This window comes from Calonectris borealis, chromosome 22, assembly GCF_964195595.1.
Source record: "Calonectris borealis chromosome 22, bCalBor7.hap1.2, whole genome shotgun sequence".
Taxonomy (NCBI): domain Eukaryota; kingdom Metazoa; phylum Chordata; class Aves; order Procellariiformes; family Procellariidae; genus Calonectris; species Calonectris borealis.
In genome coordinates this window covers 3,116,506-3,177,453 of record NC_134333.1, presented here as the reverse complement: position 1 = coordinate 3,177,453, position 60,948 = coordinate 3,116,506, and the positions used below count along the sequence as shown (strand labels likewise).

General features: G+C 43.9%; 2 gene segments (V, D, J or C); both read left to right on the top strand.

Moving 5' to 3' along the window:
• Window positions 1-514: 514 nt before the first annotated feature.
• On the top strand, window positions 515-1,596 carry LOC142091623 (T cell receptor delta variable 2-like). The segment is given in 2 exon segments: window positions 515-736; window positions 1,189-1,596. Coding segments are annotated over 2 exon segments (417 nt in total).
• A 24,757-nt stretch (window positions 1,597-26,353) lies between these two features.
• LOC142091615 (T cell receptor delta constant-like) lies at window positions 26,354-33,841 on the top strand. The segment is given in 5 exon segments: window positions 26,354-26,540; window positions 31,091-31,375; window positions 32,003-32,065; window positions 32,413-32,529; window positions 33,174-33,841. Coding segments are annotated over 4 exon segments (558 nt in total).
• Window positions 33,842-60,948: the final 27,107 nt, after the last annotated feature.

The window sequence follows — 60,948 nt, the reverse complement described above, 5'->3', positions numbered from 1 at the left end:
CACGTGAGTTTTAGGGTGTGACCTGGGGGGCTTGAGCCTGCACTTCTGCCCCAGAGCTTCAGCGCCAAGCACATGCTGGATCTCATCTGCCCAGAGCCCTGGAGGTGCTTTGCTGCTTGCGGGGTCTGGGAGGGCTTTGACATGAAGAGTCAGCTGGAGAAGAGTCAGCACGAGGGAGTAAGTGGAGGAGTAGGGTGTTGGGCCAGAGCGGAGGGAGCAGGGTGAGGAGCACGTCTGCCTAGGGGTGCCCTGTCCAAGCGGAGCTGGGCTGAGGGACTCCCATGCTGGAGCAGCACAGCAGCACCAAGGGATCTTGGCCCCCTGGGAGGACAACCTGCCATGCCCAGGGCCAGCTCTGCAGTCCCAGCATAAACACAGCAGTCCTTCCTCCGCGGAGGGTCGGGGTGGCCCTGCAGCAACACGTCACCTTTTGCCCACCAGAGGTTTTCCTGCCAAGCGAGCGCTCTGTTATTGCACCCCGCAGGGTGAGAGACACCCAGGAGTGCACCAACAGCTTCAACTTCTTCCGCTCCTCCACCCCCGCCTCTCGCCTTCACTGCTGTCATGGACCGAGGGAGTGACTAGGAGGGCCTAGGACTGGCTGCAGTCACAGAGGCAGAGACAGGGAAGGTGTGGGCAGAGCTGCCCTGCAGGCAGAGAGAAGCTGGAGAGAGGCGAGACAGAGCGGGCCTGGCCATGTGGACTGCCCTGTGCGTGGGGTTATTGCCCGTGCTAGGTAAGTGAAAGGAAGGGGTGATGTCCCCCAGGATCTGAGCATGCGCCTGTGCTCTGCACGGCTCTGTGGCGCTGTGCTGACTGCTTGCAGCCTGAGCTGCCCGTGGCTCGAGCTCCTCACCCATCCCTGTGAAGCCCAGTGGCAACAGCCCTCCTCCTCTTCTAGCCGTGATTTAGGCACCTCTGTCCAGCCTGCCTCCTCTGCTTCAAGTGGGAAAATCAGATCAAGCTCCCTGACTGACAGGGAAAAGGAGGGAGGGAAACGTGGTGTCTCCTTCCTCATGAGCCCTGATTCCTGGTACCAGCTGGATTCCTCCGCCCATCTTTGTCAGCTGGGTTCAAAGAGGAGGATTTAGTCCTTCAACTGGTCCAGTGCCATGGCAATGCCTCCACCAGCATTGCCCTGACTTTTGCTGAATCTTGGAGTGGTCATGGCTTGTTCTCACTCTGCAGCAGTCACTGGCCAGGTGGCCTTGGAGCAACACGTCAGGGAACTGGCCGTGCGAGAGGGCGATGGAGTCACCTTCCAGTGCAGCATGAGTGGAGGCAGTATGAGCAGCTACTACATGTTCTGGTACCGGCAGGGGCCGCGTGGTGCTCTGGACTGGATTTACAAGGAGGGTGACAGCTATGGAGAAGGTTTCCAGGATCGCTTTAAGGGAACGGTGGAGAGCTCCCAGAACAGATTCACACTGCAGATCCAGGCAGCAAAGCAAGGGGATGAAGCAGTGTATTACTGTGGTGCTGGCCTCACCCTGGAGCAGCTCTGCAGCAGAGTGCACCAAAAAGCGACTGACAGAGAATACAGACTTTTCAGCATTTCTTTCTAGCAGCTGCTAACCAGAGGTTGGTGTGACGCAAGGGCAGGTGCAAGAAACAGACCTTTGGCGTGCTTGCAGTAAAAGGCAGTGGAGGGAAGTGTGGTTGAAGGGCTGATACCCTTTATGATCCAAGAGGATCTCTTCTGGGAACGTCATACGCTGTGTGGTGAAGTGCAGGTTATTGCACTTTGCCTGGCCTCCTGTCCACCATGGCCCAGTGTTTCCCCCGTGGCTTGGCTGTAGAGCTATGGGATCATGGCGATGTGGTTGGGTAGCTTAGAGAAGTACTGTAGTGGATGGAGCCAGGGTGCTTAGGAAAGACAGGCTGGGAAAGTGAGGAGGGGGAGTTGCCCTGTCTGCGAGAGAGCAGCTGGAAGCTCTGCTTTGGAACGTATGATGAGCCCCCTGATAGCGTACGGGTCAGGAGTGGAGGGTAGATCAACATTGTGGTGTGAGGCTACTACACATCACCCCTTCAGGACCAAGAATTAGATGAGGCCTTCTTCAGACAACTGGAAGAAGTCCCATGTTCACTGGCCCTGTTCCTCATGGGGGACGTGAAGCAATATTGGCTGGTGGGACAGCACAGCAGGGCACCAGCAACCGAGCAGTTTTCTGGAGTGCACTGATGAAAACTTCATCAGAAGAAGAATTGGTGGTGGATGTGAAGGTGAGGGGCAGCCTTGGCTGCAGTGATGATGCAGTGTTTGAGCTCAGGATCCAGAGAGGAGGGAGCAATGCAAAAAGCATGACCACAGCCCTGGACTTCAGGAGGGCAGAATCTGGGCTCTTCGGGGACCTGCCTAGAAGAACCCCATGGGCGATGGTCCTGGACAGAGGAGGGGTCTGGGGGAGCTGCTTGATTTTCAGAGATCACCTCCTTCAGCCTCACGAATGGTTCCTCCTGAGGAAGCAGAAAGTCAAGGAAAGGTGATCTGGGAGGATCCTCTCTGACTCGTTCCTTGCAGGCAATAGTGGCTTTCAGGAATCCCGGGTCTCTGAGGCCATTCGGAGTGTCCAGAGCCAGGAAGACTTATGTCCATGGAGGAGGATAATGTCAAGGCATAGTTAAAGAACCGGGAGAGACACAACTCTATGGGAACTGATAGGGTGCACCCATGAGTGCTGCGAGGGCTTGCTGATGTCATTGGAGGCCACTCCCAATAATCTTTGACATGTCATGGTGATTGGGAGAGGTTTCTGTGGCCTGAAAGAAATAAAGAAGATAGTTCTGGAAACCATTTCCAAACATATGAAGGACAAGAAGGTGATAGGGAACAGCCAGCATGGGTTTGTGAAATGGAAATCCTGCTTAACCACCTTGAAAGCCTTCTACAATAGGACAATGGTCTTGGTGGATGAGGAGGGAGTAGATGTTGTGTGTTCTGAATTTAGCTACGCTTTCCTCACTGTTACGCTTAGCAATGTTGTAGACAAAGCTATTTACGATGGACTAGATAAGTGCTCAGTGACATGGACTGTGCAAAGGTACATCTTGCTTGCTCCAGCCTTTCCCCCTGGACTCTGGCACCTGGGAGTCCTAAAGGATGGTTTTGCTAGTAAAGACTGAGACGAATAAGGCATTCAGTACCTCAGCCCTTCTCCATGTCCTGTGTCACCAGGTTCCCATCCCATTCAGCAGTGGGCCGGCATTTTCCCGAGCCTTGTTTATCCCTGCAGGCTCCTGGCATTTTTACCTGACTCCTTGCTCATTGGGATGGGCTGCTCTTGAGCTCAGCACTGGTGAGTCTGTGAACTACTGCGTCCAGTTCTGGGTTCCCCAGCACAGGAAAGACATGGACATGCCAGAGCAAATGCAATGAAGGGCCATGAAGACGAGGAAGGGAGTATGTGACATACAAGGAGAGCCTGAGAGAACGGGGCTTGTGTAGCGTAGGGAAGAAAATGCTATGGGGGGATTTGTCAATGTAAATACCTGATGCAGGTGCAAAGGAGATGGAGCCAGTGTTTTCTCAGTGTTACCCAGTGACAGGACATGTGGCAACAAACACAAAATGCGATTTCATATAAACGTAACAAAATCGTTTTTTACTGTGGAGGTGACAATTCAAAACTGAACTGGACAACACTGTGGGCAGCCTACTGCGGTCGTTTGAACCGAGATGGCAGCTAAGCCCCACACAGGCACTCACTTACTCCCTCCACATTGGGACAGGAGACGGAATCGGAAGGGTGAAGTGAGAAAATGTGTGTGTTGAGGTAGAGCGTTTAGGAAGCAAAGCAAAAGCTGCACATGCAAGCCAAGCAAAATAAGGAATTCACTCCCTACTTCCCAATGGCAGGCGGATGTTTAGCCATTTCAAGGAAAGCAGGGATTCATCACACATAAGGGTTAGTTCAGACTAACATTCCTCCTTATTTCCCTCAGCTTTGCACACCATCATGCATATGGAATATCCCTTTGGCCAGTTGCGGTCAGCTGTACAGCTGGTGGGCAACATGAGAAACAGAGAAGGCCCTGACGCTGTGTAAGCACTGTTCAGCAACAGCTAAAACATGGGTGTGTTATCAACACGGCATTGGTCACAAAACGTCGCAACGTTGCCCATACAGGCTGCTATGAAGAAAGTTAACTCCATCCCTGCCAGACCCAGTACACCTACTCTAGTTGACCCTGCTTCGAGCAGGAGGGTTAAACCAGACCTTTTCTAGAGGTCCATTACAGCCTCAGCTCTTCTACCATCCTAGGAGCAAAAGTGGCTCCTGTTCTGCTCCCCTTTCTTACACCCTTTCTGGGGAGCCTGAAAGGACAGCAGCAGGCCCAATGGCCAGCCAGAGCTCATAAGAGACAGCTTTGGGGGCTGGAAGTGCTTTGGGAGTACTCTTGCATCCTGATTGGGGGGGAAGACCTCTAGTCTTTCCTCCTTACCGCGTGTGCTGCCAACAGGCCGCCACGTACCCCCTGCAATCCTCCCAGCAGTGGCCTTTGGGTGTGATGGAATTCCCTCCACTCTGCCCAGGAACCCTGCCTCTAGCAGCAAGCTCTGGCCAGCTCTAGGCCTCTCAGGCTCCGAGAAGCAGCCAGTCAACCGGTCAAATGGGGATGCATGTTATTCCCCATCCTTCTGAAGCCAGGCTCTGAGTTTGTGTACGTGGTTGTACAACCCTGTCCCATGTGCATGCTCCTGGGTTTTCAATTTACAAAAGAACACCACTTCCTAAGTTCTAACAGGAGACCCCTCACCGTAAGTACAGCAGACGCCAGAAATACAGCAGACAGAACCATGCTGAACAGCTTTCCTGTGTGCTACTGTTTTACCCGCCCATATTAGTCTTGTATCACTTGCAGATTTCTCTCTTGAGTTCCAACTTTGAAACTTGTAGCTGACAGAGGACAGCGAGTTTTCCTCGACACTCCTGTAAAAAGCTGTTTCTGGAAGTCATCAGGGGAGTGGAAAAGTCTGAGTTTCAGTTTTCCCCTTTGCCCTGGCACATATCACCTGCAAGGACATGAACGTGCCTGTGAGTCTTCCACAGAATCACAGGAAGGCTGAATTTGGGAGGCACCTCAGGAGGTCATCTGGTCCAAGCCCCCTGCTCAAGGCGGGCCACCTAGGGCCAGTTGCCCAGGACCATGTCCAGTCAGCTTTTGAGTATCTCCAAGCATGGAGACTCCACAGCGTCTTTGGGCAACCTGTGCCAGTGCTTGGTCCTCCTGACAGTGAAAAAGTGTTTCCTGATGTTCAGATGGATCCCTCTGTGTTTGTGCGCATTGCCTCTTGACCTGTCATTAATCACCACTGAGAAGAGCTTGGCCCTGCCTTCCCTGCGCCCTCCCTTCATACGTTTCTATATGTTGATGAGATGCCCCCCGAGCCTTCTGTTCTCCAGGGTAAAGAAGTCCCAGCTCTGTCAGCTTTTCCTCATGTAAGAGGTGCTCCACTCCCATTAGCACCTTCTTGGCCTTCACTGGCCTCTCTCCTTTTTGCCCAAGTCTCCTGTTCTGGGGTGCCAAGAAGAGGAGCCAGTACTCCAGGTGTGACCTCTCCAGTGCTGACCAGAGGGGAAGGATCACCTCCCTGACCTGCTGGCAATGCTTTGTCTAAGGCAGTCCAGGATTCCATTAACCTTCTTTGCTACCAGGGCAAATTTCTGGTCAAGCTGTTGTCCAGCAGAAGCCTTGGGTCCTTTTCTGAGCATGTGCTTTCCCTCTGAGCAGCCCCCAGCCTGCCGTGGGGCAGGGGGTTGTTCCTCCCCAGGTGCAGGACTTTGCTCTTCCCCGTGTTGAACTGCAGGAGGTTCCTGCCAGCCCACTTCTGCAGCCTGTCGCGGTCCCCCTGATGGCAGCAGAGCCCTCTGTGTGTCTTGTCCCCGCGGGCAGGGGATGGGAGTGAGGCCAGGGCGGGCTGGGGGTGCGGGGCACGGGGAGGGTCCTGCGAGGGGACGCTGCGGGCGACAGCCGGTCCCTGGGGCTGGGCCCGGGGCCGGGCTGGGGTCGGGCGGGGCCCGGGGCCGGGGCCGGGCTGGGGCCGCCCCAGCTGCGATCGGCAGGGCGACAGGGCGGGCAGCGCCGGAGCCGCGCTGGGAGCGCCGGGCCAGGAGCCTTCGTCTGCCGGGGCGCCGCGCTCCTGCGCTGCCCCCGGCCCGGCCCCGCGTCCCTCCCCGCTCTCCCCTTCTCCTCCCCCGCAGGGGCCGCGGCACCGGGGGGCCGGGCCGGGGCGGGGCGGGCGCGTCGGGGGCGGGCAGAGGCGTCGGCGCTGCCCCGGCGAGGGGCCGAGCCGGCGGGGCGGGCAGGAGCGGGCCCGAGCGCGGCTCCGCTCGGCTCCTCTGCGGGTCCCTGCGGGCCCTTCGGCCCCGGCCGCCCCGGCGCGGCAGGGCACGATGGCGCCCGGGCTGGGGCCGTGGCTCCTGGCCTTGTCCTTGGCCGCGGGGCCGGCAGGTGAGAGCCGGGCGGGGAGGGCAGCGAGGCCGGGGCTGGGCCCGGGGCTGGGGCTGCCCGCGGGCGGCCCTGCCCGGCCCGGGGCCCCGGGGCGCCGGGGCTGCGGCTGCTCCCGCGCCGGGCGCGCTGTCGCCGGGCGCTCGGCTTCCTTCGCGGGGCAGCGGGGAGCGGGGGGCGAGGGAGAGGGAGAGGGGGCGGGAGAGGGACGGGGGCGAGGGCGGCGGGGGCGGGAGGCCTTCGGGGCGCGGGCCGGGCCGGAGCGCCGGGAGCAGGCGCGGCTCAGCCCGCGGAGGGCAGGCGGGCCATTGGCCCGGGCGCGGGGCTTTGCCGGGAGAGAGGGGGGCGGCGGCGGTCGCTGTGCCGGGGCGGGGGGCGCCGGGGCGGCGGGGGAACGGCCTCGGGCCGCGGGCAAGCCCTGCCCGGCTGCCTGCGCTCTCCGTCCGCAGGGGTGTGGGCGCAGCGGAGCCTGGTGGAGGCCGGCGGAGGGCTGCGAGCGCCGGGGGACTCCGTGCTCCTCTCCTGCCGGGCGTCCGGCTTCGACTTCGGGAAGCTTTACCTTTGGTGGTACCGTCAGGCAGCCGGTGGCAGGCTCGAGCGGGTGTCCTTCATGGATCCTGATGCCTCATTCATTGAATACGAGCAGTCAGTGGAGGGTCGAGCCACGGTATCTCGGGACAATTCCCGGTCCGAGTCATCTCTGTCCCTGCGTGCCCTGCACCCCCGGGACTCTGCCCGCTACTTCTGTGCTGTTGCCACGGAGGCAGGAAATCCAGCTGAGCTTTAACACAAACCTGCTGGGGCCCAGCACAGGGTGAGCGAGGTGCTGGGCAGGAGAGTGCTGGGCCAGGGCATACTCATGTGCTCTGCCGTGGGATCCTGCCCAGGCTGCAGGGAAATACCTGCTCCACCGTGGTCTCTTCCACAGGCTGCAGGGAAATTATCCCTGGCTGTGGTGTAGAGCACATTTTTTTATATCCCCAGAGGAGGAGGTGACACATGCTGAAGAGGCCCCACTGTATAACAAACTACCAGAAAACGAGAAGCAATATGCCCTGTTCACTGATGGGTCCTGGCGCCTTGTGGGAAAGCATCGGAGATGGAAGGCTGTGGTATGGAGTCCTATACGCCAAGTTGCAGAAACTGCTGAAGGAGAAGGTGAATTGAGTCAGTTTGCAGAGGTGAAAGCCATCCAGCTGGCCTTGGACATTGGCGAACGAGAAAAATGGCCAGTGCTTTATCTCTATACTGACTCATGGATGGTGGCAAATGCCCTGTGGGGGTGGTTGCAGCAGTGGAATCAGAACAACTGGCAGCGCAGAGGTAAACCCATCTGGGCTGCCGCATTGTTGCAAGATATTGCTGCCTGGGTAGAGAACCTGGTTGTAAAAGTACGTCACGTAGATGCTCACGTACCCAAGAGTCGGGCCACTGAAGAACATCAAAACAACCAGAAGGTGGACCAGGCTGCCAAGATCGAAGTAGCTCAGGTAGATCTGGACTGGCAACATAAAGGTGAATTATTTGTAGCTCGGTGGGCCCATGACGCCTCAGGCCATCAAGGAAGAGACGCAACATATAGATGGGCTCATGATCGAGAGGTGGACTTGACCATGGACGCTATTGCACAAGTTATCCACGAATGTGAAACATGCACTGCAATCAAGCAAGCCAAGCGAGTAAAGCCTCTTTGGTATGGAGGACGATGGTTGAAGTATAAATATGGGGAGGCCTGGCAGGTTGATTGTATCACACTCCCACAAACCCAACAAGGTAAGCGCTATGCGCTCACCGTGGTGGAAGCAACCACCGGATGGCTGGAAACATATCCCGTGCCCCATGCCACCGCCTGGAACACCATCCTGGGCCTTGAAAAGCAAGTCCTATGGTGACATGGCCCTCCAAAAAGAATTGAGTCAGACAACGGGACTCATTTCTGAAACACCCTCATAGACACCTGGGCCAAAGAGCATGGCATTGAGTGGGTCTATCACATCCCCTACCATGCACCAGCCTCCGGAAAAATCGAATGATACAACGGGCTGTTAAAGACAACACTGAGAGCAATGGGTAGTGGGACATTCAAGCATTGGGATACACATTTAGCAAAAGCCACCTGGTTAGTCAACACTAGGGGATCTGTCACTCGAGCTGGCCCTGCCCAGTCAAGACTCTTACGTATTGTAGATGGAGATAAAGTCCCTGTCGTGCACATAAGAAATATGCTGGGGAAGACGGTCTGGGTTACTCCTGCCTCGGGCAAGGGAAAACCCATCCGTGGGATTGCTTTTGCTCAAGGACCTGGGTGCACTTGGTGGGTGATGCGAAAGGATGGGGAGGTCCAGTGTGTACCTCAAGGGGATTTGATTTTGCATGAAAATAGCCAATGAACAGAATTGTATGATGTTAATTGTTATATGATGTTGTATATCATTATTTCTATGGTTGCTATCAATGGTATAGCAGTAAAAATCACCCAGATTAATGTAGGATGAACTCCGATGAAACTAAGCAAAGTGCAACAACGCTAGAACCAGACAAGCACAGCAATAATGGAATTAGAACTGGCTTCAGGATGCAACAATCCAACACCACACACCATCTCTCCTGCCCTGGAAGACTGTTACGACAGATGGAGCCCGAAGTCATGGACTGAATGAACTCAATGGAGGTTTTAGAGGGATGGCCCATAGACTAAGGGAATAATATCTGTATGTATATATAAATATATATATAAAGACAAGAAAGGTGGTGGTGATTAATTGGAATGTATTAGAAACTGTGAAACGTAAGCGTGACATAAATGGTATGGAATAAGGGGTGGATACTGTCCTGGTTTCGGCTGGGATAGGGTTAAATTTCTTCCTAGTGCTGTGTTTTGGACTTAGTATGAGAAGAATGTTGATAACACACTGATGTTTTCAGTTGTTGCTAAGTACCCTGCTCATCAAGGACATTCAGCTTAAAAAAAAAATCAAACAAGCGTTGGGAGGGAGCACAGCCAGGACAGCCAGCCCAGCTGGCCAATGGGGTATTCCATACCATGTGATGTCATGCTCGGTATATGAATGGTAGGCGTAATCCAGGAAGTAGCGATCGCTACTTGGTTATCGTTCAGCGCAGGTGGTGAGCAATTGCATCGTGCATCACTCATTTTGCATATTCTATCATTATGATGATGATTCTTATTATTTTCCCTTTTCTGTTCTATTAAACTGTCTGTATCTCAACCCACGAGTTTTTCTCACTCTTGCCCTTCTGATTCTCCCCCCATCCCACTGGGTTGGCGGGAGAGTGAGCGAGCGGCTGCATGTTGGCTGCCTGCCAGGTTAAACCACAACATTATCCCAGCACTGGAGCAGCCAGGTGACAATGTGCTCGCCTGGAGGATAGCTGAAATCCTTTCGCAGATCTCGCAGCTCAGTCAGGGATAGAGATCATGTGGTTACCTGTCTCATTTATGAGTTCTTCCTCTCCCTCTGAGGAGGAGGAGGAACCCTTCCGCTGAGTTCTTCTTCAGGGGGAAGTGAGGAATTCTTCCTCTTCCTCCTCCTGTTCTCGTGATGGCCCTGCTTTAGAGCAGTCTGCCTCCTCGCTGGCAGGACAGTATGCTTCTTCCTCTTGCTCCCTCTTAGGAGGAGCTTCTTCATCCCTTTCTAAACAAGCTGACTTCCACTTCCAATTTTTCTTCTTGTGTATAGGGGTGACTGATACTGGCACGGGTTTGTTCTCTGGTTTAGCTGCAGTGCCTGTCGCCAGGGTTGGAGTAGCCGCAGTGCCTGTCGTTTTGTCGTCAGATCCAGAGACCTTCTCTCCCCCTTGAGGGTTCTGAATAGTGTTGAGCAGGGCTCGGTAGGCATGGGCCAGGCCCCAGCTCGTTGCAGTAATCTGGGTCTCTCTGGAATTGCCAGGGCGACAGCATACGTTTTCCAAATATTTTACTAGTTTTTCAGGATTCTGCACTTGTTCAGGGGTGAAGCTCCAAAACATTGGAGGTGACCACTGTCCTAGATACTTGCCCATACTATCCCACACACCCTGTCATTCATAATTATCCAGCCTCAGGGCAGATCTCTGGGTGGTATTCTTAAATAGTTGTTTAACCTTAAACAAGGCCTGAAACACATTCAGGAGACATGGCAATAGGAACACGCTGGTTTGAACATCCCAGGGATATTGAAAATTCTCAAGAGCTATTGTAATCAGCCTGCAGGAGAAGGGAAAGGTGAAGGAAGGTCTCTCCCCCACAGATGGCTCTCCAAGGACAAGAGGTAAAAAGTGTAATTATTAATAGTTTCCGAGAGAGAGCTCCCGAAGTACAGGGATGACAGCAGTGCTGAGTACGATCTCACGACCAATAAGTTAATCATACCATAAGCCAGTGTTACACAGTACAGTAAAGTGGTAACTGTAATCCAATTCCCAGAGGTGATAAACAGCACCACAGGGAGTGCATACGGCAAGTGCACAGCGGTAGCACAGCTCTGAGAACAAGCACAACAACTCTGAGAACAAATAAATCAACATTGTGACCAGTGACTATTAAACTAATATAATGAATGCTTATCACAAATTTGTTTTAACCCATTCGGGTCAGATGTGTTGTTATCTCAACCCTTCATGCCCCACGCTGGGCACCAAAAAGGACTGTTGTGGTTTAACCTGGCAGCCAAACACCACGCAGCTGCTTGCTCACTCCTCTCCCTCAGTGGGATGGGGGAGAGAATTGGAAGGGTAAAAATAAGAACACTTATGGGTTGAGATAGGAACAGTTTAATAATTGAAATTAAATATTATAATAATAACAAAAACAATAATAATAACAATAATAATATGTAATGAAAAGGAAGATAACAAAAAGAGAGGGAAATAAAACCCAAGACAGGCAAGTGATACAAATGAAAAACAATTGCTCACCACCAATCGACCAATGCCCAGCCAGTCCCTGAGCAGCAGCCCCCTGGCCATTTTCCCTTGGTTTATATACTGAGCATAATGTCATATAGTATGGAATATGCCGTTGGCCAGTTTGGGTCAGCTGTCCTGGCCGTGCCCCCTCCCAGCTTCTTGTGTATCTCCAACTTTCTCAGTCGGTAGAGCATGAGAAGCAGAAAAGACCTTGAGTCTGTGTAAGCACTTCTGAGCAATAACGAAAACATCTCTGTATTATCAACACTGTTTTCAGCACAAATCCAAAACATAGCCCCATACTAGCTGCTACGAATAAAATTAACTCTATCCCAGCCAAAACCAGCACAAAAGCACCCTCATCAAGTTTCCTGATGAAACTAAACTGGGTGGTGAGGTGGATAGATCAGAAGGGAGAGCCATCTTACAGACCTGGACAGGCTGGAAGAGTGGGCTAGCAAGAATAGTATGAAGCTTAATAAAGACCAGGGCAAAGTCCTGCACCTGCTACCAAAGAGCCCAGTTCAGGCTAAGATCTGTGTGGCTGGGGAGCAGCGTTGCTGAAGGGCACCTGTAGGTCCTGGTGAACGAGTCAACAATATGCTTCTATAGCAGCAAGAGCAAGTCAGATCCTGGGCTGCATCTGCAGAGGCATTACTAGCAGACATAGAGTTGTGATCGTCCCATTTACTCAGCGCTTGTCAGGCTGCACTTAGAGTACTGTGTCCAGTTCTGATCCTCACAATTCAAGTCAGGCATGGGCAGACTGGGGAGGGTGCAAAGAAGGGCCACAAATATGATAAAAGGGCTGGAGAACCTGCCCTATGAGGAGAAATGAAAGGAGTTAGGTCTTTTCTCCCTGGAGAAAAGAAGGCTCAGGGGGAACCTCATCACCGTACTCCAGTACTTAAAGGGCGACTACAAAGAGGACAGAGGCTCTCTCTTCCAAGGAGCCACATGGAGAAGACAAGGGGCAGCAGGTACGAGTTGCACTGGGAGAGGTTCATCTTGATATAAGAAAAAACTCTTTACAGTGAGAACAATCATTCACTGGAACAATCTCCCCGGGCATGTGGTAGAGTCCCCAGAGGTTGCAAGATAAGCTCTTTCCTACAAAAGATTGGACCAAATGGTCTTTCGAGGTCTGTTTCAACCAGGGCTGTTCTATGATTCTGTGTTTCTATTCTGGGAACTTCAGAGGCTGTAACGTAAAGTGCAGGTTAGTACACATTGCCTGGGTTCCTCTCCAGCATGGCCCAGTTTTTCCTTCGTGGCCTGGTTGCAGAGCTATGGGATCATGGAGATGTGGTGGGGTAGCTTCCAGAAGTACTGCAGATGGAGCCAGGCTGTTTAGAAGGCCTTTTCTGTGAGAGAACAGCCCTTTCTATGAGAGAACAGCTGGAATGCATGAAGCACTGCTTTGGGATGTACAATGAGCCAGCTGATAGCGTATGGGTCAGAATTAGAGACGGATCAGCATGGATGACATTGTGGTGGGTGGCTACTAGAGATCACCTGATCAGGAAGAAAAAGTAGATAAGGCCTTCTTCAGACAACTGGAAGAAGCCTCATGTTTGCTGGCCCTGGTACTTGTGGGGGACTTGAACAATGCCAAATGTCTGCTGGTGGGACAGAAACCCTGGACTTCAAGAGAGCAGAATCTGGGCTCATCAGGGATCTGCTTGGAAGGATCCCATGGGTTATAGTCCTCGATAGAGGAGGGGTCTAGGAGAGCGGCTTGATTTTCAGAGATCACCTCCTTAAGGGTCAAGAATGGTTCATAGTGACAAAGCAGAAAGTCAAGCAATGGTGACCTAGGAGGGATCTAGAGACCCTCTCTGATCATGGAGGATTAGATTTAGGAAAGCCAAAGCCCATCTGGAGCTGATTCTGGTGAGGCAAGTGAATGGCAACAAGACAGACTTCAAGAGGTACGTTATTAGGTAAAGAAGGACTAGAGAAAATCTGGGCCCACTGCTTACTGGGGTGGGGAGCTGGAGACAAAAGACACTGAGATAACTGACACACTCAGTGGCTTCTTCGACTCAGGCTTTACTGGTAATACTGGCTTTGAGGAGTCCCAGGTCTCTGAAACCATTCAGAGTGTCCAGAGCCAGGAAGACTTATGTCCGTGGAGGAGGATAATAGTTAAAGAACCTGGAGGGACACAACTCTATGGGAACTGATAGGGTGCACCCATGAGTGCTGAGGGAGCTGGATGATGTCATCGAGGCCACTCTCGATAATCTTTGACATGTCATCGTGACTGGGAGAGGTTCCTGAGCATAGAAATAGAGAAAAGGGCAGTCCCGTTGTCAGGAGGGAGGACCCAGGAGGTCCTCCAGGCCTATCAGCCTCACCTCAGTTCCTGGGAAGGTGATCGAGCAAATAGTTCTGGAAACCATTTCCAAATGTATGAAGGACAAGAAGGTGATAGGGAACAACCAGCATGGGTTTGTGAAATGGAAATCCTGCTTAACCAACTTGAAAGCCTTCTACAATAAGATGATGGTCTTGGGGGGTGAAGAGAGAGCAGTGGATGTTGTTTTTTCTGAATTTTACTGCACTTTCAGCACTGTGCTGGCAACATGACTTCTGATGCAACCCAGGTCACCATTAGCCACCTTTGCCACAAAGCTGGCTTATGGTCAACTTGATGTCTTCAAGGACCTCAGCGCTGTTTTCTAAAAAGTTGCTTTCCAGCTAGTTGGCTCCCAACACATGCTGGTGCTTGGGGTGTTCCTTCCCAGGTGTAGGACCTTGTATTTCCCTTTGTTGAACTTCATGAGGTTCCTGTCAGCTCATTTCTCCAGCCTGTTGATGTCCCTCTTGATGGCTGATCCACTTGGAATATCAGCCACTCCTCCCAGTTTTGTGTCCTCTGCAAACTTGGTCTGACCCATCCAGCTCGTTAATGAAGATGTTAAACAGGAATGGACCACTGCAAGTTGCTGGTATTGACTACTGGGACACACTGCAAGTTACCGGCCTCCAGTAAATTCTTGCTACTAATTACCACCCTCTGTGCCATTAAGCCAGTTTTCAGTCCACCTCACTCTCTGCTTCATCAGCTTCTCTGTGATGGTCTTATGGGAGACAGCATTAAAAGCCTTCCTGAAGTCCTGGTAGAGAATAGTCACTGCTCTCCCCTCATCTACCACACCAGTCATTTCACTGCAGAAATTTATTAAGTTGGTCAAGCATGACTTCCCCTTGGTGAATCCACGCTGACCACTCCTAAAGACTTTCTTCTCCTTCATGTGCATGGAAATGTTTTCCAGGACTAGTTGTTCTATCACCTTCCCAGGAAACGAGTTGAGGTTGAGCAGCCTGTGGTTCCGTTGATCGTACACTTCTTGAAAACAGAAATGACATTTGTTTTCCTGCAGTCCTCAGCCATCTCTCCCAATCACCATGATCATTTAAAGATTATTGAGGATAGTCTGGCAATGACCTTGGTCCAGCTTTCCCCTTGGTCTGTGGGGCCTGGGATTCCTGAAGATCCTGCACAACACAGGAAATTTTGCCCCATCAAGATTATTGAGAGTGGCCTTGCAGTGACATGCATGGGTGCATCCCATCAGGGCCCACGGACTTATGTTTGTCCAGACTGATGAAGCATTTCCTGATCCTCTTCCACCAAGGGTATGTCTTCCTTGCTTCAGCTTTTCCCTGTGGTCTCTGGCACCCGGGATTCCTGAAGGCTTGTCTTGCTAGTAAAGACTGAGGCGAATAAGGCATTCAGTACCTCAGCCCTTTTCCATGTCCTGTGTCACCAGGTTCCCATCCCATTCAGCAGTGGGCCCACATTTTCCCTAGCCTTGTTTATCCAGGCAGGCCAGTAAAAAAGTATTTTTTTACTGTCGAGGTCATTTAAGACTGGAACAGCCTACAGAGAGGCTGTCTCCATTCTTGGAGATGTTCAAAACTGAACTGGGCAAGGTTCTGGACAGCCTACTGTGGTGGCTCTACCCCAGCTGGCAGCTAAGCCTATTAAACTGTCTTTATCTCAATCCATGAGGTTTCCCACTTTTACCCTTCCGATTCTCTCCCCCAGTCCCACTGGGGGTGGAGTGAGGGAGCTGCTGTGTGGTGCTTAGTTGCTGGCTGGGGTTAAACCATGTTAGGTTTGCATGACATCCTGCAATATGGTATATCACTTTGGCCAATTGTGGTCAACTGTGTAGCTGGTGGGGCAATCTGAGAAACAGAGAAGGCCCTGCTGTGTAAGCACTGTTCAGCAACAGCTAAAACATCGGTGTGTTATTGACGTGGTTTTGATCACAAAACATTGCAGCTGTTTTGTTGCAGCCAGACCCAGTACACCTATTCTAGTTGACCCTGCTTTGAGCAGGAGGGTTAAACTAGACTTTTTCCAGAGGTCCATTTCAGCCGCAACTCTTCTACCATTCTATGAGCAAAACTGGCACCTTTTCTGCTCCCCCTTTCTAACACCCTTTCTGGAGAGCCTGAAAGGACAGCATCAGGCCTGATGGCCAGCCAGAGCTCATAAGAGACAGCTTTGGGGGCTGGAAGTGCTTTGGGAGTACTCTTGCGTCCTTGGCTTTCTGACTTTAGAGGACCTCTAGTCTTTCCTCCTGACCTCATGTGCTGCCAGCATACTGCCATGTACCCCCTGCAATCCTCCTGCAGTGGCCTTGGGTGGCTGTGAATGGGAAAGGGGGAGCCTCTACCAACCATTTCCTAATTGAATTCCCTCCTCTCCCCTCCACTGTCTCCAGGAACCCTGCCTCCAGCAACAAGCTGTGGCCAGCAGTAGGCTTCTCAGGCTCCAGGAAGTCAATTGGTCAAATGGAGATGAATTCCCCATCCTTCCAAAGCCAGGCTCTGTGTTACTGTAAGCAGTTGTGCAACCTTGTCGCATAAGACTGTACCTGTGTCTGAACTTTACAGAAGAAGAATATGCCATAAGATCTGACAGAGGACCACACACCATAAATACAGCAGACCCCATAAATACAGCAATCAACCATGCTGAATGGCTTTCCTGAGTCCTTTGTGTGCTTCTTTTTTACCCCCCCATATGACTTTTGTATCACTTGCATATTTCTCTCTTGAGTTCCAGCATTGAAACTTGAACCCAAAAGAAGAAAGTGAGTTTTCCTCAACACTCCTGTAAAAAGCTGTTTATGGAACTCGTCGGGAACGTCCAACCTGCCTGCTCAAGCAGGGCCACCTAGAGCTGGTGGCCCAGGTCCATGTCCAGATGGTTTTTGAATATCTCAAGGAGGGAGACTCCACAACCCCTCTGGGCAATCCATGCCAGTGCTTGGTCACCCTTAGAGTGAAAAAGTGTTTCCTGATTTTCAGACAGATCCTCCTGTGTTTCAGTTTGTGCCTATTGCCTCTTTTCCTGTCACTAGGCACCACTGAAAAGAGCCTGGTCCCATTGTCTTTGCACCATCCCATCAGATATTTCTACACGTTGTTGAGATCCTCCCTGAGCCTTCTCTTCTTGAGGGTAAACAGTCCCAGCTCTCTCAGCCTTCTTTCATATGAGAGATGCTCCAGTCCCTTTCATCATCTTCATGGCCCTTTGCCGGATTCTCCCTAATATGTCCATGTCTCTTTTGTAGTGGGGAGCCTAGAACTACAGGCAGTACTCCAGTTGTGGCCTCACCAGTGCTGAGTAGAGAGCAAGGATTATCCCTTTGACCAGCTGTCCCGATCCAATATCGGGGGAGGTTTCGATGCATCCCAAGAGCAAGATTAAGACACAAACGAGGTCAAATGCCGTATGTCCTAAAGAACTTCTATTATCAAAAGTAAAAGTTAGTAGCGATAGGATAGATTAGAATAAAGATAGAAATCAAGCAAGCATTCGGGATAGAGTTGCAAGAATAGTCACCACCATGGATCCACGACGCCTCAGAGTCCAAGTCTTTTAGTGCTTCGGTAGTGAGTGGTTGCTCCGGGGTCCGCAGTGGGCGATCTCTCTGGGGTCGGCAGTGGTCGGTCGCCCTGGGGATCGTCTTGTCAGTCCCCTTTATTCCTGTTTGAAGGCTGCAGTTTCCATGGCAACGGTACGTTGCCACATTCCTAGACAACACGGAGTCTTGCTCAGAGTCCATCCCCTGCAAACCGGAGGCTTCAGTGGCCTTGCAGCTGCTCTTATCTTTGAGACAGATGTTTTATAGTTCTTAGGTAAGCAGACAAATGTTTTATAGTTCAGTTTCTCCCACTTTGCAGCGGCTCTTTGTAGATAAGCAATCCTTGAGACAAATGCCAGGACTCACTGACAAATGTTTCAGTTCCTTACGCAGGCTGACAACACTCCTTCTAATGGAGGAAAACCAGGAAACCATTAGTCTTCTATTCCACAAGGGCACATGCTGACTAACTTGGTGTCCACCAGAACTCCCAGGCTGTTTCCTGAACTGTTGGTTCCCAGCCAGCAGTCCTCCAGCCTATATTGGTACGTAGAATTATTCCTCCTGAGGTGTAGGATGCTGCATTGGAAAGCAAAGCTACTTTCCAGCCAGTCTGCCTTCCTTTCTCCCATGGTCAAGTTCTGAGTTGTTTGTTTCTTTTTGTGTGCGTCTCTCCCAGATCTGAGGCTATAACAGGAGCAAGAGCCTTTGAGCATGTGCGTTTGCAGCTGCTGGATCCTGGAGATCACAAGCAGAAGCCTGGAAAAGTGGTAGAGTAGATGAAGTGATTGCTTGAGCTGTTCCTGCCTGTTCATCCTTGGCTCCCAAGCTTGCCGGTGCCCTTTCTCAAGTGCAGAGACCCCTGACCCCACGGCAGGGAAGGTCTCAGAGTCTCTCACGCTTACCTGCCACATCTCTGGTGTACCCATCAGCGACAGCAGCTACGCTTGGGACTGGATCCGTCAGACTCCTGGCAGAGAGCTGCAGCATATAGTGTAGCAGTATCCTTTCACGGGACTCCAGCACATTGCTTCAGCCTTCCAGACCCGAGTCACCAGCTCTGCGGACCCCTCCAGGACCCAGCTGTCCCTGGAAGTGCTCTCGCCGTCAGCTGCAGGCACAGCCACCTATTTCTGCAGCACCAGAGAGCTGGAAAAGGGCACAGTGCTTGAAACACAGGCAGGGCCAGGGCAGAACGGGAAGGAGGGGGTTTAAATCCAGCCAGGTCTTCTTGTGGCTGGCTGCAAGAAGGCTTCTCAGGAATCGTCTGGGCTGGCTTTCCCCAGAAACAGGCACAGAGGTGCTGCAGCAGCAGCAGCAGAGTCTCCCTCAAGCACACACAAAACCATGAACATGCTGTTACTTTCTTCCTTTCTTCTCAGTCTCTCTCACAGGCAGAAAGCGACAGGGAAAGAGGTTTTTTTTTTTGGAAGAAACACACAAGCATTGAACTAATTGCATTTGTATACCTCATATTGTTCAGGGAGTCTCAGAGCAATGTTGCAGCAGCACATAACAATAGTCAATCAATTGTGTCTGAGAAGAGAGTGACACTGCACCAGGAACTGCACTGCCAAAATTATTTTTCCCAGGATATGACGAAAAATTTCTTCTCTTCACTCCTAGCTTTGGCTCCATGTAAATAAACACACATGTTCTTATTCTGAGGACTGAGCATTCATTTCTGTATTTGGAAGTGTAGATTTTCAAGGAAGTGCATTTGTGTATATGTCTCCATATGCAAATGCATCCATATACTTGTGTGCATGCATGCATTGCCCTGGATGTCCTATACAAGAGCTAGAGATACATGGGAGGTCAGTTATCCCCAACCTTTGCCCTGATTACCACGTTTGGCTCTATGAAGAATCGCTGCAGTGGATTAATCTAAGAGCCATTTAACATAGTAGACTGCCTGTCAGGCCAATGTCAGATGTCTTGCAAAGGCTATAAATACAAAGCAAACGCTACTTTATTTCTTCTATTACTACCCTCCTTTCTTGTAGGTTTCAGCAGCTCAGGGACCTCCCAAGCAGGTATACATCTCTTTTTAAATTACTACTTTTATCTGTCCTCTCCATAGTGAAGGTTGTGACTTACTGTTTGGTGTTAAATATCTAGTTTCCTAAGATCACCTATAGTGTGTCCAGGGAATCCATGACCAGTAACATTTCTGTCTTGGTAGAAGGGTTGAATGGGATGGTTCTGTCCACAGAAGAACATAATGCCCACCGCATCCTTTAAGAGAATAGTCACCTTGACAGATGTATCCCAGAACCAGCTCTCCTTGCTAATGAAAGCCATGGACACAGCCTCTTATAAATGTGTGATGAGATCAGGTGGACATGCTGGGAGCTAGGCTCAGAGTGAGCTGTTCCCAAAAAAAGGAAATTGTTTTAAAGTACAAATGGAGATTTTCTGGAGTCCAAGAAGAATTATGCGGAAGGGCCAGGATGGTTTCTTCTGGAAAGAAGCAGTGTAGACCTTTCAGCAAGGGCTGAAGGAATTAAAAAAACCATGCATGCACAAGCCACCTGCTAGTTCCCCTCTAAAATGTATCTTCATCTGCCTACGACACTTTTCTGGAGGTAAGGGGGACTCCCCCTCTTCTCATTTTCCTCCTCCCTTTCTCACAGAACTCAAGGAGAGGTCTTCAGTATCACCTAGTGGTCTAAACATGCTCTCTAACATCTCACTGGCAGTACTGGAGCGCCTCCTGCAATTTTTTTAGAGGGGATGCACCAGGACAGAGGAAGAAAAAACAAAGGCAAACCTCAGCTTTTAAACGGCACAAATCCAAGCATGTGGCTTGCAGAAGGCTGTGAAGACAGGTGTGTTTCTGTGGCCACGCAAATGGAAAAAGGCTGTTTAACTGCATCTGAGCTCTCGGTGACAAGCAGGGTGCAGTCTCACTGCTCTGGGAAGATTTGGCAGCAAGTGAAAGGTGTGGGAGAGGCATCTGTACGTACCCAGGCCTGTGGCAGGAGGTATTTAAAGCTTGTTCTCTTTGTCCTGCCAACAGTTCAAGAGACTGAAAGTATCACATCAGCCAACTTCACAACTTTCCTGGAGGAGTGAGGCAATAAGGAGGAGAAAACAATTTGACACAATAAAGGGAACAGCAGATGAGCATGCCAATGTTAACAGCAGAAAATATAGCAGCACTGCTATTAAAAACAGTGATTAAAAATGAGAAATACACCTTTGTACTTGGTAACAACAATAATGCAAATAAACATATTGAGTAATACAGCATGGAACCAGGCAGTTTTGTGAACACGAGGAAATAATGCTATTTCCTTTTGTGTCTTAGAAATGGATTTAAGGATTCAGAAACTGCTTCACAAGTCCAGGTAACCGTTAATCAAAATCATTAAAGTAAGATAAAAATCAAATTAAAAGCCAACTTTAGTGAACCATAACTAGACGTTCCCCACCTTGAAACTCAGCTAAAAGCACATATAAATAAATAAAAAGTCCAAAGTATAGCCAACTCACCGGTCAAATAATTTAGTTCAGAAGGTCAAAAAGATCGAGAAAAAAAATAGTGCATATAGTTAGGAAAAAACTCCAAAGACCCTTATAAAAATGGCACTCAAACAAGAAATATTAAAAATCAAATACCTGAGTAAATAGGCAACTTTAGCACATCAAGACAAACAGCGTCCATTAAACCACCGTCACCTAAACCAAAATAACTTTTGAACAATTCATAACGTGGACTCATTTTTTATTTGGTGTGAAAATAGACTTTGAGAACATAAATACGTGAAGGTCCAGAAAGAGTTAGGAAATGTAGAATGAAACCAAATTGAAAATTAATAAGACTGGGGCAGCTTCACCCTAGCTCTCTTGATGTTTGTTAAAAACAAACCAGTAATCAGGTCCTTTAAGTGAGAACAGCTCTAACAACTCAAAAGGAAGAATATTCTTTTATGACAAGTATGGACAATATTGTAGTGAGAGATTAATATGACCCTATCTGCCAAAAAAAGCAATGGTGTTAGTGTTATTTTTACTGTATAGCAATCTCTCTGGAACAGTATTTGATTGTTCAGGAGTAGAACAGTATAGAGGAAGAGGAAAATAAAAGCCAGGTCTTCAAAGGACATGAAAGAGGAGACGTCACCTGGCACTGAAAAAAGCAAATGTTTTTGTAGAACTGAATACCACTGTGTGGAGTTACGTACCACAGTGACTGAAAAGGACTGAACCACTATACACAAATTGTCTCGCTCACTGACTTCTCTTGAAGGTGGAAACAGTGCCTGCATAGTCTGTTTTTTCTCAGACAAGTGTATGCACACACACAAATTTGATTCCCAGAATGACTAGACAGCAGGAAGACCTCTCCATGCAAGGCCAGTTTTCCCAACATTCAATATCAGATCTTGGATCTTTCAAGCAATGTCATTTTAGACATCTGACTGTCGGCTCAAGTTGAGCAAGTGGGGATTAACTGACTGTATTTTAGATGTTTCTATTTAAGCTTAGCATTATGTTCTTCTCTTTGTCTCAGAGCACAGAGGAGGTAAGATTTGTTCTCACTTTTTTGGTAAGAACAAAGGTCCTTTTAACTTCATATCCAACAGTGGTCAGAAGGAGATGCATGAAAAACGAAAGCAGGAGACTAGAAAGCATACTTCCCACTAGTAATCTCCCAGCTACTAGACATCAGAACAAGGACTTTGAATCACGTATGGTTCCTTTGTATTTACCTGGGAGTCCTGAAGGTTGGACTTACCTGTAAAGACTGTGTCAAAGAAGGCACCAAGTGCCTCAGCTTTTTCGGTGTCTTTTGTCTCCAGATCCCCTAACCCAGTCAGTAGTGGCCCCATATTTTCCCTTGTCCTTCTTTGGCTGATGATGTACCTCTAGAAACCTTTTTGTTGCCCTTCAGATCTCACACCAGATTCAACTCCAGATGAACTTTTGCTTTCCTAACCCAGTCCCTTCATGATTGGACTGCGTCTCTCTAACCGTCCCAGATTATCTTCCTCTGCTTCCACCTCTTGCACATTTCCTTTTTATTTATGAGTTTATTTAGGAGCCCCTTGTTCATCATTTTGGCCTTCTGCCACTTTTGCTTGACTTACTGCTTTGTCAGGATTCTTGAGCTTGAAGGAGCTGATCTCTGAAAATCAAGCAGCTCTCCTAGACCTCTCCTCTGTCCAGGACCATAGCCCATGGGATTCTTCCAAGCAGATCCCTGAAGAGCCCAAATTCTGCTCTCCTGAAGTCCAAGGCTGCGGTCCTGCTTTTTGCATTGCTCCCTGTTCTCTGGATCTTGGGCTCAAACACTGCATCATCGCTGCAGCCAAGGCTGCCCCTCACCTTCACATCCACACCAATGCTTCCTCATTTGCAAGTAGGAGGTCCAGATCCTCAATCACTTGTGTCAGCAAGTTTTCATCAGTACTCCAGGAACTGCCTGATTGCTTGTGCCCTGCTGTGCTGTCCCGCCAGCAGACATTTGGCATGGTTCATGCCTGGTCCCATGAGCACCAGAGCCAGTGAACGTGAAGCTTCTTCCAGTTGTCTGAAGAAGGCCTTTTCTACTTCTTCTTCCTGATCAGGTCATCTCTAGTAGCCACCCACCACAATGTCATCCATGCTGATCTGCCCTCTAATCCTGACCCATACGCTATCAGCTGGCTCATTGTACATCCCAAAGCAGAGCTCCATGCATTCCAGCTGCTCTCTGATGGAAAGGACAATTGCCCTTCCTCACCGTCCCAGCCTGTCTTTCCTAAACAGCCTGGCTCCATCTACTAGAGTACTCCTTTAAGCTATCGCACTGCACATCCATGATCCCATAGCTCTGCAACCAGGCCACAGAGGAAAAACTGGGCCATGCTGGAGAAGAGCCCAGGCAATGTGCACTAACGTGCACTTCACCATGCATTTCAGTTCTTGAGTCGTGTGAGCTATCCCACTACATCTCTGTGTTGTCAATGAGATTGTAGCCATGCAACTACTAGCAGAGCTCTAATTTATCTTGTTTTTTCCCCATATTCCATGCATTTGTTCACAAGCACTTTAAAGAGGCACCCAGTCATGCTGATTTCCCAGAAACTATACGAGGGCTTTCTTTTTTTCCCATAGATACTTCCTTATTTATGTACACACACTTGAAGTGCACCCCTTTCAGCCCTTTTTTTTTTTATTATGAAGTCTGCCCTGTTTATATCACTCCTCATACATTTTGTACCAACCCTTCCCACCACTTTCTCACTTGATTATTGATCATTCTCTTCCTCCCCTGTTGTTCCTAGTTTAAAGCTCTTCTTATCAGGTTGGCCAGTCTGTTGGCAAAGATGTTTTTGTCCCATTTAGTCAGGTGGATCCCATCTCTTCCAAACAGTCCTTAATCCTCAAAAAGGATCCCGTGATCATAGAAACCAAGTCCCTTTTGCCAATGCCAGCTGTGCAACCAACTATGACCAGCAGGATCTATCCACTCATCCTTCTCACCGCCTTCCCCCTCACCAGCAGGATCAAAGAGAAACCCACCTGGGCCCACATACCCTTGACCATGACTCCCAGAGCCTGCGTGCTACTTTCCAGGAGTCCCCTGGCAGTATAATTCATACCCACATGGAAGAGCAAGCAGGGGTAGTAGTCTGTAGGTGTAATAAGATTTGCAAGTCTTTTAACAATGTCCCCAGTCCAAGTCCTTGGCAAGGAGTAAACGTCCCTAGATGACAGGTCCAGCTGTCAGAGGGGTCTTCTATTCCCTGCAGCAGGGAGCCTTCCATTACTAACACTCACCACTTTTTCTGGTGTTCCTGTGTGTCTCAATGGGCATTTGACAGAGCTCCCAGCCCCTGATTTGCTATGAGAGCACTGAATCTATTCTGTAGTTGCAAATCCTCAGGTGAAGCAAGAGCCTTCCTCTTGGTGTCAGAAGTCACAAGCTCCCAGCCTTTGTCATCATGGGAATCTCCGTTTCGGTGGTGGGTTGACCCTGCCTGGACACCAGGTACCCAGCGAAGCCACTCTATCACTCCCCCTCCTCAACTGGACAGGGGAGAGAAAATATAATGAAAAGCTCGTGGATCGAGATAAAGGCAGGGAGAGATCACTCCCCAATTACCATCATGAGCAAAACAGATTCAACTTAGGGGAAAGTAGTTTAAATTATTACCAATCAAATCAGCGTGGGATAATGACAAATAAAACCTAAATCTTAAAAACACCTTCCTCCCATCCCTCCCTTCTTCCCGGGCTCAACTTTACTCCCAATTTTTTCTACCTCCTTCCCACCAGCGGCACAGGGGGAGGGAAATGGGGGTTGCAGTCAGTTCATCACATGTTGTGTCTGCCGCTCCTTCGTCCCCAGGGGGAGGACTCCTCACACGCTTCCCCTGCTCCAGAGTGGGGTCCCTCCTATGGGAGACAGTCCTCCATGAACTCTTCCAATGTAAGTCCTTCCCATGGGCTGCAGTTCTTCATGAACTGCTTGAGCGTGGGTGCCTTCCACGGGGTGCAGTCCTTCAGGAACAGACAGCCTCAGCCTGGGTCCTCCATGATGTCACAAGTCCGGCCAGCAAAACCGCTCCAATGTGGGCTCCTCTCTGAACGGGTCCACAGGTCCTGCCAGCAGCCTGCTCCAGTGCGGGCTTCCCACGGGGTCACAGCCTCCTTCAGGTGCATCCACCTGCTCCCTTGTGGGGTCTTTCACAGGCTGCAGGTGGATATCTGCTCCACCATTAACCTCCATGGGCTGCAGGGGGACAGCCTACTTCACCATGGTCTTCACCACAGGTCCCTCCACCGCAGGGGAATCTCTGCTCTGGCACCTGGAGACCTCCTCCCCTGCCTTCTTCTCTGACCTTGGTGTCTCCATAGTTTTCTTCTCTCACATATTCTCACTCCTCTCTTCTCCAGCTGCAGTTGTGCAGTTTTTTCCCCCTTCTTAAATATGTTATCGCAGAGGCGCTACCACCGTCACCGATTGTCTGGGTCTTGGCCAGTGGTTGGTGCGTCTTGGAGCCAGCTGGCATTGGCTCTATCGGACATAGGGGAAGCTTCTAGCAGCTTCTCACAGAAGCCACCCCTGTAGCCCCCCCGCTACCAAAACCTTGCCATGCAAACCCAGTACAATTTTCCATCTTGATGGGCACAGACTCAACCTGCCTCTCCTTTGTTAGAAAAGAGAGGAGTGGGTTCTTGAAGCTGCAGGATCTCAGAGATTGAGTCCATCTCTTGCCATCAAGGTCCAGATAGTGCTAATGATACAGAAATTGATCATCATGAAGGACTTGATCAATCTGCAACAACTCCTTTACTCTTTAATAGCTACTTCCATGGGTACAGTGCCTCTACCTAACAAAGAACAATAATTTTGCCTACTTTCTCATCGTACCTAAAAAAGTATAAAGACTTCCTAAGGCACCAAATGACCCCCAGACACCAACTCTAAGAGCCCAGATCAGACACATTCCTCATGCCTCTGAGCACTGAAACCAAATTCAAGGTGAAAAAGTAGACAGTTTCCCGCAGCACAGAGCGATTTTCATAAATGCTTTGAAATGGCGCTAAAAGTATTGATTATTCTTTTTCCTGCTTTCTATCCAGCTTAACTCTATGAGACTTTTCAGACGTGTCATGTATTCCCGAAGTTTTGACTTATAATTCAACCTTTTTTGTCTTATTTTAGACCATTCTTTGAAAGCCATGTCATGTTTCTTCATGTGGTATGGTGGGACAGAAACCACTCGAGAAGTCATGTGACTGCCTGTATAATCCAAAATTCTGTGTAGTGGAAAGGAAGAGAGTTTTTGTAATGGAATATATCACTGTGTTTGGGGGCTGGAGTACCACAATGATATAAACAACACAGGGTCCTGTACAAAAACTCAAAGATGGAAAAAATGCAATATATTTTGGGGAAGAAAGGAGATGGGTGACTGAAATGATCAAGGAGACGAATACAGCATTCTTTCCATATTTCTATTTATCCTGGAAATACAGAACTCACAGGGTTTCTAAAAGATGGAAGAAAGGGAGAACTTGGAAATTCTGTACTCAATCAAGCTATTTGAAATCATTGATCTATTCAATTATTGTTTGTCCCTTTCCAGTTTTGGAAGAAAATGTGGCTCTGGATACCCTCATGGGATTGCATACATGGAGAATTAGGACGAATATCTGGCTTTTCATATCCTGTTTTTACAACACTTTTGAATACCATGAGGAAAGAGTTATTTATTGGACTAAGTATTAGCAGTGTGAGGACAGACAAGCTTGTATTTGGAAGAGGGACCACTCTTACGGTTGAACCAAGTAAGTATCATTATTTTATTTCTAAAAATTATGTTGAAATTAAGGGTGGAGACGACAAAGGAATCTAATGGTTTGGGTTCACTGTAAGAATTTTCTGCTGAAATAATCCCTAGAATGCACTCTCTCCAGCCAGAGTTTCAATCTGAATCCTCAGGTTGTATCTGCTTAGGAAGGCTTTAGAGTAACAACTGGGCTACCTCTGTGTATCAGTGTTACTCCATGATCCCCAAACACCCGGTATGCACTACTACTTAAGTTTAATATCTTATAATTTATTCCCAGTCTGGATAGCACTCTGGCCCAAATTTACTGTGAAGTGTTCTATCCTCCAGTGGATTTTCACTGCCTCATTTTGAGCAGGAATGCACAGCTCAGTGAAGATCTGACAGTGGAGAGAAGTTTTGAGACAGATCTTTAGCTCTCTGGTATGAGAAGTTAGTTTTTGACACTGGCACCACACTCATAGTGTCATCAGGTAAGTAATTCCACTGGCATGGAGCCAGAGGAGGAAGGAGGTTAAATTTGGGCTTAAATATTCACAGCTACATCATATCCAAGACCACTTAGAATGAATTAAAATGGGCTACCAAGTTTGAAAATGCAGATGTGGTGAGTAGGGATTATAACAAGCCTTACTTCTTCTTACCTTTATTTGGAATTTCATGATGTACAAAAAAGGTGGATGTCACCCCAAGCTTTTCTGTGGGAGTGTGAATGTTGGGGCAGCGGGGGAATTTGTTAGGTTGATCTTTGTTATCCTAAACATCCAGGTGCATACCTTAAGACTTGTTACGATGCTTTCAGAGATCTGCATGTCTTTAAAGTGCTGCAAAAATGTCCCATGTCATTTTACATACCTAAAACATGCTGCTCTTATTCCAGAAGGGCATGGGGGTCCCTAAGGTGCTGCCTAATATCTGTCCAGGTCTGTAGGATATCTTGCATGGGAATAAATGTCTATTTTGGAACAATTTAAGTCCACCCCCAATTCCAAAGGGACAAAGGAATACAAAGTTATCATTCTGAAGAAAGATCTGTTCTTTCCAACCAGCAAATCCTCAGTTGTAAATGTAGGACCAGAAGAAACTGCCAGATTCCATTATTTTAACATCAGTCAACATCGATTTGAAGATGGTATTTGTCAAAAAAAAAAAAAAAGAGTTAAAATATCCAATAGAGAATACTAGAATTTGGCAAGAAAAAACAACCATCAAAACACAGTCTAAGAGCTGGCAGGTGGAAGGTTGAGCAAAGGTATTGCCATTTCAGACATTTACAGAAATGCTGATATGATACTCTTGTTTCTCACTTAAAGGGCCTTCTGGTTTTTTTTAAAAAGTTTAGCGTGTTGGTTCTTCTGCTGACAAGAAAAGGTTTGTTTCTAATCAGCTGAAGGTAGCATGTGGCTCATGGGCTGCAACAAGATATTCTTGGTTTAAGCAAACTTTTACAGTAGATTACTCAAATTTCTAAACCACCTTCACTGAATTTCTCACAATTTGAGTTAGAGAACAATTCATTTGACAAAAGAAAGGTATTAGCTTTGTCTTCTCCTCTACCCTGAAACGCTTTAAATCATTCTTTCTCTGTTTTTCCTGCCTATCTATCCTCTCTGACATCCTGATGCAAAATTACATGAAACTTCAGTTTCAAGAAATAATTCTGCTTTATTAACTACAATTGCACAGTGTACCTTTGTTCTTGCTGAGGATTTTACCCAGTGAGTTATGCCAGAGAAGCAACTTGCTAGTATACTGGCTGTTTGCAAATACTGGAGATCAAAAAACATGAAAAACCTCTAAAGATCTTCTCAGATAACAAAGAATGCACAGGACTAACAGCCTCTGGCAAAACCATGTTACAGCACCTGGAAAGGAAATGTATGTAGGAGGAATAGCAAAATGAGCCTTTTTTGATTTACGCGTTTTAACTGTGTGTTTTAACTGCTCCTCTTATCTTTGGGAAGGGGACTCAACTGACCGTGGAGCCAAGTAGGTATTCTTTATGCATTAACCTTTTCTGAGTTGTTATTGTTTGGATTTTCACTTTTTTTCCTTTTCTTCCTGCTAAAATTCAGCCAGCCACTTCCCCATCCTTTAAAGTCACTAATTAGACTTTAGGCTTTCTATGCATAACCTTTTGATATGCAATTAGACAATTTAAGTATAAAAAACAGGCTGATTACACTTCTTGGGAGTTGCCGAAGAATTTGGGCTCCACAAGGGCAAGTCCTGACTGCTATCATGCTGAATTTCTTTGGGACCTAACAGCTATCCACTTACTGAGGCATCCTAATAAGCTTTTCATAGTAATTGTTAGATTTCAAAGCCATGCTTGGACAATCTGAAGGGAACTAAAGTTCCTGTGGAGGTTGACATTTAAGTTCCTAAGAATTTCTATTCTGTCAGTTAGAAAGACAGCACTGTGGGGACAGAAGGATAATCTACAAAAGCATTAAGTGGAATCTTATGCAACATTTCTATACTAGTTTAATCTTACTAAATTGTTCAGAGTTTGAGTTAAACTGAGTAGGTCAAGTGAAGTCAATGAATGTTTGGTATCTGTTTGCTGTAGGTGTTGACAAGCATGGAGTTGTGCCTGTTTTATTAGTAGAGCCAACCCATGAAATTATGGTAGAGTACTGCTTGGCTTTCACCTCAGTTCCTCAGTTTTGGGGTGTGGGTGGTGGGGGAAATAGTAAAACCAGAGCCCCTTGAACAGAACTTGAAAAAATTCCCTGTAATGAACAAAATGTGAGACGCGAGTGATCTCTTGACCAGACTGCAAGGCAGATGCCATGCAAAATTCAAGGCCTAATGTACCTCTCTTTAGCAAAGAGGCCCATCAGGATGCTCCTGTCACATTGGACATGTAAATCTTTTTTGATATGTCTCATAGCCTTTCCTAAGCTGAGCCCCTTTTGGCACGGAAGCATAGTAGATGATTCCCTTCAGTTTCATGTTTTTAGTATAATTCATGTTGCTAATCTTGTTCTGACATTGGTATGTGGAAACATGCTAGTTTCTCCAGCTATGACCTGAAGGCAAATATATTTTATTAAAAAATTATTATATCATAACGATTTGTTGGCTACTAAATTATTTTGAGACCAACTGTTTCTTGAAAAGACATCCCCTTCAAGTTTAAGCAATCTTACTTCATTACTTGTATGTCTTATAAAAAATTCTCAGAGAAGGCTGCTGCTATATAGTTGAAATTCAGGTTTTTGCAGTTGTCAAGCCTTTGTCATTCATGTATGTTGCTTGGAATTGGGAATTCAACTCTAAAATTATTTCAAAACAGAAAAAATATGTCTGAAAGTTTCAGAGTAACTCTTCTGAAAGATGCATGAGAGAGCAAAGATACCAAATCCTGTGAAAACTTGTCAGCATCTTTTAGATTCTTTCAAAACTCCCGTTCTAGGGCACATTTTTCATGCCTTGATGTTTGTTGGTATCTTGACCCTAAAGAACTACTACTGAAGGTTATTACAGTAATCTAAGGAAGATTGTAAGAAGATTTGTCCATGGACATCAAGTTCATAGGCCTCGGGGTGTTCTTGCCTTCAAATCAGTTTATTATACAAATTCTGCATTATACTTCTAACTGCCCCTGGAGCTGTGGGACTAACAATATGACACAGCACATGAATGAGAAAGGTCACACTTTTTGGAACAGGCACAAGAAATTTTGTTCAACTGAGTACCAATCCTATTCTCTTTTCATTGTCTCTAGACTGGGTTGGAATGTCTAACACCATGTGCAATGTCTAGTGGGGAATACCTCCCCCACAACTGAAAATTCTTGACCTTATCAGAAACTCCTGGAGAAGTGGAGATATGCAATTCACAGACTTCTGATTGCTTCTCTCCTACTTTCCCATCTTAGAGACAAAAATCCTTTTTGCATCTGAGCATTTGTTATTGAAAAGATCAACCTTGTCCCGAACTCCAGCAGCAGTACCTCATCTCTGCAAGTAATGTCATTCATTGGAGTAACCTTGCACAACAGCGAAGCAACAAACTGACGTCTCTTTGCCCTACCAGTTTTGCTATGGTTAGACCTTTTAGCCACATCAGAAGAAGATTTGGGGGAGGGGAGGGAGATTAAAGGAAAAACAGTTACTCCCTCATGTCTCATGAATATGCAAGATAGTCCTTGATAGAAGTGTTATTTTTAGGAATTAAATTGTTGAGAAAGCAGAATAATTTGACTCTTGGAGTGGCATGCATAAAAGTTCTCTTCTCATTTGCAGGTTCCTTACTTATAAAATAAAAAAATTTACATATAGGCATGAGCTTTGGCAAAAGGAAGCTTAGAATCCTGTGGAATTAAAGCTCCTATAAAAAACCTACTCTCATACACCCTTTCTGTGTTTGATCTGATCTTTTGGAAGCAGCAGCAAGAAATAATGACAAAAAAGGCTGTTAGTCATTGATAATGCTAGGACTTAGTCACAGCTGGAGTATATATGAACTTCAGGTGATTTCAGCACTCAAGCAAGCTTGCAATAAAATCAAACCATGCCCAAACAATGCTTTTTTTTACAGACAATCAAAACAGTTCTGACCCAGAAGTCATTGTGATGAAATCAAAGAAACTGGAAGAAGATGGCAGTATTGGAAAAGCAGTTTGTTTGGCAAGGAACTTCTATCCAAAGAACATCAGCTTGGCAATGTCCTCTGATAAGGTCGTATATGAACAGAGTACATCCATTTTGACATCAGAGGGATTGTACAGTACTATTAAGGTGGTCAATGTGACAAAAGGCACAGAGGTGACCTGCACGGCCAAATTCGACGGCAGGACTATTACAGCCAACACAACATTGCCAGGTACAATTTTGTGGTACAGCTGCAACTTATTTCTGAAGGCAATGTCTTCTAGTGCTTACTATTTCTCCTGCTAGTAAGCATTGCCCTGGGTAACCAGCAGAAATGGGAAAGACATCTGGTACTTAAGCAGGTAGAGCTGAAAGATATTTAAAAGCATCTAAAATAAATGGTCTTAATTGCTTAACAACTTGGAGTTACTTTTCTTTGGGGAAAAAGAAGACACAATCTTTTTTTAAAATGTACATTTACTTATGACTAAATACTTCACCACATAGCAGCAAATCTCCTAGAGCGTAGCCTGAAATAGCCTTTCTAAAAACAACAAAAAGCTAAAGTGGTGATGTGGGTTTTTTTTCCTAAACCACTTTTTATATTTTGGGAGATTGTTTCTGTCATCATGAAGCTCATTCAAATAGTAAAACCAAAACAACTCAGGAATTCTTTTGTTTCCTGCAATTGCATGGAGAAATTTTCTCCTCAAATTAATGTTGGAATTAGTGACCGGTCATCTGAGCCTCAGACTGTACTGCCCACATATTCCTGTGGGAAGGGTCATATGAACATTTTGTTTAATGCTTTTTAAAGTTTGGATATAGTTTATAATGCCTTTTCTTTATCGTGCTACAGAAAAGGAGGCTGAAGAACCAGTAACAAGGAAAGTTTGCAACACCACAGACACCTCTGCACAAGGTTAGTTACCTAAATAGATTGTGAGGTTACATTACTATGTTGGGGATAAATGCATGGAAATATATTTTCTCAGGGGTAGAGGAATCAGAATACAACACATTCATCAAACACAACCTGCTTTTTCAAGGTAGCTTGTCTGTTTAATAACAGTCAAGAAACAGGAAGCAAAATCCAATCTAGATAGACATCCTCCTCCCCTGTTGTTGCCATGTTTCTCTATCATCTTTTCCTTTGCTGCTATTTCTTTCCCTGAAACCATTACCTGTGGTTTTTTCCACTTTCTGCCAATATCACAATATTCAAATCTAGACTATGATCTCTCCCATCTTTTCTCTATCACTAAGCAGATACCAAAGTGGAGAAAGCAAACATGCTGTCTATGGCTGTGTTGGGTTTGAGAATCCTGCTGGCAAAAAGTATCGCCTTCAATACACTCATGAGTATCAAGTTGTTTCTCTTCTGAGGTAAGGAAGCACATCGCTTGATCTGTAGAAATACTGGAACCACATGCCAGGAATGACTGCTTGTCTTTGTGTACTTTTCTAACCCCACAAGGAATGATACCTGTTCATTTGTTCCTGTTTCCATAAAACAACTCTTGTAGGTTTCTGGGGAAAAAACGAACAAACAAAACCCCTACCCCCCCCCCCCCCTCCAAAAAAACCAACTCAAAAAAAAACAACCAACCCCTCTGACCCTTCCCCCCAACCCACAGAGAAAACAACCCCTTTCTGTATCCAAAGCTCAGTTCTTGGTGGCTGGTCCCCAGATTTTCTTTGCAGCAAACTTGTTTTGCCAGAACAACTCAACTATTACCAGAAGTGCCTAAGAGATATCTCATTGACTATTTAAAGTGGCAGAGCACAAAGCCTGGAGAAAAATCAAGACAAATAAGGAGTCAAAAACAAGGCTTCCAAAACACAAATATGTGAAGTAGTGGGAGGAAAGAGAGGAGGGGGAGGATTTTTAAATTAAGGTATCCAAAGAGCCACAAAAGATAGTTCAGCCTAAGTTTTGTGAGTCTACCGTCTTGATCTGACAGCTATCAAACAGTGGCACATAGGCCCAATTGCATTAAATGTAGTTTAAACACACTTTGCTCTTCCAGGCAGTGGGGAAGCAAGGCAAAAGCAATCTGAAGAACAGCAGGAGAGAGCGTGTACCAGCAGCACAACGGGTGGAACAGCCAATGTCAAATCTGCTGATGATAACCATCCGGAACACAACACAGCACCTTCCCCTTAAGACATTTTATACTGTTGAATCCTGCCTAGCTAGTTTATGTAGTAAGAGTTGTAACTGCTTTTGCTATTTCTTTTTCTCTGTGAACTGAGGAGAGTGTATTTTTCCTCATCCCGCTGCTAAGTAGAAATTAATCTCCCCACTCTTCTAGCCTTTGCATAGAAGCATCCAACCTGCTTCAATAGTTCTGAAAAATTCAAACTTCACTATAGATATATGACCCTTTTAAAACACCTTTTGCAGGCATATTGCATTACTGTCTGTAGAACTGATGTATTACTGATTAGAGAATTCAGGCACAGTAGGTGCTATTTATAGCTTTAATGTTTTTTAGATAGCTTTAATAACAATAATTTTCTAGTGTAGATGAGAAGACCCGTGTTGGATCTGAAGTGATTCACTTCAACCAGATAATGCTCAGCCATAGAAGCATTTTTATTTGCATTTCTTTATTAAACCTGTATTTCTTCTGCAAAGTGTATGGCACCTGCATTTTAGGTTACTGTAGTAGTGGCCAAAATAAAGTTTTATTAAGCCAAAATGCTGTGTTTTTTTCTGTGCTCTTTCTTCTGAATTTGGGATGGAGATTGCTGAAATCCAAGTGTCCTAATGACTAGTGAGATTAGAAATACAGCTTCAATAACCTAATTTCCTGTTGGCTGAATTTGTCTTGGCTAGACTTTGTACAGGGAAGTAGAGATTCTCTTTGGCAGGGCAATGAATTCTAGACTTAGAGGATTCGAATGAGGTCTGATGTTTCAGATCAATTTGAAGAGACCCCAGAAAGATATTTTGGATCACAGCAAAAAGAGACATGTGTCTAAGGAAAAATCTGTTAAAAGACAGCTTGATATGAGCATGAGGAAGAAAAATATGCATACCAGAAGAGAAGAAAACATGCTGGTTTTTTCCACTCATTGATACTAGGAAGATGTCAACAGGAAATAACATATGGTGGTTTGATGGAGTGATAGTTTCCATAGCAACCTGGTTATTAGTCAAAAAGAGCCCAACACACACGTTCCCCAACTCATCTTTCTCTCACAAGCAACAACAGGATGCTGTGGTCAACATCTATGACTAAGTTACACGATGCAAGATTAACTCCCCCTTGCTTTGAAAAACAAGTTAACCACATCCTGAAAGGGAAATAAGGTTTTTCACATACTGACTGAGTTACTGCTGGCTTCAAGACAGCCTCTATAGAGTACATAGTAAGGTCTGTTTAATAAAGCTTTGTCAGGTTAGTCCCTCAGACTCTGCAGACACCTACAGGAAGACCCTCACCCTATGCAGAAGATAAATGAAATTTGCATGGCAAATCCAAAAACAGTAAAATGCCTTTTTAGTGCATTCTACCACCATAATGTAAATCAGGGGGAGCTGTTCACTGGTATTTTTATCCTGATTTTCTGATGACATCCTGAACCTTTTTATCTTGCACTCCACACCTTTTCCCAATCTCTCAGGCAAGACTGAGACTGGGAGTACCATTTCTGTGCCTCTGTGCAAATCAAGGAATGACATTTTCCTGAGTAGTCCTTGGTTGTGCCTGAGAGCTTTGGCAGAATTAAAATCCTGCAATACTCCAGAAGCAAAAAGAGGGATCTACAAATGCGTGACTGCTGAGGGATAGCATTGACTCATATAGAAATTTATCAGCCAGATAAAGGCATCAGTCTCTATTGTTTCAAACACCCATCCACATTGGCTTAGGACACCAGAGCCCTCATTTCCATCACAAAGAGATTCATGACCTGAGTGATACCTCCATGGTCAGGTTTTTCAGACCTCCCTGGGCACCACTGGGAAACCGGTCGGTGTGGGAACGTCTATGCCCTCACTAACCCCCTAGAATGTCAGTCACCCAAGTCTCTGTTATCTAGGTCTCTGTCAAAAAAAGAGAAATTTGTGTCTTTGAGAAGATGTTTCAAAGTCTTCAGCTCTGTGGATCATGAGAAGGAGGTAATACCCATCCGTCAATCTCTTACCACAGTCTATCACTCACCCACAGTGAGCAGAATTAGTCTCCATTGGAGTGGACTAGCCCGGTGGCCAGACCTGTGGCTTCCCTAAGACTTTATTTCAGGTTGGAGTATGTGAAATAAGAGGGTTGTGTTGCAGTTGGCCAAAATAATGTTTCTGAGACATGATACCAAGGATAGATACGGAAGACAGCCCAGGCATCCTCATACTGTAACCAAACTGGGTGCAGTCTATTTTTCTCACTTTATCTGGATAAAACTATTTTGTTGGCTGTGTCTGGCCTTCTTCTGGAAGCAAAGGATTAGCTTCCTGTGGCAAGAAGCAGCCTATGCTGGCTTAGACTAACTGGGGATAAGAGAAGAAGAGGGAACAAACTGCATAAATACACCCTTGGGGAGAAGAGAGGTGTCTGCACCCAGTGAGGAATTTTGGCACCTAGGCAGCCGATGTCTAGAGAAGGGAGGTTAATGGGAAAGGCCATTAGACCACAAGATCCAGCTGGAAGAAACAGATACATGTGCAGACACACAATCCCTTTCCAGCTCTTAAACTTCTAGACAAGATTATGCTGGATTTTTTATTTGAACCATTTCCCCTGTCAGGAACTGTCTAGGCCTAATTATTTCAGTTTGAGTTAGGAAAGAGCCTGTAGCCCCTCTGTCCTATTTTCTGTCACGGTGACTTCCTTGCCTCCCACTAGCAGTGGCTTTTTACTTTACAGTTGCAAATTTATAATTTGAGCCAATGCCAAATACGCAGCTTAAGAAAACAGGAGAATATAATTGTTTGCGGAAGAAAATCCATAACAGGGAGCTTTTGTACAGCCCAATAGTAAGATTGTGTGGCTAATTCCACAGAGGAGGGCAGAGTCTGCAGCTCTCCCAGCTGATATGAGCTAAGGGAAAGTTTTTGCAGAGATATTGTGCTCCACAGTAAAATATCTTCTGTTAAAATCAGCACCTTGGGACTTAGAATTATCCCTAAATAGGAAAAAACACAGTGTCCTGTAAGAGATCCGATGATACCAGAATAATTAAGGATGATGATAAACAGAACTCTTTAGTACAAAACACTTTAATAGTACTATCCATATTCTCCTACAGATTTAACTGTGTCCATATTTGATTGTGTTCAGATGACCTTTGAATATCTCCAGGCGTGGAGTCACTATCCCTGGAGACATTCAAAATCTGGACCATCCGGACATGGTCCTCAGCAAACAGCTCTAGATAGTCTTGCTTGAGCAGGGGAGACCAGATGACCTCCAGAGGTCCCTTCCAACCTCAATCATTCTCTATTTCTGTGATATCTTTGTCATATACAGAACATTTGCCTAGAAATTTCGAAGGAGAAAGCCCAGGTTAGGAGTATCATTATTTGGATAGGAGAAATAAATTGCACGTTAACAGTGCAATTCAGTAAGGAAAAAAAGCAGCTTATCTTGCCCTATAGCTGTAGATAGAATGGTTAGGAGCACTAACACAGTCAAATAAAGCATAAGAAGATAAGTAAGTCATGAGATACTTAACAAAAGACAAAAATGCAGTACGGGACTTGAGAAGACAGTCATAGGAACAACACTTAGCACAAGGGCTTGAATAATTTTCTTTGCCATATCTCATAATGAAAGATGGAGGAGAACTGAACCTCAAACAGTTTCGGTATTGCTGGTGTGAGGCAGGCTGTAGGGAGTTGAAGCCCACAGCTCATGAGTGAAGTCCCCTCTGAGCAAGCCCAGGGGAGATGTTGCAGACAGCCAGCAGAAACTCAGTTAATGTGGCAATTCAAGCTTACAGAGCCTGAACACAATCTGAAATTTCTTGAAGACAATGTCAGGTGAGCAATGTCTTATTAGACAGACAAATAGGTGGGGTACCTTTGAAGCATACAAAAATATTTAGGCTTCAAGGTCTCTTGACGTGATTACAGAAAGCGGTACTGCTACTACTACACCAAGGGCACTGTATTACACCATGTTACCTCTGTTATCCATCAACTTCATTTCCTCATGAATGTGCATATGGGAAAATAGGATCTGTCCAGTTCAGGGCTAGTAGTTATTCAAAGGTATAAATGAGCATTTTTGTAGCACAGAATATGATTCTAAAATCACTAGTAATGACTGTGGTTTGACCTTTTCCTCCTGTCCATCTGACTACACTGTTCTTGTCTAAGGGAGTATTCTTCAAACTTAAGTCTGGCCTACGGTTAAGAAACTGCTCCCAACACTGTTGATGTTTTCAGAATAAGAACAACTTCCAGAGATCCGTTCATCCAAAGTAGAAGCTTGTTCTTAAGTGCCTCCAAACAGTATTCTCTCTCCACCCAGTGTCAGAGCCTGGAAACAGCTGATGTGAACATCTGCCTCCATATGCAAGTGCGGATATCCAAGCTGCAGAGTCTGTGGGCTTCTGTCTTTCTTTCCTTGATGTTAATGCTCATGGCTCTTTGCAATGATGCATTCCTCTCCATTCTCACCTCTGGTCCTAAGGATCTATCAAGCAGGTCTGGGTCATGCTAAGTCACACAAAAATGTACCTGCCTTAGGGGGCTAGGAATTTTTCATCTTTGTAGGTAAAGGTCATGAGTGTGTCAGAGTAGGAGTCTGCATGCCTTGAAGTTGTTCATTGTGAGTAGCTCCTCACCTCTTCTGTGCAATTGCTGTTGTGTTGTGCGGCTTTGTTTGTTTATTTGTTTGTTAAAGTTTTTGATTCATACCCTTTCTCCTTTTAATGCAGACTTAAGAAACTCAAGTCATAAAAGAAGATGTTCACCTGGTATATACCAGTCAAGAGCACGCCCATAACCCCTAAAGTTATAATTGAAGTCTACTAGAAATTATAGACATTTATTTCAGTGAAAATGACGAAGTGCATGGCTTCCTGGATACGTTTAAAAGTACTTGGGAAGGATCCCATTAATATATCACCAAAAATGATCACTCAAGCAATGAGAATCAACAAGGCAAGTCCTTCACTAGTGAAATTCTGCATGATTTGCTCAGAATGACTGCTCAAAGGTGTCTTCCCTCCTTCTCTGCCATGTGTCAGCAAGGGATTTTTGCTTCCCCTCCCTGTTACGTTGCTTGATGAAACCTTTTGCCTGCCACCTGCAGAACAAGTTGCAGCTTTTTTTCTCTAGCAAAAGGTAGGAAAAATTCTGATGTTCATGTGCTTATTATTCTTACCTAAAGCAAGCTGGTTGCCTGCTCTTCTCCCTCTGCCTCCTACATCCAAAAGACAGGATGGCACTTTTAGAAATTTCAGTATAGAAAGTCCCCAGGAGTCCAAACCAGATGCAAAGAGAAGACACAACAGATGAGTCACAGCATCTGTGGGTGACTGTGCCCTTTTAACATTGCAGCTAATGCTGCCGGACTGCCACAGATGTCTAGAGTAACACAGAAACCATACAGTGTCTGTATCTAGTTTGGCGTCTTGGAAGAGGACTCACCTGAAGAAAGAGTATTTTTCCTTCTGTATACCTTGTTGATCCTAGATGTTCATCCATAAGATGTGAAAAGGAGTGAAGAGCTTAAAATGCCCTCGAGGTATGGTGTAATGGGGCAGCTAAAGTTCTTGGTAGCTTTTAACTTCAAGATCCTTTGCATCCTCAGGGAGTCCAGCATCAGAATCAGTGCAAAACCTTTTGAGAATACTTGGTCCAACATGTTGAATAATTCAGACCTTTTCTTTAAAGGATTCCAATAAGTAAGGCAGTTCTGGGGGGAGAACATATAATGCACCCTTCCCTACTAAGTATGTGGAAGAAAATATGTTTTTTTTTTACTAACACAAAGTTTTATTACTTTAGTTTTCCTGTGTATTTCTAAGCCTTACGACATCTGCTGCAACACAATCCCATTTTGAATAAAGAGTTTAAGGAACCAATTTCACCACCAGCACTTTTATTTACACAAAATGGCAATATTTACAATATTTAATCAAATTATGTATATGACAGCTTTCTGTAAATTTAAGCCATTAGGTTGCAGGTTTTAAATGGTTGTATAGGCTTGTATTGTATTTTTTATTATATTTCAAGGACTTTCATTTTTGCCTAGACATCATCATGGTCATTTCTCTGTTAGATTTATTTTAACTGTAGAATAACTTCGATAGCCTAGCTGCTCAGAAAACTACTTTGCTTTTCCATGGAAGAGTTCATTAAAATGATGATGATGTCTAGATTTCAAGTGAAAATCTAAACTACTTTGCTAACTCTTGAAAATCTCTTCACCTGGATGTTACCTAAAGAGAATATCATGTTTTAGATAAGATGAGCTGTTTTACATTCCTTTCCCAATAGCACTTCAAATACTGTTCAATTTTGTCAACATTAGGAATTTTAGAATTGTGTTTCTGCTTGGTGTAATTTTATGACTGTTCTGCTCTAATCTATTTTAATTCTTTTTTGCATTGTTTTCTTATTTTAACTCAGTAAGATACATATAGTATGCTTAGCTTACCCATTGGTAGTCCTTAGCTCACATCCTGGTACAGGGAGGCTTCAGACCTTTTTGAACTGTATGAAGCATTATATCCCTGTTGCTAACAGTGTCTTATCCCAATTTAAGACTGCAATTCTTTTCTGACTACTACTGAGCCTCATGGGCATTCTCTGGCAAAACTTTACAGCTCATTGCATGCAAAAGTTACATTTTCACCTTTCTATCAGGGATCTGATGCTTGTCATTTTGATAGCTTCTCCTCCAAATTGCAAATGCTTCTAAGAAGCCAGTTATCTTTAGCTGCATGCCATAGACAGGATGGGAATGCAGAGAAGTTCACAGAGCCTAATATGACTCAGAAGGTGCAACATCTGCGTTTCTATTGACTAGTGATACTTGCAGTCATTCAGATACAAGAGCTTCACTCATCACTCTGATAGAAAGCAGATCTCTGCCTGATAAAAGGTGTTGCATGCCATGCATTTTTGCAGACTCTTCTGGTTTTACAGAGGGTGAAACTGCTGGAGCAACCAGGAACTTTGAGACATGACTGTCAAAAGATTCCACCTCCAGCTTCTCAGCCCTTTTGCTGCCAGCAGGTCATAGATCAGTGTGTTCTGTTGCTTCTCATTATAAAAGGACACATGGCACCCACAATGTCAACTTAAATAAAACCTTTTAAGGACTTTCAAGCAAATGTTCACCTCCAGCACATCAAGTGTAATCTTATTTCCCCTTGGTGGGCCTCACAGATGGAGTAACACCTGTGTGCCACTTCTTGCTGAGCAAGTCAAAATGGTGATAGCTCTCTCCTGTGGCAGAGAACATTAAAAGCACCCTAAGTGAATAAGCATCTTTCCAAAAGCTTAAATGGAACATCATCATGAAGAACAAAAAAACTGAGTAGCAGGGAGAATATTTTGCATTTTCTCTCATGTTTTTATTTATGTACGGGGAGAGGAGGTTTATGCTTCCAGCTTATACATTTCTTATTTCTGCTTGGGAACGTCCCAAGCAAGATTGAATATCTCTAGGGTTTCAGTTTCCAGTCTCCCACAAGACGCAAAGGATGGTAAAGCTTCATGCCAGAAAGGTTCTGGCAGCACAAGGCAGGACTTCCAGTCTCATTCCTTCAGTGTCTTGGCTTTCTCAGAGCCAATAACAATGTCACAGAAAGGGAGATGTTCAGAGGCAGTATCAACATCTCTGTGTGTAGACTGCCAGAGAAAAGTGCTTAGACCAGCCTCAAATAATGCACAGGATTTTGTATCCTCTGGCAAACTGTTACAACACAAACAAATACTTACTCAACCATACGTAAAACAAAAAAAGGAACACCTATCTGAACCCCTTTCCAGCTCAGTCCCATGTACATGCACATAACAAAGCCTCAGTCTTACTCTTGCAGAAAACCTTTCTTCTTACTTTTTTTCATGTGATGCCCCACTGTCTTCTAGGGCTAGAATACTTCCTCACCCTCAAGACTTTAAGCTGCTTATGTGCACAGCACATCAACCTGACTTGGGATTTATTTAGTACTTTCTTGCCAAAGAAGAGTAGGGAAGTTTGCTGTAAGTTGCTCTAAAAACGGGTCTAGATGTGATGTGGCTAGTGATGCTTATTTCTTACTACTGCAAAACCCATCTGGGTGTAAGAGCTGTGTCTGTGATTATTATTGCATGTGCTTGTATCCTCTTGTGTGAGGGTTGCATTTGGAATGAAGAGCATACATAATACTTGAAAGGATACTGAAAGCAAAACCCAAAATTTCTAGGAGTTTTAACTCGATAAAAGTAATTAAAATACATGAAATGAGGTAAAAAAAAAATCAATTTTTTTAACCAATTCCATCAGTATATTCTTTTCAATTTAAACTTTATAATTGAGATGGTAAACCAGGCTTTATTTCACTTTCTGCTCATACAACCTTTTATAGATATTTTTAAGAAGATAAACTGATTGTTTTCCTGTTATTTCTTTAAACAATACCAAACTGTATGAGAATGGTAAATATTAAATAGCTTTTTGTACAGCTGAATGCTTCTGTTGTCTTATACAGCATTAAAAATACAACATAATAAAGATATTCCTGCATTCTGCTGGGCATAATCTGATCTGTCCGTTCTGTTTCCCCAAAATACTAAAAAGTTCTTGAAAAAATTAGATATATTGATGTAAACCAAATTTCTTTCCTTGATCTCTCCTGCTACCTGCTGGTCAAAGTGTTCATTGTTCTCACAACATGTTCAATATGATGAAATCCAGTAAATAGGTCAAATGGAAAATAAACCAAACACCCAAACCCCATAATAAATGTTGTCTCTGCACATGCCACAAATTAAACTTCTTTGCTCTTCGTTTACATTCTTGCCTTACCAGCAGGTGCAGATGAAAATCCTTGCTACGTGATACAGAGGCTTTAGAAAGTCCAGTGCCAAAAATGCACAGGTGAAAGATGTATAGCTGAACTGAGATTCAAAGAAGCTTTATTCGAAGATACAAGCTAAAACAGTTGTACAGTTGTAAGTGATTTGTAACAGAAGAAATGGAGTAGAATATGGGAAACACTTGCAGCACTGCTTTTGAAATTCATTAGTGTTTTTAAGGGAGCTTTAAACTGTAAGTTATTCAAGAAACTTGGTGGTCAAAATGTTGTAGGCTAGAGGAAAGATGTCTTTCTGGGATTAAAGGATGTGTTTGTGCCCTGAAAAGTTGTTATGTCTAAAGCAGGCTAGGGTCTTCCAAAGGTATGGATGTCTTGCTAAACAAGGAGGAAGTCTGAAACAGCAAGGAATGCAGTACAAACATTCTGGCTTCAGGCAATGGAGAGACTGATAAGAAGATGGATGAATACAAGTGCCAAAGTGTCTGGTGCCCTGTGATAAAGAAATTATAGGGCAAGTCGTTGCATTTAGGAAGGCTACAAATGAGATGCACTCAGGAGCTGTGTTCTTCTGGTGAGGCTCTCTGCTCCTTTGAACTGTGAGGTTTTCTGCAAAGGGGTTTCTCACTGTGGAAGGACCAAGCCACGTCAGTTCCATCAAGCTCTGCCTATGGACCTGGCTGTTTCTGGAAACAGGTAAGTCTGCTGTTGGCCAGGAATTTTGCATGCTACAAACCTCTGTATATAATACTACTTCAATTTAATCAAACTGGGAATTCAGGGTGCCATACATTGGAATCCTTCTCTTCATTAAGTATACTGTAGTCACAATAATGACTATACTGAGGGGTGTGTTCTTGAACAGACATAATCGGGTTTAGTGGTACAGTCAATCAAGGGGAGAGTGAATGTTAAAAGACTGGCCTTAGAGATGGTCACTTGCTATAGGACTCTGGTAAAATGACTTATCCTTTGGTGTCCACTATGTGTGAAATAAGAGAGAGAAATTAAATTCCTTAAAACTTCCTATGTACCCAAATGCTGCAGGGACTTGGAGGAGGACGGAGTGACTTAAACAGAAAGGCAGAATTGGTCTGTTCTTGCTTTTAATTCTGTTCCATTTTATATTTTATAATAGCATCAGTGGGAGAGTTTCCATTTGTTGAACAAGTTTGTGTATTTGGAACTCTGGATGAGATGTTTAAAATGGTTGAGTGATTTGATCTGCTGCTTTTCATTCTATAATGAACTGGGCAGTTTTTCCTTCCCACATCTCAGCTAGCTTTTAGTTGAAAATCTTTGACTTTAGTAGGGATTGCACATACAGAGCAGCTTGGAAAGCTAACGGTTTTGTATATAAATCATGGGCAGACACAAAGGTTTCCCACCACAAAACTTATAATTTGAACAATAGTAATTCCTTCCTCCCTCCCTCCCTTTCTCCCTTCTTTACTTCCTTCCCTCCTTCCTCACTACGTTGTATAGTACTTTTGGAACCTGGGAATAGCACTCAAAGAAAAATTCCAAATACAAATCATGCTATGACTGACTTACAGATAAAAATTGATCTCGACGTGGTAAGAAGGGATTTTTTTTGTGAAGTGGTGTTACACTCTAATGCTAGGAGTTGGAAGGGAACTTACTGCTGCACAGGAACCGCTTCAATTCAGCCACTTCAACTGCACCGAATATACGCTTCATTTCAGCCACTATAACTCTGACTAAAAACATAATCCCTGCTGTGCTTGCTGCCCAAGAAAAAATCTGATCAGCTGCTGGTTCTAAATTTTTTATTCTTTCATTTGCTGCAAGTAAATGTGCTTGAGACTGCTTGACTGGAGTGGAACTGATTGGCTAAGCTATTCTGGAAGAGATGCCCAGATTTTTTTCTGCTGATCCTGAATATCCATTCAAAATGTTTTTCTTCTCTATGGAGTGTGACACACAAAGATTGCATTCATGAGAAAATAAAAGTGTTAGAATAAATGTACTTTTTGTTCTAAAGAAAATCTGCACATATTCAGCTATTTTAAAAGAGTTACTGCAGAATTATTTATTTCATCACAATTATGTCAGTTACCTTTTCTAAACAGACAAAAGTATGGCTGTTGTTTGAGATGCTGTTCATTTTCATGGATTTTTCATGGCTTTGAATATTTAATCCCTGAGTATAATTGTCAAGTTGTTTTAAAATAAAAATTATCAATACTTCTATGTGATAAGGAATAGTTAAAATTCATAATGTGCAATGAAAATATCTTAAATTTCAGGAGAGGATGGAAGTCATGTTTTTGTAAAGGGCTGAGCTGCTGTGGGCGCAATCATTGAGACGTTCAGATTTGTGCATGGAATACGTCTAACAGTCCATTCAGGTAAGCTGCTCATTTTTAGCTACAGAAATATGAGGATGGTATTTCCAAGGGCCTTGCTCCCATTTAAACTTCCCAAACATGGAAAAATTGACAGGAGCACAAATCATTTCCCTGCCAACTATAGCAGCTAGTTCTGTGAAGTAGAAGGAAGATAATCAGTAAAATACTGCTTACAGTAAGTTCTTTCAAAGCTGTTGTCTAATATAGCAATGAAGCAGCTTCCCATGAATGAGGTGACATTCAGAACAGAAAGTGCAGCCAGATAAGAAATATTGGAAAAAACCACTGCAAATAGACGGATGTGAGCAAAATAGATCATATTATTCCCTGTGCATCTAAATGAACTTAAATTAAAATAAAAGTAAGTTAGCCAGCTGTGTGTATTATTTTTCAAGGCCAGCATCAACTGAGATCCTTGCTACTAAATCATATGTTTTCAGTTTGATGTCATTCTGTAAATTCAGGCCTGCTTTATGACTGGACAAACTAATTGTGATTGCCAGTCCAGTCTTACATTAGAAAGGGTTTGAAAGCTACTGCTTGTTTATAGACAGAAGCATAGTGTAGGATGGTTTGTCCTCTGGGGAAGGATTTGAAGTTATATTTGAGAAAGGGAAAATTGGGATTAAAATCCTACAGTGCTTCTTTTCTGTACATCAGCAATTTGAAAAAACTAGAACTAGTGCACGAGTTATTAAAAAATAATTAGATGCTTCAGTCTGCCCTGTTTTTTTTCTTTTTTTTTTTTTTTAACTCAGATGAGTTTTTGCAAAGCTTTCTATAGCAGTGAAAACACTTGTGGCAAATACAAACTTAATTTTTTCAAGAGGGTGTATCTGACACTAAATCCCACACAGTGTAAGAATTTCTGAACTTTCTTTTCGGTTATTATTTTTTTTTGCCTAAAAGATAGGTTATTTCTTCTTAAATATGAGAAATATGCATAACCCTATAGGCTCAATTCTGTAAATCCATCTTTTCTGGCATACTCATCTTAAACTGCAACTTGAAGATAACTATACAGATATCTATACATTGTAGTCTAGAAACAGTAATAGAGTTCTTACGTACTTCAGGGTTTTTTTATCCTTATTTATTATATCTGACATTTTTATTTGTGTTTTGGATATCTTATAAAATTAGTTCCTGCAAAATCCCTGAAAACTATTACTTAAAACCATGATTTTTATTTGTTGCTGAGAGTCATAAATTCTAGGCCACTGTTTTTGACAGCACTGTTTGTAAAATATCTTGGGTGTTAATGAGGCAAACATTATTTAGAAAGAAACGAGTCTGTAAGTACTCAATCCCCAATAAAGTAAATGCTACACTAATGTTGGAAGAGAAGCGACTGACTTTTGGGAGCAAATAAAAGGAGCTCACAGGGGACATCTCTAGAGGGTTTATGTTAGCTTTTCTTTAGCAACACAAAGCAGTTATTCTCTATATTTTTCAGTAGAAAATCACAATGAATAACAAAGATCACTGAGTGCTAGGAAATGGCCTTCGCCTGCAATTTACAACCCTAGCTGCTTGAAAGTTTTGCACTTAACTCTGAGCAAGGTCACAGAACAGAAATTTGCCCCCAGTGCTCTATCATGCGATGAGTCTACCTGCCTAAATTAATTATTCATGAGTTAAGCAGAATTAGATCGAGAGCTGAATCTTGAGAAACTATAGTTAGAGAAGTGTACCCCAGTCAAGAAGGATGACTCCAGTGAAGCCAAATAAGGCTTGTCATTTATCCTAACTGAAAAGAGCACTTAATAGTTTTGTGATGGGACATGGTCCCAGTAGCTTAATGTGAAGTTCTCAGCTACTGCGTGGTGTTGCTGTAGCCAACTCAAAGCAAGTCTTTCAGAAGGGGATATGACTGAAAGTCAGTGCAAGTAGGTCTGAAAGCAGAAATGGTTATTTGCATAAATGCATGCAATATCTCAAACTAGATAATTTTAGAAATGTCTCTGCACTATAATACTAGCCTTCGAGAAATTTGGAGGATGCCATTAGAAACCACAAAATGCAAGCAAAGTGGTGCCCAGTGACAGGATGAGAAGCAATGGCACAAACTGAAACACAAGAAGCTCTATCTGAACATCAGGAAACATATTATCACTGTAAGGGTTACCAAGCACTGGCACAAGTTTTCCAGAGAGGTTGTGGAGTCTCCCTTGTTAGAAATTCCAAAAAACTGTCTGGACATGTTCCTGGGCAACCAGCTCTAGGTGGCCCTGCTTGAGCAGCGGGGTTGGACCAAATGACCTCCAGAGGTCCCTTTCAACCTCAGCCATTCTGTGATTATATGACTGCATGTGGTCTTGTCTCCTTTCTGAAAGAGATGGTAATGTAGCCTGAATTTTTTAACCTTAGTCTGTAAGTTGAAACAGACTTTCAATTGGAAAGGCCTTGCTCAGGTGCTGTAGGTCTGGGTTCAAAAACATTCAAAATAAATTGCATTGTAATATTAATTGGAAAGATTAACTTTAAAAATGTGGTATGTTATTTTGTATGTACATGATACATCTTACAGCTGGCAAGAGGAAGGTGCAAGGAGGACTAAAAGGAAGAACAAACAAATTTTTTGTAATGGGCTGAAAGACAGTGAAGGAAAAAGAAATTCATGTCTGGGACTGGAACAACACTGGAAGTGGCACTAAGTGGTTCATTTTCAACCACAAAAGATGGTAAAAAAAGATAACTACAGTGGGGACAGGCATTACCCTTGTAGGGTGTTATAAGTTCTTGTAAAGCTGTTAGCTAGTGTGTGAACAAGGATAGCTGGATAATAACACTTGGGACTGGAACCAGACTGAAAGTAAATCTTGGTAAGAACAGAAGCTATAGGTGTAGAGGTGGATGTGAAAGGCCATTCTAATAGTTTAAAAAGTGAGGTCTTGAAAAGCATGAGACTGGGGGTGCGAGGTCAGTTTCCCTCAGCAAATACTTACCTATTTTAGAACAGAGCAAGCTCCTTGGGTCAACACCTAATAGAGACAATATGTTACTCACAACAGTATGAAGACTGTGCACTTTCTTTCACACAATGTCTGGCTTTAAGACCATGCTCAATTACCCTCTAAGGGCATGATTCTGCAGAATCACTGCAGATTCGCTTCAGCTTCTCTGTTCTACAGATGAAGAGAAAAGCTGTAGAAAGGAACTTTACAAGATTTTGTAACAGTTTCTTTTCACTTCCATAACCTTGTATAGGGTGTAGGAGCGCTGAATTCCTATTCAGGGATGGGACAGGTTTGAATAAACCGTGCTGTTTACCCAGGGTCATCTGTTCTGAATTCATGATGCAGGGAGGAAACCCTGTCGTAATGGGGCTCATACAACTGTCCATATAGCAGGAGTGGACCTGTGATAAATGACTGCATCTGTGTCTGCAGAAAAGAGGTTTCGCTCTACAGGGTGGAAAGGCCATGTGCAGAATCTGGCTTGGAGGTCAACCAATCTGGAATCAACGCCATTTAATTAGAACTATTATTAAGACACAGCTGTATAGGAAAGCAAAAAAGTGTACATCAAACTTTGGTCAAAGTGTAATGCTTTCAAGATATACTTACTATACTTACTATAGGATTGCAACAAGCCTCTGGTGGTTCTAAAGATGCTTTAGCAAAATTGACGAGGTTTGGGAACAGATTTGTTGTATCCCACAACTTACAAAGGAGAATTTTAGACCATTTCCTGGAACCTTCTTTAGTATTGAATAGTTAAAATAGTGTATCAGTGCAAGCTGGCTGTTTTGTAAATATTTTCATGGTGGCATAGCATTGAACCGTTCATATCAAGACACATATTTGGAAGTAGATATATTTGCATGTGCTTTCAAGTAAGTCCAAATGGGGGAAAACTTCTCCATGAAATCTGTTGGTTTACAGCCAAAATAGACAAACAGGATAAATCAGTACTTGTTCTTAGTAATTCAGCAGCTCTGATCCAGTATCTTGTTAATTCCGAGTGAACACTTAAGACTGCTTTTAACATACTTCAGTGTTTTAAATCTCAACAGCACTATAGCAGAACTTACAGCTCTGTAGGGTGCCCATTGTAGTAGAGAATTATGTGCTTTTGTAGTTTTACAGTGAAAGTCTAATAGACAATTCTGAGAAAGAAAGTGGTGGGAGCAGAAGCATGTAGTTGTCTCAAACAACTTTTCTAAATTGAGATCTTGGAAGTAATACTCCGAATTTGCCCTAAAGAACAGGGCATGTTTTGCACCAGGCTGAAACAAGTAATTCTCCTTGCTTAAGTTGTGAGAACTCAGCAAGTTTAAAGTTCAGGTTTTTCTAAAGCTTCTTAGGTTTTTGTGAAGTTTCTTACCGTTGTGATATACCGGTTTTGAGAAAATCATCTTTGGTCAAGGAACAGCTTAACAATAAATTCAAGTAAGTCTGAAGAATACTAAAGAACCTGATCATTTCAGAGTAACTACTGAGCAGCAGTACAAGGTTGCCTGGAACTGGGTGGCTTCCACAGGTTTTTAAATCTGAGTTCTGAGTGGCATTTTGAGGTGGTTTGGTAATAACTTCCATGGCAGTGGGAATGCTGGAAGTGGCAATGCACTTAGCTTTGGGACAAGAACTCTTCTGAAGGTAAATCCAAGTGAGTATGGAAATAGAAGATACGATAATGGAGAGAATAGAATAATGATAATGGAAAAAGAAGAAAAAAACCATATGTTGGAATAAAGAATTATCTGAGTATATTCCACTTTACGTTTGCATGGAAGTCTTCAGGCTTACTGATGTGTAGCTAGTCATGTGCAGACAAGAAGTAAATAATAGTGAATTTTGGGGCTGCAGTGGTAGTTTCTAGGATTCTCTGTGCATCTGTTGGAATGAAAATAGAGGCAGAAAGTGGGACTGAGTTGCTCTGTAGAGTGTCTATAATTTTAGTTATAAAGGAAGATTATGGAAGAGTTTGTGGTTTTGAGGATTTTTTTCCCAAAATTGGGAATGTGAGAACAGAGGCAAATTCTTATCTTAGAGGAATAAATCCTTAAGGTTTGGTCACCATTTGGTGCTGTTCAGGCGATGGGGGGTATCTGAAAAAAAAAACCAAACAAAGTAAAGAAATATCATTGTTATGTTTAGGCTCTATTAGATGAGGAGTTTAGATAGTTTTGATGTGAGGTGCCTCAATGTTGCAGGTTGGGGTAAGCTGGGATAAGATAAGCGCTAATCGAGGTGGATGGAGGAAGTGCTATGAAAAATTTCCACTCCTGTCTTGCTTTTTCTTATCTGTCTTCATTAAGTTAATTATTCTGACATCTACAGTTGCTGTTATCATAGAAGGATGCAACTACAATCTCCTCTGTGATAGATATGAGCTGGGCTGGTGAGATAGGATCCCACAGCAGTGGGATTCACAGTAGAAAATTGTCATGAGAATTTTTACGAGAGTTTTGATCTAGGAAGCTTGAGAAAAAATACCCCGGGAGATCTATGTAGACACATCAAAGTTAAAAAACTCCTTTGAGTCAAAAGCTACTGCCAGCATTTTTGGTAAAGCTCTTTGTCACAGTGAAACTCCATAGGTGCCTACGAAAAGCTGACTTTTGGAAAGGGGACAAGGCTGTCTGTTCATCCAAGTAAGTGCCAGAAATAAATGTCTCAAAAACTGAGCTTGATGATGCTGTGATGAGCTTTGGCATGTAGGGATTTAAAGATAATTTCTTCCCTTAATGAGAAACTTTCCAACTATCTGTGTTTCCACAGTTAGTGGATGTGTCACTTTTCAGATAAAGAATAAGCGAATGTTCATCTTGAAATTGTTAGACTTGTGAGTCCACGTTTACTCACTTTAATACAAAACATTCAAGGTTAAATCTGCTAGCCCATGGTGATTTTGCTTCTATTTTCATCACTGTTTTTTGAGGTATGTTTTTAGAGTTAATATCTTCGACTTGAGAACTGTGCTTGAAAAATGCCTGTGTTTTTCTACTGATTACAGAAGGACACTAGGACATCTATACTAAGTTTAGGTAACTCACATGTCTAGGATATGTTTCTGGTCTGTCTCAAGACATCTAATTTCCTTGAACATGTAGTCCAGAGTGTCAGTTTCTTTGCACCATGTGAAAGTTAAAAAAAAACTTTTCAAATGAAGGTTTTACTAGTTTCAGAGTTAGAAATTGAAAGACCATTTAATAACTAGGGAGAAAGTCTGTCCTGCATCAAAATCTTCCATGGCCAGGATTTTGTAAAGCTTTGCTGTGGTGTAACTTGGAGGTGGCAATGAAGAGCTTAAATGTGGAAAAGGAAAGCACCTAAAAGTAAAGCCATGTAAGCCTAAAAGAAATGTGAAAGGCTTTAGAAAGTCAGTGCCTGTGTTTCTGAGGATTGCATGCATACGGATGTCCAATACTAGTTCCCCATACAGTTTAACTGAAGATTTGGGTCATTGTTTTATTCTAAGTTTCCAGAATGGAAATGGGGAATGACATGTGAGTACTTACATTTCAATATTCCAAGAAATTTATATTTCAATTTACATATAACTTAGATTTTAAAAGCACTGGAAGATCAAAGGTTGTTAATTTATGAATGTCCTTGCCTGGGGCCCCTGATCACTGAAATCTATTGATGAAAAATATTTTTGAGTGGTTTTAGCTTCCAACAATTATTTCTTTTAGTGTTTTGGCAACCAGTATTTTTAGTGTTCAGAAAATACCAGTATGCATGGATTTTTGTCCCAAGGAAGACAATCAGATCTTCGATAGGAGCAGGTAAGATCTTAGTGTTTTCTAGAAGTACCTACTTTCATTTATTTCCAGATGACTTCTGAATGTCAGACAAAAGGCAGGTTTCATCTCACCTATAGTAGCTCAACACTTTGGATGAGACTATTCCTGCCTGTGTGATTGGATATGACACAGTCCTTAAACAAAAGTAGAAGCAATTTGCTGCAGCATGTTTTGGCACTGTTCACAGGGAGCAACTACCTCTGGATTTTAAGCCAGAGCTGATCATATGTTTGCCAGCAAATGAGGTACCAGTAGAAACTAAGTTCATTAAAGCTTTTGTTACTGCATATACCGTTATTGAGTTCTCCCTGCAACTGGTAGTTCACTTTCAGAAATGGAAATAAACTGATGGTAAAACCAGGTATTTTTTCCTAGTGAAGAATTACCTTGTAAAGGTTTTTATGGTTGAAAATAGATGTATAGATAAGATGGAGTGATAATTACTCCTTGGTGAAAGAAATCAGTTTCCAGTTTAAAGTGGAAAGAAAAGAAAGGGACACATACAATTATATGTAACAGGTTGAGGGTAATGTCTTTAGTTAAGTCATGAGTCTAATTCCGTCATAAACTATAGGTATCATAATTTAATACTCCCAATCGCATTTAGTTAACTTCTTTTCTAGGAAAGGAGGAGTTAAGGCGGCAAATATATTTCTCTGGATGGTTTTTGTAAAGCACTTGTTGGCTGTGTGAATACAGGAAACTTTGGGAAATTAACATTTGGACAAGGAACAAGAATTTTTGTAATACCAAGTAAGTGAGAAGTGAAGAATTTCATATATAAACACTAACAACCTAACTTCTGTTTCCAAGGTTCAGCTTCTCATATCAACCCAATTTTGCTAATTACACTTCCATGTGCTTTTTTTTGAGCATTTAATTTGTTTGAAGGTTTAGGAAATCTTGCCTCTGTCCTGGTGAGTACCCATAAGACTGAAAAACATTTCAATATTGATTTTTCTTATGCCAACCCCATGGCCTTCCCAAAGGTACTGTGTTACAAGGGCAGTGGTGTGGAATGATTCAGACAAATATTTTTTATTATTTTAAAATCAATATGTTGGCAAAATAATGGTTGCAGAGAAATATTGCAATGCTAAATACTGTCCTCTTTTTGTATCCATGCTTCATGTGAAATATCTTAAATGGAAAAAACAATGAAATGTAAAACTTGTTTGCGTTTACAGACCCAAAGTCCTAATTGATCCCATTTGTGATAGATTTGGTTTAGCAAAATTTTAACAAAAAAAAGTAAATTTCTGTGGATACAGTCATCAGCACAGCAAGACATTTTGCTTCACACTGACTTCTAAATATTTTGGAAAGACAATATTTAATTCTATCATTCAGCAGTGTTTTGGAATCTGTTAAATTCTTCCTGTAATGGTTTACGTAAAGCACGTTGTCACAGTGTGATTAGTGGTTATGGAAAGTTCATTTTTGGTGGAGGAACTCACCTGTTTGTGCTTCCAAGTAAGTCTTCCAGTAAAAATAGTGATCTCAGATCATAGTGTTTCAGCACATCCCAGATCTAGTGAGAGTCCATTCAGTGAGACTCCTGTGTCCACAGCAGAGCTGGATGCAGAAATGTTCTTGTGCTTTGGTCATAGATATCTTCTCCCAGATATTCAGATTGAATAATGAATTCAGATTGATCCCAGAAGTGTGTAGCAGTATAAATCAGACAGGCTATCTTCAAGTTTCTGTTAAATTCTGTTCTGCCCTTGCAATTTCAATGAGATACATTTATAAAGGAGTTTGTATTTGAGCCCTTCAGCGTCAGGTTTTAATATCCAGGCTAATATTTGATAAAGTGCATAGACTTTTTCAGGGGCTATGACACAAGTAGCTACTAATTTCCTACCTATTTTGAGATTTAGCAATCCTAGTTCAAAACTGCTGCATTGTCTGTGCAAGCTAAGGAATTAAGAAGTAATTGGAAGTTTAACGGACCTCCCTTTTAGGTTTAGATATTCGAGCTACTTAAAATGTTATCTTGTTCTACTAGGTTGATTGATTTCATTGCCTATTGAATACGTATGATAAAATGTTCATTTGTGCTACTGTTGAGAGGCAGATACACCTGAGAAACAGAAATCAGCAAAGTAAAATGGACTTTCTTTTCACTTAGTAAAAAGAAATCAGAACAATCTTTTGTTAATAGGAAAGAAATTTCCGGTTTCCAGTTTTAGTTTAAAGAAAACGTCTGAGGAGAAAAGGAAGAAAAACAGTCCAGACAGCATTTCCCATAAAATATGGGATTTTTTTCCGTTCTGTACTATGAAAGGCACAACTTTTTCTTTACAGTCAGGTCCTGGGACTCATCAGGATGCTTTTAGCCAAGAAATTATTAAGTTCAAACTTCAGAGTTGATTTTTGTAGAAGACTCTCAAGCAGTACAACTGTAGGAGGAAGAAAGCAGGTATTTGGACAGGGGACATGGTTGGTTGTGACACCAAGTATGTGTAGTCTAGTTAATGACATTCAGCTTTTTTACCTGTTTCTCTTCAAGATATGCAGATCTATCTGGCTTTGAAGATAAAGTGTGGGGGGAGAGAAATTGAAAGCTGAATGTACATCATAAGACAAATACTCAGTTGTATTAAGCAGTTTATTCTAATGAATGGATGTTTTCACATAAGAAATAAAAATTCCTAAGGTTTTCTTCTGGAAGCTGGTTAAAGGCCAGGGGGCCTAGATTCAGTAGTGTAAGGTGATCAAATTTACTGAAGGACATGAAAATACAGTTTGAAGGGCCAGTTTCACTTGCTCTGAATTAAAGCAAAAAATATCTGAAGTTTTCCAAAGCTATTTTGGAAATGTACCCAGCTCATGTTATTCGTCCATAATGCCAATCTGTAGAGTGTCATTCTTATTCTGTTGTGACAATCTCAAATAATGAAGGAAGCTTACACTTGGTTTTCCTGCCTGTGTTATGTAGGGGTCAGGCTAAATAATCTTAGTAAGTCCTGATTCTTGATTTGTGATCAGAACGGTATTTCTGTCAGATTTTGCCTATGATTCATAGGTGAGTTGTGGTTCTACTGAATTCTGTGAGAAGCATTTATCTTTTCCAAAAGGCAGAAAATACTGGGGAGGGGGATGCAGGTAATGAAAAGTGATATGTAGAAAATGAAAGGAATAAACCCAAGGTTTTCTTAGTAAGTGGGCACCACAATGCGTAGGTTAATTGGATCTGGATCCTATTCAAAATGTAGTGAGTGATTTATGCCCTGATAAGGTGTGAAAAGGAGGATGAAAAGGGTTGCATTCATGACATCTTCATTATTGCATTTCTAAAAACCTCACATAAACAAGTCATCCACTTAAATATATGTGGGACTACACAGTTTATGCAATGAATAGCTGATATGTGCATAACCATCACAGAAATTCGTTAGGAGTATTGTTAATTATTTGACTGCAAGGGCAAGTTCTATTTCTCTCTCTCCCTTGTATTTTAGTCTGCATATAAGATCTGAAATCTTAGTGAGGAACGAAGAACGAAGGCTTGTAGTTAGGGTGCAAGCATTTGTGCATTGTGTACAATTGCAGAGCAAGGAAAGGTTTTTGCAAAGGAATTAAATGATGTGTGAATTCAGGGACCAGTTATGACAAGTTGCAGTTTGGCAAAGGAACAAGGCTCAGTGTTAAACCAAGTAAGTGGATGATCTGAACAAAAGTATCTTGAGAAGTATTGGAGAACCTGATGCTTGGAATTGTTAATACATAATGATCCTGGGAAGGGAATCTCCTTTCATAACTACTGCTTCTAGGGCTGAAATGATAGTGTGGCTGGAACATCTAGCGTAAAGAGAGCAGCAAGAAAATATCTGGGTTTTTTTGTAAGGTCTAATAGTAATAGCTTGTGGAGAGTAGATGTTATGAGAGGAGTCCTTCTTACAGTAATTACAATGGAAAATTTCTGCTCACACAAAGGAAGCAAGGGCTAGATTCCCAGCAAAATGAAAACAGTGTATATCAGCATGGAGTGCCAGAGAGCTGTGACAAATCTTTCCCCAAACTACAGAATCGTCTCATTTCTCAAGCTGCTTGAGCTTGATGGTATTCCTTAGTAGAAAGAGTCATTGCAGACAATATAAAAGCATGGATTTTCCTTACACTTTTCACATTTATCCCTTTTGAAGAGTACCTCAAGGGCTACCCATGTGTGGAATTACATGAGCAAGAAACCGAGAGAGGAGAAGATGGCTCTTTAGAGAATCAGGAAGTCTCTGTCCTATAAAAAAAGTTATTTAATATGCATTAACAGAGATAGAAGAGCCTGCAGAAGTTCTGCTCCTGTGAAATACTGGACCAGTGTCCTAGCCAGACATTCTGACTCTTCAGTTATATCTTCCCCTGAAAAACTGTTCAGGATGAGGGAGTGAAGTGCTTCTAGTAATGTTACTCTCTCTTTACCAAGGCATTGCTTGGAAAATAAATGTTAACTGTATGATTTCTGTAGAGGGGGTCTTAGTTTATTCCTGACTATGCCAAAGCATCCCATGTTCAGGGCACTTCATCTTTCTTGACCTGTAAAAAGTATTGACATGAAACCTGCTAGAAGATAGAGAAGAGACAACCCAGCCTTCATTTTGTGGGGATATCTAACAGGCATTTTGCACATATAGCTTTATTTCGATGACTAGAGTCTCCTGCCATGGAACCTGAAATGTGCAGAGGAGCATGTGGTTTTTTGTAAGGGAGCTTTTGACAGTGTGTATTCAGGAAATGCAGCCAGACTCATCTTTGGAAGAGGAACCAGGCTGCTGGTAAAGCCCAGTAGGTATCTCTTCACCAATATGGTTAGGAAAGACAGAGTACTTTAGGTCTTTTGTCAGATCTTCCTTAAAATACAGAGGGAAGAGCTTCTTTAAAATACGAAGGAAAGAGGGCATGGGGAAGAAGAGCACATTCTAAAAAATTCTCTTTTAACTTCTCTGTCATGTTGATGTGAGTGGAACAGGTCAGGAATTGCTATTGTTCTGCCAAAAACAGGGAATGACCTTTGTGTTGTGCAAGCACCATGTTAGTCAGGGTGAACTCTACAGGGCAATGTATTTGAGATTAGTGTACATGAATAACCTTTGTTTGCTCAAAAGATTAGGTGGAACTGGCTTCTAAGACTTAGGTTTGGATCCCTTGCTGGGTTCATTGCCAACTGAATAAACAAGAAAAATGAGGACCTTAAATTGTTTTTCTCTGGGAGTTTCCTTTTGTTTATTTTTTCTTGGCTTCTTTCTCTTATGGGTCTGGTTCCTTGCTTAGCTTCTGAGATTGACTAGCTGGCTGACCTGTCTAAACTCCTTCTTTAGACCATGAGAAGTTTTAGAAACAGCTATGTTAGTTGTTTAATTTCATCCCACTTTGATATGTCTAACAGTGTGTTCTGGCTTTTAAAGTCTGAGGCTTCTCTCCTTTACAATTTTTGTGTAGAGGCTTATTACTGTGGGACAACTGAGTCTTCCTGGAAACTCACCCTTTGGGAGAGGCACAAACCTAATTATGAAATCAGGTATATCTTAAAACAAATAGTTGTTTCGCATTATAAATGCAAGGCTGAGATCCTCCTGTCCTTTTAAATATGGCAAAAAAAAGTTCTACTTAAAAACTGTCCAAGGAGCTTCAACTGCCTTACACTAAACACGGTAATGGGCTTGATTTTCTACTTCACGTATTTCAGAATTGTTTCTATCTGCATTTCTATGGAAAGATCAGGGGCATGCAACTAGAAGGACATCCTAATTTGGAGTCAAAGGTATGTGACAAGGGTGACATCTATTTTCCCTCTTGGTCTCTTTTGAAAAATGCATATACTTGTCTGGACAAAAAGTTGTACGTGGTTTTTGTTAGCGCATGTGTCACTGTGTGAATTCAGCATCCAGCTGGAAAGTCACCTTTGGAGGTGGGACACAACTGATGGTGAAACCAGGTAGGTAGAAACCCTGAAGGAGTAAGAATAGGAAAGCCTAATTCCCCTTTCTGTGAAAGCTGTTAAAATTCCGTTGTTCTTTCCTTCTATGGGCAATTGAAGGTCAAGGTTGATCTTGCATCGGGGAAAAAAAATCATTATAAAGCTAAATACCTATTTGGAGGACTGGACTCTCCTGTATGTGTCATTGAGAGCTATAACATTTGTGAATGTTCAAAATGAGTTTAATGCAGGTTCTGGAGCGATGACTATAATAATAATTTTCTGGGCAGCCTCTATTGATGTCAATTGTCCTCGCGAGAGGACAGAGAGAGAGCATCCATCCCAATGGACTGTGTGCTGGGTGTTTCTTTTTCTCCAAGAAGAATAAGCAAATCACTCAGTTATAACTTTCTACACCTGGAGAGAGGAGTCCTACCCCAAACACTCCTTTTCTTCACTACTACACGTTCCCAGAAATCTCCAGACCTGCAAGGACATTCACTGTCCTTTTAATTCCATTGCCTGGAACCTTGTCCTCATTAATTCTCAGAAGCTGCAATTCTTGTCTCTGCTGGGAAAACTGTCTTACTTTTTGCTCTGCTGCTCCTGCTTCTGGCTACAGCCAGGCTTCCATCCAGGTTTTCACTCCTTGAGAAAAAAAGCTGGGCTGTCTTGGAAAGATATCTGAACAAGCAGGGCGTTGTTTGCTTGGGGAATCAAGAAAGGTATTTTGAAGATTTGCACTGTGTGCAGGAAGGTCCAGGGGGAGATCTCTGCTTTTAATTTTGATCTAATGCTGAAAGAGAAATTTTGCTGATAATCCTTGTAGCATTTCTTCACATGAATGAAGGACAAAACTTGCAGTCAGTGGTCATCTCTGTCAAAACTGAAAGAGACCATTAACTAGGAAATGTTTAAAGGAAATCTAAGTTAAAGACTTGGGAGACTAAGTTAAAAAAAATGCCAAGCAGGAACTAATAAGCTACTGGAAGAGAAAAAAGGGGGTTTATTTTGAAGATAAGTACTGTGTGAATAACTATGGAAACAAATTCACTTTTGGAAGTGGAGTGCAGCTAAGGGTAAAACCAAGTAAGTTTCAAACCATTTTCTGCTCAACATTGCATAAAAAAAGGAAGATACAAAAAAATCATACCAGTGATATAATGTATGAGTTGAAGAAAGGTCTAAGATATGCCCTCAATTATTCAACACTATCAGTAATCTACTTCCCTCCTTTCAGATAAGCAGTGTGGGGTCCTGAACGCATTTGCTCAGGAGCAGACATTTTGTGCCATGGCCGTACGAGCACAGGTTGCCTTTCTCCCTAAGGATGTACGAGCTTGGGTTCTTGTTGAGGTGAAAACCACTGTGTGAACTACGGCAAGCTCACACTTGGCAAAGGGACACGACTTCAGGTTTTGCCTAGTAAGTGCTGCTACTTTCTTGTAGTCTCCTTCCACACATGGCAGAGTTACGCATTGCCCAGGGAGCTTTCCAGCATCTCTCTTCCTGGGCTCGTGACTCTTCAGCTGTGGGGTTACATGCCACCTGCTCTCCTCCAGGACATACTTTGGCTCAGGGCAGAAGCAACAGACCTCCCAAAGTCGGTTTATATCCATAGGTCCAACGGTGCTCTTGATCCCACAGACAGATCAGGGAGGATCTTCACTTCAGGATGCAGCTCACTTCTAGTGACATTCAGCACTGTCTAGTCAGGCTGCAGATGCCCAGCTTTGCCAAGTGGTGGGGAAAGTTTTTGTGGAGAGAGGAAATGCTGTGTGACCTTGGGAGATGGTGTGTATACACGTGTCTTTGGCGGTGGAACAAGCCTCGCTGTTAGGCCACGTAAGTCCAACACCGTTTGTATGCTTTCTCTTTTCTTTGAGGCCTTTGTTGGGGTGGTTGAGAGCAGCAGCGTGGCTGGGTGTTTGATCGTTTATGTGTGACCATATCTAGTGATGGACTTTGCTTTAAGGGAATGTGCCCGCTTGGTCCAAAACAAGCCTTCTTGCTCTTAGTTTGGCTGGAATGGACAAAGTGGTCACGCACCTGCACCTAAATGTCCCAGCTGCCCCGTGGGGAGGCTGTCCTATGCCACTGCATCCCAGCGGGGTTTGTGCTGCAGTGGGAAGCACTGTCACCTTTCTGCTGCCCCTCCTAGCCTTGGCATGGCGGGGCAAAGGCTTGGGGAGAGGTGCTGCTTCTGAAGTGGCTTGTGGGCTTTTTGTTAAGGAAGGAAATGCTGTGTGATTATGGATCCAGCTACGATAAGCTGACATTTGGCTCAGGGACCAGACTGTCTGTCCAACCCAGTGAGTGTGCAGCTTTCTTGTGTGTCCTTTGTCAAAAGTCTTTGAGTGTCCACTGGAGCACCCTGTATATGTACTTGTTATATCCGTGACACCTTTCACAGGGGAAGGAGAACATAGGTGCTATTTCAAGGTGCTCTCATGCTTAAAAGTGTTTCCAGGTGGAGGATTTCTGCTATTTAGAGAAACATGCTCTGGACATGGCACTCCCGGCTGCTTTCAGCATGGATAAGGGGTGGACAGTGAAAGAAGGAACCTAATGTGAGCACACAGCCAGAAGTGGAGGGACCCTCAAAAAAGCCAAGCAAGTGAAATTGCCCTCCACTGGCCCACTCTGCAGAAATGCAGCAAGTTCCCACTTCCGAGTGAGCATCCCGCTTGCCCAGGTTGTAAGTGAGGAGGCTGCCAGTCCAGCCCCACTGGTGGAGGTGTCACCAGCTGGGAGCCAACCCTCTGGATTTCTGTAAAGTGCTCTGCTGTTATGACAACAGCCTCAAGTTCACCTTTGGCTCAGGGACTAAAGTCACCGTCTGGCCAAGTAAGTGGGTTAATGCCTGCATGTTGCGATCTGAGCCAACAATTTTGTCTAGCGGCTGTGCTCCAGCAACAGCACAGGACAAGCACACAGGAGAGGAAAGGTAAACTGAGCTCTCAGGAAAAGCTTATGTTGTTGCTAAACCAGAAAACCATTTACAAGGGTATGCTTTTTTTTTTTGCACAACAAACCAAGACCAAGCCATTTTGGCACTCTCTCCTGAAAAGTCCCGGTGCCAGCGAATGACTGGTATTCTCCAAGTAGCCTGAGAAAGTCATCCCTGGGTTTTTATCTTTCCCTCCTGTTGGTGTTGCAGTTCCCAAGGCAAATGCCATCTCCTGTCCAGGGGGCTCGTCCCTCTCCTCACAAAAGGAGAGCAGAGTGGGTAAGAGAGCACGCTGAGCCTTGGGTTCTTGTTAGGCTGTGTAGCATTGTGTGAACATCAATGCAGGAAAACTCCAGTTTGGGCCAGGGACGAAGCTGCATGTTCTGCCAAGTACGTTTTCTTCTCCTGCTTCTCCACTTTATGCCATCTCCTCTTGCAGCATCCCCACTTTTAGGCAGCTTAAGGTCATAAAGAGAAGTCAGAGGCGCAGGAGAAAGACACAGGGACTTGTGTTTCCCCAGCCTTGGCATGGCTGGGCAAAGGCTTGGGGAGAGGTGCTGCTTCTGCAGTGGCTTGCAGGACTTTTTGTTACGGAAGGAAATGCTGTGTGATTATGGCTCCGGCTACAACAAGCTGACCTTTGTCTCAGGGACCAGACTGTCTGTCCAACCCAGTGAGTGTGCACTTTTCCTGTGTGTCCTTTGTTCAAAGCCCTTGAGTGTCCCCTGTAGTTCCCTGCTAGACATACTTGTTGTATCTGGGTCACGTTGCAGACGGGAACAAGAACATAGGCGCTTTTTCATTTAATGCAGAGAAATGTAAGCCCTCT